The following is a 70712-nucleotide window of genomic DNA, read 5'->3' as shown; positions in this document are numbered from 1 at the left end:
GGACTGATCCACGCCAGCTCTGCCAGCTCTGATGGCAGACACAAACACTGCAAGGGACTGCCAGGCTGCCCCAGAAAACCCAGAACTACCTTGGCTTCCAAATTACTCTAGGACACGACTACAGAAATTTATTTGTTTTTGCTTTTGATTGTTGTTGTTCATTTTTGGTGACCTGACCAGGGATCAAACCCACAACCCTGGCGCATCAGGACAATGCTCCAACCAACTGGCTAGGACTATGACTACAGAAATTTAAAAGGAGCAAGGCACACCAGTAGTATCTCTTTGTTAATATCATTTCCATGCTTGGTTTTTTCATTGTTTATTAATTTATTTGTTGATTTTAGAGGGGGGAGAGGAACATTGACTTATTGTTCTCCTTGTGTATGCATTTACTGGTGGTTTCTTGTACGTGCTCTGACCAGGATGGACCCCACAACCTTGGTGTATCAGGATGGCGTTCTAACCAACTGAGCTATCTGGCCAGTGCTATGCTTGCTTTTAAAATACAACTTATTTATTTTCCCGAGTTCATTCACCATAGAAAATTTGAAAATTATAAATTGAAAGAAAAATAAACATACCTGTAATCCTGCAATTCAATGACTTTTTAAAAAAAATTCTTTACATTTTTTGACAGAGACAGAGACAGAGAAAGGGACAGATAGGGACAGACAGACAGGAAGGGAGAGAGATGAGAAGCATGGATTTTTTGTTGCAGCACCTTTGTTGTTCATTGATTGCTTTCTCAAGTGTGCCTTGACCAGGGGGCTACAGCAGAGCGAGTGACCCCTTGCTCAAGCCAGCGACCCTTGAGCTCAAGCCAGTGACCTCGGGCTTCAAGCCAGTGACCTTTGGGCTCAAGCCATGGGATCATGTCTATGATCCCACGCTCAAGGTAGTGACCCTGCGCTCAAGCCGGTGAGTCTCTGCTCAAGGTAGATGAGCCCGCACTCAAGCTAGCGACCTCAGGGTTTCGAACCTTGGTCCTCCATATTCTAGTCTGATGCTTTATCCACTGCGCCCCCGCCTGGTCAGGCCAGAGATGGTTTTTAAATTTTTATATTTCAACTACATTTACATTTAATATTATTTGTCTTAGTTTCAGATGTACAGCATAGTTAGATAATCATATACTTTACCAAGTGTTCTCTTTTTTGAGCCAGATTATATATTCATAACACATAGATACAGACAACAAGGTAGCAAGTCCCAGAAGGAAGGGGGGATGGCAGGAGGGGAGCCAAGGGGGTGAAATGGGAATGGAAAGAGACTTTGCATGGGACATGGAGGGCATGTAATCCAGTAGGTTGAGGGTGTTTGTTATATTGAGAAGGACACTTGAAACCATGTCAACACAATAAATTAAAATTTTTAAAATTTAAAAAGTATTTTCCTTAATATTTTCAGTACCCATTTGGCACCATACATAGTTATTACGTTATTGACTTTATTCCCTGTGCTGTACTTTACATCCTCATGACTTTTTTTTCCCCCTTTTTAAGTGAGAGGAGGGGAGATAGTGAGACAGACTCTTGCATGCACTCTGACCGGAAGCACCTGGTAACCCCTGTCTGGTTCCAATGCTTGAATCAACCAAGCTATCCCCAGTGCCTAGGGCTGACACTTGAACCAACTGAGCCACTGGCTGCAAGAGGGGAAGAGAGAGAGAGAAGGGGGAGAGGGAGGAGAAGAAAAACAGATGGTCACTTCTCTTGTATACCCTGACTGAGAATCGAACCCAGGACATCCATATGCCGAGCCAATGCTCCATCCACTGAGCCAACCAGCTAGGGCCTCATTCCTGTGACTGTTTTGTAACTACCCATTTGTACTTTGTAATCCGTTTACGCTTTTCCCCCAGTCACCACCACCCTCATCTCTGACCATCATTCTGTTCTCTGTGTCTATGAATCTGTTTCAGTTTTGTTTATGTTGTTATTTAGATTTCACCTATAAGTGAAATCATGTGGTATTTGTCTTCCTCTGTCTGACTTAGTTCACTTAGCATAGTACCCTCTAGGTCAGGGGTCGTCAACCTTTTTATACCTACTGCCCACTTTTGTATCTCTGTTAGTAGTAAAATTTTCTAACCGCCCACTGGTTCCCCAGTCACGGTGATTTATAAAGTAGGGAAGTAACTTTACTTTATAAAATTTATAAAGCAGAGTTACAGCAAGTTAAAGCATATAATAATAATTACTTACCAAGTACTTCATGTCGGATTTTCGCTAAGTTTGGCAGAATAAATCTTTATAAAACAACTTACTATAGTTAAATCTATCTTTTTATTTATACTTTGGTTGCTCCGCTACCGCCCACCATGAAAGCTGGAATGCCCACTAGTGGGCGGTAGGGACCAGGTTGACTACCACTGCTCTAGGTCCATCCATGTTGTCCCAAATGGTAAGGTTTCATTCTTTTTTATGGACATTAACCTTTTATCAGATGTATCATTTGGGAATATGTTCTCCCATATGGTTGGTGTCTTTTCATTTTGTTGATGGTTTCCTTTGCTAAAACTTTTTAATTTGATGTAGTCCTATTTTATTTTTTCTTTTGTTTCTGATAGCAATACATTGGGAAAATATTGCTAAGAAAAATGTTATAGATTTTACTGCCTATACTTTCTTCTAATTTTCTGATTCAAGCCTTACATTTAAGTCCTCAATTTATGTTGAGTTTATTCTTGTGTATGCTGTAAGAAGATGGTCTGGTTTCGTTTTTTGCATCTATCTGTCCAGTTTTCCCAACATCATTTATTGCATAGACTAGGGGTCCCCAAACTACGGCCCGTGGGCTGCATGCGGCCCCCTGAGGCCATTTATCCGGCCCCCACCGCACTTCCAGAAGGGGCACCTCTTTCATTGGTGGTCAGTGAGAGGAGCATAGTTCCCATTGAAATACTGGTCAGTTTGTTGATTTAAATTTACTCGTTCTTTATTTTAAATATTGTATTTGTTCCTGTTTTGTTTTTTTACTTTAAAATAAGATATGTGCAATGTGCACAGGGATTTGTTCATATTTTTTTTATAGTCTGGCCCTCCAACAGTCTGAGGGACAGTGAACTGGCCCCCTGTGTAAAAAGTTTGGGGACCCCTGGCATAGACTGTCTTTACCCCATTGTATGATCTTGCCTCCTTTGTAAAATAATAATTGACTATATAGGCATGGGTTTATTTCTGGGCTCCACTGAGCTTTTTTTGACAATTTTTTTTCTAGTCTTTTTTTCTATACATATTTTTCTTCATAATTGTGTTAACACTGCTATAATCTTTAAAACTGTTTTAACTTTATCTTTTCTCATGATTATTAAGATTTTTAAAAATAAAAGTACTGGAAAACATTAAGGAGCAGGAAAAATTTACTCATCATCCCATCAACTGCTATGTGAAGACATTGGAATATTTATTTCTAGTCATTTCCCTGTGCCCCTCACCTCACTTATTAAAAACATGTTAAGAACCTTAAGTGCAAGTGCTTTGTGTTTAAAATTTGGGAGACAGTATAATGTATTTATACAATAACCCTCCTTGCCCCCCCCCCACCTGTGTTTGAATCTTGGCTCTATCACTTGCTTAGGAAAGTGACTCCACCATTAAAACTTCAATTTTCTCAGCTTTAAAATGGGATCAACCGTTACCGAGTTAGAGAGCTGCTTTGCAGATTTGTAAATATAAAATTCCTGGCCATGCATGAAGCATTTAGTGAGTCCTCAGTGAAGGCGTAATAGACTTTTTCACCTTTTTTGTTGCCTAAAACTAACCCCTGGCTTTGTATTTTGCATTAATCTCCCACTAGACGAGTCCTTATGGAAACTAGGACCCCACCTTCCACTTCAAAGCCAAAGAAGGCTAGGTACACTCCCACTGCCACCCCCCTGGCCATCTCGTCAGCTGTACCAGCTCAGGACTTCGATGTGACAGTTAGGCTAGGAGGAATGTTTGTTAGAATTTATTTGTACTATATCATGTAGCAGTGCTACATCTGGGTGTGCAGCGTTGTAGTGATGTTTAAAGGCCCTACTGGTGGAGAGGTTGGAACCAGCTGTTCCTATGGTATGACCTTGGCTATGAATCAAGGTGCCTATTCATTTGGTTGTTCAGCTTTCTCATTCATTCTGAGCTGCTCAGTGGACCTGCCAATAATTTATTTTTTCTGTTTAGTTTAGCTTGAGTCAGTTTCTGTTGCTTGCAACCGCAAAGTTATTTCCTATGTCTTTTCAATAGTAGAATAAATTTCAGGCACTAGCTTCAATTCCCAGCCAAAATTTTCATGCAGGCAAATCCTGAATGTGCAAGAAGTGTCATGCTTAATGCTGGCCTTTTGGACCAAGAACAGGGAGGGCAACCCTAGATCTGTGTCCCACAGCTCAGTCCAGAGCCTTCCCGGAGAGAGGAGGTGCTAAGAGCTGAGGAAGGAAAGATCAAGGGAACGAGAGTAGGCAAGGGAGGGCTGTTGCCACATGCCCACTTCCTTAAGGCAGCTTGCCTGTGTTCCACCTGAATTCTTGAGGCTCCTTGGCCTTCCATCTGATGAGTCCTGTGACTTAAGCAGTCTGAAACTATTGCAACTTATCTTCTTCCCCTCCACCCATTATGTGCTCCCATGTTTCCCAGAAGATGGCATGACCCAAGATAAAAAAAACAAACAACCCTGGGCATCTCCCAAGACCCTTACAGTCTACCTCCTAAATGTTTTCCGATCCACGCCTTGCCTCCCCAGGACACCAGTTCAGTCCATCACTGTCTCTCATCTACCTGAATTTGCTCATGGGAACCTTACTTGCCACAGCACTGATCTTTGGGAGGCCATCTGAGTGGCAGAAGCAGGTCCCCCGAGGCCAGCTCACTTTTAACAAGCAATACTGTTGGCCTGGGATTCTCAGTTCTTAGGCAAGGGGTTGTGGGCAGGCCCAGTCAATAAGCAGAGCTCCAAAGACTCAAGCCAGACCTGAATCCCACCTGGAGCCAAGCTGGGGTATCCATCTTGGCAGTCTTGGCAGGGGGAAATATTTGTGTGCCCTTCTAGAACTCCTGGTGGACAGGACCTGAGTTCATTTCCCCCACTCCCACCTACCCCCAGTTCCAGTGCAGGGCCTGGCCTGCCATCAGTGCTCAGGAAGTGTGTGTATTGATCAGAAACTCTAGGATCATTGCCTTAGGCCTTTCTTAGCATGCCATCAAAAGTGAGACCTGGACCCAGCTATCTCATATCTCTTATTCCTTCCTTGAGCTCTAGGCTCCATCCACACCAACCTATTCCCTGAATGTGTGCCAACCTTTTGTACATCTCCACGCCTTTGGACATGCTGTTCCCTCCATCCAAGGCTCTCCCTCAACCCAGTCAGCCCAGTGAACCCCTACTATCCACCCTTCCTTTAAGGCTGAGTGAGTGCAAGTACTGCCCCCCCTGGGAAGCCTTCTGGTACTGGACAGGGAGGTTCCCTCATTGTGCCCCTCTGGGCTGTGCCCCAGCAGGCCTCTGTTATACCACTTGGCACAGAGTGTTGTGGGTATGTATCCTCCTGCCAGGCAAAGCTTCTGAGGGAACTGGATCTGTTTCTCTCTGTACCTCCAGTGTCTAGCCAGGGCCTGGCACAAAAGGAAAACCAGGATGTTTTCTCTCTACCCACCCCCATCTCTTGGAAGCAGGAGGTACAGCTGGAAAGCTTGCAGGGCCTTGAATTCCAGGCTAAGAAGAGAGGCTTAATCAGATTTTAATTGTTGAATGATAATGGTGGCTGGACCCCCTCATTTGGGGAAAAGTGATTTTTTAATCTGGTCTTCTCCCAGCCCAGAGAGCAAGGGGTTAGTTCTCAGCAGGAAGATGGAAGACGGACCTCCGCCTGGGGTCACTGCTGCCCCCACCCCTGGACTCCACTTCTGCACTCACTCCCAAGTCCTGATGTCTCTCCCCAAAGGCTTGTGTTCTGGGCTCCACCCCCATTACTCAAGGGCCAAGGCCAAACCTCAATACCCTGTTATGTAAGTGAATTATCTGCTGTTCCCAACCAGCGCCAGCCAGATCTCCTCCTCCTCCTCTTCCTAATTGATTTAATCTTCTCATACAAGAGAGCTGGGCAGGATTGGGGAGACAGTGTTGATCAAAATCCAAAACATTAGTGACGTAGACTCATTAATTACAGGGAATCTAGGTCATGGATTGGCTCTGATTCTCCCTCTCCCAGTCATTTGGGTCTCTGAAAAGACATTTTCAGCTCCTCCTTCATCCTCAAACCCCAGTCCTACATGGAGAGAAAGTTGAGGGTCTCATAAGACCCTATCTATCTCTCAAATCTCCCTAAACCCTCAGCTTTGGACAGAAATTTCCAACATTCTGTCTGAGCACAAGGCACAGCTAAACTTAACTTTTTGAGGAACTAAGAGATGAAGAGATGACTTAATTTTAAGGTGAGAAGAGAACTTAGAGTTGCTTTTATTTACTTTCCACACCAAAGAAGTCCCCACTTTGCAGCTTCTCTAATAGGATATGTTCAGATCATACTTGTATACCCCCAATACAGGGAGCTCACTTCCCAAAGATAGTCCTTCCCTTGTGTGATGGCCTTTCTCACAAGGGGCTGAGAGATCAGCCTTGTGACTTCCTCTGGGACCCAGCTTCTCCCCTGGAACCACAGGACACATCCAGGAAAGACAGCCAGATTCTGAGACATGGTGGTTGTCATCCATGACTTTGCTGTTCTCTAGGTGGAACACTCCTGGTTCTTTCTTTAGTTTCTCACTGGTGACTTCAGAGATTACTCCTTAACGTAACTCCTCTGTGGCTTTCATTACCCCAGATATGCAGAGCAGAACACAGACTCCAGGGCAGTGTGAATAGCTCAGTTCAGGATAGGAACATCACCTTTCTTGATCTTGATATTAGACGTCCACTGATACAGCCTGAAATTTCCTGAGATCTTTTGGGCCTTAATACATTTTTGGGTATTTTTCTGGAGAAGCGAGGAGGCAGAGAGACAGATTTCCGCATGCACCCAATCCGGAATCCACTTGGCATGCCTACTAGGAGTGATGCTCTGCCCATCTGGGGCGTTGCTCTGTTGCAACCGGAGCCTTCTAGCACCTGAGGCGGAGGCCATGGAGCCGTCCTCAACACCCGAGCCAACTTTGCTCCAATGGAGCCTTGGCTGCGGGAGGGGAAGAGAGAGACAGAGAGAAAGGAGAGGGGGAAGGGTAGAGAAGTAGATGGGCGCTTCTGTGTGCCCTGGCTGGGAATCGGACCAGGGACTTCCACACACTGGGCCAATGTTCTACCACTGAGCCAACCAGCCAGGGCCTAGCACATTTTTTACTTAAACTCAGAGTCAGCTAGCCCCCATAGTCATGTTTTTCTGACATTAGCAATGGAAAGCCTCCATGAAAATGATCTTTGTGATATTAGGAACATCTCCATGTTTCTTTTCCATAATTCTTCTTCCTTCTACTCTGACATTTATCTTTCCATGCAATCATTTGATTATTCATCTATTCCTTCACCCACACAACTACGTAAGTATATATTAATCATCCATTCACCAAGTCCAATATTCACCTACACACCCTTTTATTCAGCTGTCCACAAATTTACTCATGCATTCATTTACCTGTTCATTTACCCACTTACCAACAAACCCATTTACCCATTTATTCATTTTTTATTCACCTCTCTGATCATGGACTTATCTTTTTATCCATTCATTCACCCACCAGACACCCATATACCTGTTAGTAATCCACACACCCATCCCTTCATCTGTTTTTTCTCCTAGTCACCCATACAGCTATATTCACCATCCATTCACCCATCTTCCTAATACTTACTGAAATTCTATTACATTTCAAATCTTGAATATTATGAATGATTCAAAGCTGAGTAAAATAGAGGCTCCCTGTCTCCCCCCCCCTCTGTTTCTCAGTCTATCTGTCTCTCTGTCTTCACTCTTCTTTGGGGAGAAGATGAGAGCCAATAAGGAAGATGATACTGAGTACAATAAAACAGAAATGAAAAATGCTTTGGGGATTCAGAGGAGGGAGAACTGGCATCTGGGTAAGTTTATGGATGACTTCCCACCAGGGGAGACTTTTGGTTTGGGCCTTAATGGAACAGCAGTATTTTTAGACATACATAGATGCACTGGAAGTAATTTCAAGTAGAAGCAGCAGCACATCAAAGATATAGAGAGCATAATTCATGTATCTTTCTTTGTATCCCTGCTTAAGTGCTTAGTGCAGAGCTGGGCACACTATAATAACTTAATGTATACTTGTTGATTGATATTTTACCTTCTCTGACAGAGGCACTGCCCAACATTGATCTGGGTAAGATTTCACTATCTTTAAGAGAATTCTCTAGATGGCCTTGGACAAGTCACAGAACCTGTATTTCTGTCTCTATCAGGAGGTCTTTTCCTTCCAATTTTAATTATTTCTACTATGCTCTCTGCTTTATGCAGAGAGATCAGCATTTCTACATATCTTAAAATTTATTTAGTTTGTCAGCACTAGTGAAATTAATTCCACCTATCTTCAATTTCCTCAGCTCCATTCCCAGGCAACAAAGTCTGTGATGTGGATGAAGGGGAAGTTTTGTGCAAATGAAATAGGATTTAAGTAGAAACCGGGAGCAGTGAATTCAAACCCAGCTTTGCCATGGTCTTTCTATGTGACCTCAGGCAAGTCTCTTGCTCTCTCTGTTTTAAAGGTTCTTCTTCATCTCCTCAGAATATGAGCACTGAACACAGTGTCTCTAGTCCAACATTCTCATCTTTCAAATGGAAAAACTGACTCATAAAGGTCATGTGACCTGCTCTAGATCATACCTAGATTAGTGGCAATGCCAGAACTAAACTTCAAATTTCCTGACTTCATTCCGGGTTTCTTTACCCAACTACTGCATTTCAGACTCCATTTATAGCCCCTATTTTTCTGGGGGAAAGTTTCCTTTCCCACCTCCATTTCCCAGGAAGAAACATGTGAATCTTCCATGTGTTACTCATTCACGCCTGGGCAGGGGCAGGGGCTGGGCATGCAGTATTTAAGAGCAAGTCTTCCCAGCCTGGCAGAGTTAATTATGTTCATCAGGAAGAGAGAAGAGAACGGAACAAGGCGCTCTGGTTATCTACTGGTCTTTAATCAAATTGAGAAACGAGGAAATCCATCACCCAGAGGCTAAGGGAGTTGGAGAGCTTGGCTTCCGCTGGCTCCGGAGTCCTGTAATGGGTTGGGCGCTGTCCAAGGTGCTGACATCTTCACTTACTGCTGGAAGTTGCTGGGAGGAGCCAGGAGGAGTCCACTCGGGTAGAGGGATGGCTTGTAGGAGATGGCCCAGGATAGAGCAAGAAAGGGTCTGGACATGTTGGAGAGAGGCTTGAGTTCCTACTCTGCCTCTTGAATCTTCCCTTTTCCATTCATTTGTTTAGCTGCTTTAGGAAAAATATCCTTTCTTATGTTCAGAATCCTGGGCTGGGATTCAAGGAATAGAGAGAGCCCTAGACCCTTTGCCCTTAAGGAGACAGCCCCTAATATGAGGGTAGAAGCCCAGTCGTTCATCTTGGGACTTCCTCATTTTAAAGGGAAATGTAGCTTCTGCTTTTATAAAATCTTCAGTGCAATGGGAGAGACATGAACTTGCTTTTGAGAATTTATTAATCTGATGGAGGAACATCATTCTACCTTTTACTCTAGCTCAAGTATGATATAAGGGAGTAGTGGCTCATGTCTACATGGAGTCTCCAGTCTTATGAGGAAGATAAGGTCTTTCTCTAGAACACTCTCAGTCCAATTGAAGAAGACATGTTCTTGATTTAGGGGGAAACCTCAATTATAATGGAGACGAGATGGACAGATAACTTAAAATGCGCAAAATAACCAACTAAAGAGCTCAGATCCCACGTATGTAATTGTAGTTACTGGTGCTAGATATTTAGTGCCAATCAAGGAAGTCTTCCTGGTAGAGGTGAATTTGAGTTAAACTTAGAGGAAAGCAAGGGACTTGGGTCCCTAGATCTTAGGCCCCCTGAGAATCATGACCATGCCTTCTCATTCCCTTATATCCCCTTTTTAATAAGTATAAGCCTGGGCACAGAGAAGGGTCTTGTTTTATGAATGATCACTAACAGATACAGAGTGGGTGTATCTATTTGGTGGGGTAGGAGACAGAGTGGGAATGGAGTAAGGATCAGGGAGGAGAGTGAGTTGGAATGAAGAACCTGGGGCTGGTGTGGGAGTATGCAGTGGAGTGAGAAGAAGGACAGAAAGAGTAGCCTTATGTGTGTGCAGGCCACTGAAGCACAGCATTTAGAGCAACTCCCTGATGTTTCTGGAATTAGTGAGAGACACTTTATTGAATGTTGGATTATTAAAGCTAGGGACGATTAAACCACAAAGTCATAGACTGCTCAGCTCCTAGAGCTACACAATTATGGAAAGTTAGAGTATTAAAATCATAGCAGAATCACAGAGTGCTGAAATTGTAGAACTATAAAATCTTAGAGCCAAAGGACCCAAAATCCATATTAGAGGATCTAGTCCACGAAATCTCAGTGTCAAAGGTGAAAAGAAACATTATTTTATGGAGTCCCTCTATTTATGTCAGTTATGGTGCTGGAAGTATTCTCATATATTATCCCATTTAATTCTTATAACAAGTTTTAAGCCACTTAGTCCCATCCCTACTCAATGCAGTACTTCTGACAAAGGTTTATCAAACACAGGCTTTCATAAGCTTCTTTACAGGGGAGTCATTACTTCTGTGCATACTGCTACCCCATGCTGAATAGCAGCTGGGAAGTTCTAACTTATGTAATCTATACTCTGTTTCCTTGTAGTGTCCCCACATTGGTCCAGTTCATGTCCTTTGAACTACACGGAGTAAGTCTAATCTTCCATTCATATAACAGGCTTTCAGATGGCTTAAGACAGTCCTTATTTCTTTCTTCTTTAGGATGAGCTGGTTTGTTCATCATGTAGTTAGAAATGGGACAGCAAATTAAAGCGTGTTTGAGCTGGAAAGACCTTTAAGTCCAGTTGTCCAGAGATGTCCTTTAATTGCCGGGCAGTATAGCATTATGGTCAGAAGCCTGGGCTTTAGAGGGAGAGACAAGTCTGAATTCAGAATCTAGAGATACAGCACTAGCTTGCTATGTAACCTTTGGCAAATTACCTACTATCTCTGGGCCTCAATCTCCTTATTTATGAAACAAATAGAATAATAATATTGACATAGCAGAGTTGATGTGAGGATTGAATGAGATAATATAAGAGAAGTGCTTAGCAGAGTGTTTGTTTGCCACATAGTGAGCAGTTAATAAATATGCGCTATAATTATTAGAGGTCCAGAGGGGCAGGGACTTGCTCAAGATCACAGAGTAACACAGAGGCAGAGTTGGATTAGACCAAGGACTCCTGCCTCCCAGCCCAGGGCCCTTTCCTGTTCTGCATTTCCGCTCTGCCTTCCTTGGGAAAAGGAAATAACTCCACAGACAACTGAAACACTTTGCTCACTGAATAAGTTAGGATACAAGTAAAAGAAAACCTGGTTTAGAGTGGCTTAAATCTTATTTCTTTAACAAGGAAGCCAGAGGAAGGTGGATCCAGGGTTGGTCTGGTGATTTGACCATGATTCTGATGACCCAGACTTTTCCCATTCTAAGCCTTGAGGGAGACTCCCCTTGTGATTGCAAAATGGCTGATGTGACACCAAGCACTATGTCCTCCCAAGCACAGGAAGAAAAGACGTGGGAGTGAAAAGGTTCTCCTCCTTTCATGCTTCTCTCTCATCCAGGAGGAGAGCTTTCCAAGCAGACCATCCTCTTATATGTCATTGACCAAAATGAGATCACATGTCCACTGTTCGATCACTCACTGGCAAAGGGAAAGAGCATATTTTCATGAATGGCTTAGATCACCCCTGTTGCTGGGCATCTTGCTACTGAAATAAGGAAGAAGAATTCGCTGTGGGAAGGCAACCGATAGTACCTGCCATACTCACCCTCAGCCTTCTCTCTAGATTGGGCTCCCATCTCCTCTCCAGCCTCTGCCACGGAGCCTTCCCTGATTTACACCTCTTTGTCTATCATTTAATCAAGCATTGCCCAATTAAAATAACAGTCTACTTTGACAAGGTCTTTCATCTTTTTGTGTCCAAATCTTGTTTTCTCAATCTGTCAGCATTGGGAGATCAATAGCAGCTACTGATGAATAAGTCCCTATTGTGTGCCAGGCACTGTTCTAGGCCTTTGTGTAGCCAGCTTCCACATGGCTCCCAATGATCAACACCTCCTGGTATTCACACCCTTTTGTATTCCTCTTCCACATTTTACCAAGGTTAGTCTGTGTGACCAATAGACTATGGAAAAAGTTATGGTATGTCGCTTCTAAGATTAGATTATAGAAGGTGTGCGGCTTTCATCTGGGTCACACATGTTCTCTTTCTTGGATCATTCATTCTAGGGGAAGTTAGCCACCATATCATGAACAGCCTTATGGAGAGGCTTGTGTAAAAAGAAACGGAAACCTTTGACCATGGTTTCGGAATAAGCTTGGAAAATCTTCCCTTCCCAGTTGAGCTTTCTGATGACTACAGCCCTGGCTGACACTTAATTGCAACCTCATGAAAGATTCTGAGCTAGAAACTCTTAGTAAATCTACTTCTCATTCTTGAGCCTCAGAAACTGTGTAAGAAATTAAAAATGTGTTGTTTTAAGCTGCTAAGTTTTGGAGTAATTTGTTACTCAGCAATAGTTACCTACTTACAATAATGCCACGTTATCACATGAAATCCTCACAACCCTGAAAGATGGAGTTTGTTTCTCCCACTTTTCAGATGAGAAAACCAGTGCTGAGATGAATGTAGTGACTTCCCACACCTGGAAAGCAGCTGAGCTGGGATTTGCCTCATGTCTACCAGATTCCAAATCAGAGGGAACCTGCTTTCGTTTTCTCAGCTGAATGTTTCCAGCTCTAGAGTGAAGGTTAAGGAATTGAGGACAGGAGGGTGTGGTCTCTTTGAGTTGTTTTCTCTCCCCTTCTTTTCATTTCAATCACGTTAGTTAGCAGCTACGACCTTTATTGTGTATATGTGATTCAGTGACAAGTAGGTTTATTAGAAAAAGCATCAGAGTCTTAAGAGGGGGATACCTGGGTTCTTGAGTGACCTTGGACAAGTTCCTGCACTCTTTTAGGCCTCAGTTTATCTACTAATGTGTAACCTTTGTTACACATTCTTTTTTTTATTTATTTTTGACAGAGACAGAGAGAGTCAGAGAGAGGGACAGATAAGGACAGACAGACAGGAAAGGAGAGAGATGAGAAGCATCAATTGTTTGTTGCGGCACCTTAGTTGTTCATTGATTGCTTTCTCATGTGCCTTGATGGGAGGGGGCTACAGCAGAGCAAGTGACCCCTCTTGTTCGAGCCAGTGACCTTGGGCTCAAGCTAGCAACCATGGGGTCACATCTATGACCCTGGGCTCAAGCTGGTGAGCCCATGCTCAAGCTGATGAACCTGCACTCAAGCTGGCAACCTCAAGGTTTCAAACCTGGGTCCTCCGCATCCCAGTCTGATGCTCTATCCACTGTGCCAGTGCCTGGTCAGGCCCCTGTTACACATTCTTCACCAGGAAACCATGAGCATCAAGTATGAAGGGAGTTTGTAAAATATAAAGGGTTGTGTGATTCCAGAAAGGTTTGCTGTGAGTAAGGAGTACCCCTCACCCAGGGCTCTCACAGTCTGGTCTGCAGGGAGGTAGCCCGTCCAGCCACCTTTGCACAAGTGGCCAGTGTTCTCTCTTCCCTCCCAACTGAGTCTGGATTCAGGAGACAGAGAATACTGAGAGAAATTGAGGGCCCAACCACTTCCTCAACCTCATCCCTCACCGTGACCTCCCTCTTACGGCGCACTGCAGCCCTACTGAGCTAGTGGAAATTTCCCAAGCCTGCCCAGAGCTTTCTGCACACTGAGCCTTTACCTGCGCAGTGTCTCCTCCCTGGACATCATTCCCAGCTTCTCCACCTGGCGTGTCACTGCTCATCTTTCAAGACTCAGATGTCTCCACTTCTAGGATGCCTCTCTTGACCTGGTTCAAAGCCTCCTACTTCTCTGGATTAGTGCACCAGTCTCCTACCTCACTACATGGCCAGCTTCTCTTTGCCACTGTACAGCCCCCATGGTGCGGCCAGTGGCCTTTATAAGACATGAGTCTTGTCATGCCACTCCCTGCTTAAAATAACCAGCCAATGGAATAATCCATCAATCAATGATTCAGGAGCTCCTCTTCGCTGTCAGGAAGACATCCAAGGCCTTCAGCTGGAACTTAAGGCTTGCTCCCCACTGGTGTCCCCATCTCCAACTCTCCTCTGTCCTGATGGCCCTGTACAGGTGCTCTCGTTCCGTACCTCCGGCCCACCTCACTTTCTTATGCCTTTCTCTCTGCTGGTCCAGTTGTTTTCCATGCCCATTCCCCTCTTCTCCACCTGGTGACTTCCTGCCTAGCCTTGAAGGCCAGCTCTGACTTTACCTTTTCTGGAAAGCCTTCCCTGGTGGCCCCAGGAAGTGTCTGCGGCTTCTTCTTCCCTCTCCTATACAGCTATTCAAGCTTTTGTTACTGTTTGTCAGCTTGCTTGCTCACACTGGGAGTCTCCTGTATCTGACACCGGGTTGTGTCCCCAGCAGGGGCAGCGCAGGTACTTGGAGCAGACATGTAGGATTGTTGGTTGGTTGAATGAACGACGGGTGAGTGGATCCATCCTAGAACCATCACTTCTTGGCCAGCCTCAGAACCTGTTTTTCAGGGTAAGCCCATTTTATAGCAAAAGGTAAAGCTGCAGGAAGGGACAGCTCTGGAATGGAGAAAGAAAACCAATAAAAATGTAAATCCGGTTGAGCAAAGCTGTCCCAGGTTGGCTGTAGGGAGAGATAAGCCCGGGATGGCTGAGCCCTGGCTGACAGTGAGAGAGAGATTGGGGGCAAGCAGAGCTGCAGCCAGGGCAGGGCACAGGGAGAGGGTGCCCCTCAGGGCTACCTCCTCCCTCTGTCTTTGCCACTTTCCCTGACCCCGTGCTCTATGCACTCCTTAAATTCTTTCAGGGATCCGCGACAGAGAAGAAGCCTATAAATGTTGACCATCAGGCGCACTGCCTGTGAGTAAGTGCGTTATCTTTATTTGCTCTTTCCAGCTTTGGGGAGACAGGAGATAGGAATGATCAACTTCACTTTCCAGGTGAAGAAACATGCAGAGAAGTTAAATCGCTTGTTCAGGGTCACACTGTGAGTAAGTGGCAGAGTCAAGATTTGAATTCAAATCTGATTGACTGTAAAACTCTGTTCTTTCCCCTCTACTCCTCTGGAGGTCTAGAGTCAGGCTTCAGCTGGTCCCCAGCCTCTGAAATCAGATGCACAATTGTGTATGTTTTTGTGTGCATTTTTTTTAAATGGAGAGTCTATAACTTTTACCTCTAAGGTGATTGTCACCCAACCCCCTACCTACACCATGTCACCTACCTGGAGGTGGTGGCGTTTGCACCGAGTATGGAAGATTGGGATCCAGTGGGGTGGGTGGGATGAAGAAGACCAGCTGGGTAGCGAAGAGCACGTGTAAGGGTATGTTAGAGGAAAAGAATTCAACAGGTCTGAAGAATGTCAAGGGTGGGGCTCTTGCTCCTCATTTATTTCTGCTCCAATCGTGGCTCCTGGCTCCCAGCTCCTGAGGGGCATCTGCCCACCCTGCGGCTTCCCAGCATGGGTCTACAGGCCACAGGAGCTCCAGGCCAGGCATCAGGATGTCCATTCTGGTCCCAGTCCTGTCCTCTGCTGGATTTTATCACCAGTCAAATCTTGCAGGAAGATTTCATACCTTTTCCTCCCAGCTCCGAAGTACAGCGTGGCAAGAAAGTGAGTACACAGGTACAATTTCTTGTGGCTCCTCATTGGTCAGAGGGCAGTGTTAGGGAAGAGGGCTGCCCTGGGTCTCCTCCATCCCTGAGAACCTCAGCCCATGCCTGCTGCACTCCCGGCCCTCAGCCCCATGTCGCTCTTGCGAGGACTCCTGGAATCTCCTTGCCCTGACCAGCCAGAGGTTTTAAGCACAAGAACCTCATCTTCTTCAAATATCAGTTCAACCCAGAGGTGGATTCAGCATGAAGCTCATACTGCTTGAGCATCAGGGCCTCTCCCAGACCCAGGGAGGGGCCTCCACATGTTGTCATTTGCAAAGGTGAGATACTTTAACCATAGTAAGTTAAGACTGCTAGTTCTTTTCACTCTAACTTCCCTTATGTTCCAACTTCCCTTTATGTGAGGTAATTGGAGGGGCCATGGGCAGTTCTGGGGTCTGGCTAAGCGGGAGTTGAGTTGGGGATCAATTTAATTTGGGTTCACTGAGATATAATATTTATGTGGTTCTCAGTCATTTCTGCATCTAGATAAAGTCATTGCTGGCCACCTCTATGTACAGAACGCCTTCTAGGAATCTTCCTGCCCACTGCCTAACTCACTCAGAATTGTGACATCAAAGTGTCATATCCAGAGACCATCTAGTGACATGAGTGTATTTTATGCCACCTGGCCCTGGAAGCATATGGGCAATGGAGGAGAAATGGTAGAAACAGGTTTGAAACATACAGAAACTAGTCTGTGGGCAACCCTTTCAGTTGTCAGGGGGAAATGTGTCAGAGGAGTGCACAGCAGTCAGTAAAAAATACTGTGCCATTTTTCTAAATTGTGTGATGTAGTTGTTTTGACTTCTTTTCTCATTCTAAGTAAACATTCACTTTCTTACCACACTTTGTGTTCTTTTTCTTAGAGGGCTCCACAAGTTGTATAAACTTTGGTGCCCACAAAATCTGGATCTAACCCTGGTGCCCATTTATATTCTCTGTGATGTTGGGCAAGTTACTTATCCTTCCTAAACTGTTCCTCTTGGGTAAAACGCAAATGACAGTTTGGACAGGTGAGGCCTCAGAAAGCCTGAGGCCCTTATTCCATTTCCGAAACTATTACTCGAGGAATGAAAATTAGACCAGAATATACAAATAGAAGAAGTGTAATATACAAGAAATAATGGTGAGCAATGAATACAGTAAAGCTTAAATCTAAATAATTGGAAATGGTGCAGTTGTTGCCAATTTTAATACAGTTTGTAAGGAAGGATTTTTGTCATAGGCTAGATATTATGCAAGAACAAATTTAATAACAAGCTCTACCTATAATTCCAAATTATTTCTGAAAAACCTGGGAAACAGGAGTCAAGGAGAAGGACTCTAAACATACAGACAGCCTTATCTTGTTGGAGACTTTGAAATTCTTGGCAGTGATAATTACAGGCTCAAATATTTGTTACACATTTAAAGGTCTCAACAAATAGAATAAAATGGGAATTAGAAGTTCTGCACCTCATCTGAGACAGCCTCAGAGCCTGCTGCTGGGAGCTGCTGAGAGCCAGGCCAGCTGTGCCCCGTCCCCTCAGCTTCTCCCGGCTCCCAGCACGTGGCTGGACGCAGGGCTTGAGAAGCTGCTGCTGATGGCTCCCTGTCTCCTGCCTCCAGAGCAGCAGGTCCCAGCCAGGCCAGATAGGTGAGGGCAACAGAATTGGCTGAGGGCAGACCAGAAAACTCCCTCCCCTCCTAGGGAGATAACCAGGGTTGGCTATAAAATCAGACAAGTCATGGTGTACACAGGCCTGGTTTATTCAGACCCAAGCATTCCACAGACCAGCTCATTCTGCAGAGCCGGGCATTACTGCCGCCAACATTACAGGCCGGGCAGTACAAAGAGCAGGTCCTTAGGCCAACCCAGGCGTCACAGAGAACCAGATGTTACCTCCCAAATTTAGGTGTCACAGAACTGGGCATTACCTACATAGCCCCAGATGACACAGATTCAAGCACCCTGGAGGAAATGGTGAAATTAAGATTCTAGTTACAAAAGTCACAGTGACTTTGGTGGGGGGCCCTGGTCAGATGTGTGGAGTCTGGGCAGTGCATAGGGTACTAGTGATTGTGTGCTGGGTGTGTTTGGTCTTTGAAGTTGGAAAACACCCAAGTGGGGGGCCAGGATCTCCCTCTCCACCAGAGCCCCTCACCCAAATTGTGGCTCCCTGAGGACAAAGTCTTGGACTTCCTGAGTCTAGAGAGTGAGTCTCCCCACTAAGCTAAGACCTATTGGAGCTACCACATCAGATTTCCTAAAGGCCCTGCCCAGTCTGGAAGTCCTGAGAGTGAGGCCACCTCCCTCCCCAGTGAATCCCTCCTCAAGGCTCAGGGCTCTGCCTCTAGGGGGAGCTAAACGGACACTTCTTGACAGGCTGTCCTGGCCCCACCTCCAGGCTGAGTGGGGCTGGGGAGGAGACCAGAGTTCATCCTGACTGCACAGATGGTCAAAGCTGGAAGGGGCCTGAACACTGGTAAGTTTTTCCACCTGACAGAGATATGGCTAAGGCTCAGAGAAGATGCTCCAGGCAAGTGGCAGAGCAGGGCTAGCATCTGGTGTGCAAGGCTGCCTGGCTCACTCTTATCCCCTTCTCTGCTCTAGGGCCCCTAGGGAAAGATATGCAGTCCCTTCACCAGGAAAGCCTGGTTTCAGTTCTGCCTGTCTGGCTGGGGGAGAGACAAGGAAGACCTTCTTGCTTCAGAAGTGGCCAACACAGCAAAGCCCCAAATAACTCCTTGGTTCAGATAAGCAAACAAAGACCCAGAGAGAATCGGTGACTTGCCTGAAGTCACATAGCAAATCAGTGGAGGAGTCAGAATTGAAAAACAAGGCTCCTGACAACCAATCTCAGGCTGAAGGTTCAGAAGAGGTACTTGCCAGGCTGCCACTCTTGGCCAGGGTAGGACCCTGGGACAGCTCACACTTTGGATTCTTCAGACTTCTTCTCTGGTCCCGACACTAATAGCTGCTGCTGTAGGCCAGGGCGGGTCGCCGCCTTGGTCTCTTCCTCTTTGTCCTGCTGCCTTAGGATAGCCAAAATCAAGGCAAAGCAGACCAGGGAGCCCGTCTTGAAGAAGAACTGGAGGCCAATAAACCTGGGAGAGAGCAAGAGACCTGCTGGCTCAGGACCTCCCTGTCCAGGGCTTGGATGTCCTTGGCTGGGGGCAGAATGGGGTCAGCAACCATCACCCATTGTGCAATGGGAGACACTGAGGCCCTGGAGGGAGGCCGGCCCCAGGGCAGTGGACTCCGCGGGGAGACGAGGGAGCCCGTGGAGTTGGGCTGTGCCAGCCCTTACCCAAAAGTGGGGGGTAAACTATGCTGGAGGAGCCCTGGGTAGGGAGCAGAAGCCAGGACATCTTCCCTGCCCTCTCCCTGACTGTCTGATGTGCTGCAAGAATTTTTATCATATTTTATTTTTTAGTTTTTTAATTTATTGCTTGATTTTATATAGAGAGAAGAGAGACAGGTGAGGGAGTGAGAAGCATCAACTCATAGCTGCTTCATTTTAGTTGTTCATTGATTGTTTATTGTATGTGCCTTGATCAGGCAAGCCCAGGGCTTTGAACCAGCGACCTCAGCATTTCATGTCTGGGTTTTATCCACTGTGCCACCACAGGACAGGCTCCATAAGAATTTTTAAAACATACAATATCTGACTATTTAGTCAGGGGCACTGACCTCTTTTCCCTTAAACTGTCAAATAAAAGGATGACAGCAGCCAACACAACGATAGCCGTCTGGTGGGAATGAATCGAAATTAAACCTATTTCATTTTGTCCAATTGGCAAAAAAATATGTTTTGGTATGCCGCAGAATTTTGATATTTAGTTTATGTGTGCCAGGAGAGGAAAAAGGTTGAAAATCCCTGGTCTAACTCACCAAGTCTGTTGTTTGACTTTTTCTCCCCTAGGAAGTCCCAACCCACAGGAACCATGCCCTCCGCAGAGCTGGGAGTGACGGCTCCATGCTCCAAACCACGCTAGAAAGTCCCCCCACTCCCCCACTCCCAACCCCCCTGTAGCCAGTAGTCTTGCTCTGCCTTCAGGTTCCTCTGGGCTTCCCACTGTGCAGGCGGGAAGACTGAGCCCTGCAAAGGCAGGTCTCACAACAGGGGAGAAAGAGCTGGGCTGGAGCGCAGGCCTCCAGTGTTGGAGATGGGCCTTCTTCCTGTTTCTGGTCTCTCTCCCAGCTGGCTGCTCCCCTGGGGCTCCCCATGCTCAGCCGTGATGACGCATGTTCCTGCACAGACTTTCGTCAAACAGCTTGGGTTCAAGGCCCAGCTTCGCCAGTTATCAGCTGTGTCTTTGGGCTACTTTAACTCTCACTTTTCCATCAAGGGAGAGACGATGTCTAGCTTGCAGGACTGGTGAGCTCAACACTGGATATAACACCTGTCACCAGCAGGACTGCCCTCTCCTGCTGGTGTCCTGGACATGGGACCCCTCCAGTACTTTAAGCATCCTTCCCACAGCCCCTTGCCAGCCCCCACCCCGGGGCTCACCGGTTTCGGAGCAGGTCATGGTCATAGTAGCGGCAGACGGCCCGACGTCCACAGCTCCGGGCCCAGTGCACACAGGTCGTGTCGATGGCACTGCCGTGGATCACAGGGCTGGGCATCCAGGCTGGAGGAGGAGGTGCTCAGGGACAATGGGCCTGGCATTCCTGCACCCCCCTTACTCCCTGGCATATACAACCCCTCGGGCTCTGAGCCACTGGAGGCCTCTTGGCCCAGAAGTCTTTGGTCCTCAAGCCTTCCCCTCACCCTGGTCTCAGATACTGCCTCCCTGATGGGCTCTCTAGTTGTTTACACACCCACCTCCAGGTGTCTGGGTCGGATCTGTTCCCCCGTGGGCCTGGGAACCCCAAGGTCAGTGACTGGGTCTCACTCACCCCTGTTCCCCCCAGCCCTGGCACACAGTGGGTATCTGGATCAGTGGGCCCAAGCAAGTTCTTTACCCAAAACTCTCAGGAGCATGAACTGGATTCCCACAGCCAAAGTCTTGTCTTCTTTCTTCACGCCCCTAACAAGCAGGGACAGGATGACATGAGGATCGAGAGGGTTCCAGCCCTCAAGGGACCCCCACCACTCCCCTCTCCCCCACCACCCAACCCCAGCCATCCCCCAGTCTCCAGGTCCTCAGGAGGGATGGGGCCAGTGCCTGAGGCTTCACACTCCATTTGTGTTCTACCTGCGAAGCCTGGTCCCCATATACCGGGCACATCCACAGATCATCACGGCCCTGTGCTGACGACCTCCCTATGTTCCTGGTCACAGATACTTCCCTCTCTCCCCATCGCCCAGCTCCTCCAAAATCTCCTCTTCCCTACACTTGACAAAACCTGGAGCTGGGAGGCCAGATGTGCCTTCTAACTTCCTTAACCACTGTAATGCCACTGCCCAGGATGCCCTGAAAAATCACAGGCTCCTCTAAGTGATGCCAACAGCTGGCATTTATGGAATGGTCACTATGGGCTCAGTCATTCTCTACTGCAGCCCTCCCCTCATCCCCATGAGGTAGGTATGTCATTAGCCTCATTTTACAGACAAGGAGACTGATAGATTCTTGGATAGGTTAAGTGACTTGGTCAAGATCCCATGGCTGATGGGTGTCGGGGGTTAGAATTTGTGCGGCGTGTTGTCTGCATTAACTCCTCCTAAGCCGGCTGCCTGCTAGGGCCTCTGATTCCTCCACTCTCTCCCTTGCGGCCAGCCTATTTTATGGGTCCACCTGTCTTCTAATATTTGTAAGGGTCCCCATCCCCATTCTAATTTTCTAGAAAACAGATAAGGAATAAAATAATTCCAGCATCATGAAAAACTGGAATTATCCTTCTGTGATGTCCCGTTATTTCAGCCCCCAACCTGGGAGCTGCTGACTGTGGCTTCAGGTCCCAACATGCACCCTCAGGACAATAGGCAGAAAAAATCTTGGACCAAAAGGCAGTGCTCAGCATGGGCTGGGTCCACAGTGGGCACTTAATAAGCAGTTGTTGACTTGAAGTGGCATTCAGAATCATGGCCCACACAGACAGGGTTGGTTTGCTGGATGTATACCTCTTGTGGCTGGCCATGACAGGGTGGGGACAGGAAGTCAGGTGACACTCCTCCATTTCCTCCTCCTTGTGACTGGGAGGCCAGTGCAGGGCCTTTAGGTGTGACTTCCCCTACCCTGGGGCAAGCCGGGGCCTGGGCTCTGGGCCCTAGCACCGGTACTATTCCATTTGCTATCCAACACTTGCTACATGACCTGGAATTACCTCCAGAAGAATTGCTCTCAGCCTCAGTTTTTTTATATGTAAGATGGGAGAAAACTTTATCTCCATGTTGCCATGAGGATGAAGACAGGGCAGGAGGAGGCTGGTCTGCTATGGGGCCCACCCATACACCCTCCTTCTCCAAACTCCTCCTCAGGATTCCTTGTCCTGCATGTGATTAAGGGCCTCTTGGCATCCACCAGCTCTGGCCTGCCCCCACTCACCTTAGGATGAGCATGAAAGAGGGTGTGTGGGTGACAGAGGCCATGGCGGCGCCCAGGCTGATCAGGAACATGAAGGGCAGCACCAGGTGGCTGCAGGCTGAGTCACAGGAGCCCGCCCGCACAGGGCCGCCCCCCTCCACGCAGCTGCAGTTGGTGTAGAAAACCTGGGGGAAAGGGGAAAAGAGTCTTTAGGAACCTTAGCCAGGGACAAGCAGCTGGCTAAGGGCCGAGGCCCCAGAAAGTCTGTGAGAGACCCAAGGGCAGAAACCAGCTGGGATGGAGCGGACTGGAGGCTGGGGTTTCTAACCCCTTGGATGAGCCAGGGTGGCTGGAGCAGCCAGGCGGGTACCTGGGCTCAGGCTGTCTGCACACGAGTGGGCTGAGCCTGCGCGGAGGCTGGGGGAGAAGGAAGTGGACAGAGAAAAGGGAGAGGGGCTTAGAAGAGCATCAACCCCAACACACACACCACACACACACACACACATGCACCTCTCTCTCTCTCTCTCTCTCTCTCTCTCTCTCATTCTTTCACCTGGTAATATCAGGATGTTCCAAATTCCTGACCATATGTGCAAAACTCAAAGCAACAAAAAGTGTTTGGGGAAGGAGCTCAGATTTTCAGCTCGGTGTCCCCCCTTACCACCTCACTGAGCGCTCAGGATGTTGACTCTCCAGTGGGCCCCACAAAGGGACTGGAGCAGAGGACAGAGATGCGGTCAGCACTGTGGGAGTCCTGGACCAGCAGGGGAGGGGGCAAGGAAGGCCTTACCAAGGAGGGGTGCTGGATTGGGGCTTGAGGAATGAAGAGTTTGCCAGGAGGAAAACTGGAATGAGTAGACAGAGGGACAACTAAAGTCACAGTGGCATGAGAGACCCCAGCCGCTCTCTCTTCCTGTCCTGGGCAGAGACTGCATGCAGCAGAGGGCAGAGCAGAGGTGACAAAGGGTGCGCTGGGGCGACATCGTGAAAGAGGGACCTGGACTGCTGTTTCCAGAAACACAGCGGACCAGGCGCCCTGCCAATCATCCTGCTGACAACAACTTAAAATCCTGGATAAGTTATTGAACATGTTGTCCTGAACGTACCCACAAGCTGGCAGAAAGCAGAATATACTGAGGTTCAGTACTAATTGAGGTCAAAACCCAGAAAGGAGCAGAGTTCTGAAACCAGCTTTGGCCCCAGGCGTTGGCAGAACCTTCTACAATGGAGTGTACCTTTCTGACTGACTGGGGGCTACAGGGCCAGAGGACGAGCCCAGCCCTCCTTCCTGCCAGCGGGAAAGGTCTAATTGGAGACCCTCAGAAAACTGGGACCCCTCCAATGGCTGAAGTATAAGTAAAACCTGGCCTCTTTTTAGACTGCAAGGGGGCGTCCCAGGCCCGCTAAGGGTGTTTGATGGCAGCCCGCTTTCCCATCCTCTACGTCCTGGAAAGCCTCCAGGCAAAGACTCTTTCAGAAGTGATCTAGACTGGCGATGCCCTCACGGGCCAGCAAAAGCAAAACAAAGCCAGGAAGCCTAGGCCTTTCTTTTGTGTCCCCTGTATCAGTTTCTTGACTGGTGTGCCCCAGACCAGTGTGCCCCAGGGACCCTTGGGCTTCAGCTGGGAAGCCGGTGAGCAGGGATTGGCCTCCGTGTGGCCTGGCTGGCCTGGGGCAGCTGGAACCTCTGGGCCTCTCACCTTCAGCCCTGGCAGCCTTATACACTTCCCAATATGAAAAGGGTTGGGAAGCCCTGGGGCGGGCGCTGGGAGCCTTGGAAAGACTTCAAGCATGGGAGAGAAAAGATCCAATAGTACAAAAGCTGCTCTGGCAGCTGCAATGGGAGGGGGCTGGGAAAAGGGTATTGATTGAGAGAGCAGGGAGACACCTAGGATTCAGGCAGGGGTAAGTGGGTGCTCTCTGCATTGCCCTGCAGAACTGTGCATGACAAGGCTGTGGCACCACATGTGTGTGACCTGAGCACACAACATTTGGACCTTCACCTCCCTGGGTCGTAGATACACTGGAGGGGCAGGAACATGGAGAAGTAAGCCAGGGCAAGAGAAATAACCCTGCCTTTCTGAGAGGCTGGGATGTACACAAAAGCTAGAGGCCTTTCTCTGAGGATTTTCCCAGCCCTTCATTCACATTCATCTAGTTCTAGGGCAAAAAGTTCTCATGGATGACTTTAATCAATCCATCTGCCTCTGATTCAGCCTTGCCCCATGAGTCTAGATCCCACGCGCCACCTACCTTCCCCCATCTTTCCCCTGGTCATTATTCATTCATCAATGGTTACTGAGCACAGTTGTGCTAAACATGGACCCATCCATCCCTGGGCCCAGGAGCTCACCGTCAGCCAACGAGGCAGGCTCACCAAGAAACAATTCCAGGCCAGAGTGACAGTTCCTGAATGCTGACCAGGACTCAACTGCACCCTTCTCCAAGGGCTATACCACTTTGCTCCGGAAAGTGGACTGGGCTTGGAGGTCAGGGCCGTGGGTTCTAGTTCTAGCTCTGGCGTTAAGACTTTGGGCAATGCCTTGTCCTTTTCTGGGCCTCCATTTCCTATCTGTATAATGGGCGTGAACAGGAGTGGGTATTATAGAGAGCTTAATGTTCCCCAGGTATTGTGCTAAGTGCTTTTCATGGATTATGCCATGTGGCTCTTCACTTACTATTTAATGAGTATGTGCGGGGAAAGTATTTAGCACAGTGCCTGGCATACAGTAAGCACTCACTACTGTCACCTCCATTTTACAGACCAGGACATGGAGACACAGTTTAATTTGTCCAAGGACAAAGAGTCAGTTAGAGGCAGAACAGGGATTTGAACCACATGGCCTGGTGTTCTGTGCTCAGGGGCCCATATTCACAGGAAATCGTCTCCTTGGGGACCCTGACCCAGCAACTAGGGCCTGGAGGCTTCTGGATTGGTCTCAAGGAAGTCAGACCAGGTCAGGACAGGGAGTGATAGGAAGCTCCAAAGGCCTGGATTGCGATTATTCCAAATGCAAACAGTTTACACAGCCCAGGTGCTGCCGGGCTGGTTTCTGAAGCACAATAAACCAGGTGCCTCACTGCCCAGCCAGTGACGACCAGGCCTCGCCCTGGAGGAGCTGCAGGCTTAGATGCTGATGCCAAGTAGGATACAGGCTGGTGGGAGACTCTGGACAGAAAGGGGTGTTGTCATAACAACAAGCCTGACACTGCAACCCTACATATATATGCTTTACAACCTGGGGGCTGGATATTGCCCCCATTTGTCAGTTGGTAGGACTGAGGAGAAAGGGGAGGAGCCAGCTGGTCTCGGTGGCCTTTCTAAGGTTCACACAGAATGCACTACTCTGGTAACGCTCTCCCCTTCCCGCCCTGAGGGTTCCTTGAAGGCAGGGCTCCTGGGCTCTGGGTCCCCAGCCCAGAGGACGGCTGATGGAGTGGGCTCACTGTGAAGCATCCCCTGGGGTCTCCCCATCTAGCCTGCCCTCTGCTCACCTTCCTCCTCACCATGGCCTCAGTGTGATCAAACAGGTCCAACTCTGTCAGTCCTCTGCCTAAAAGTCTCCCAAGTCTCCCCATTGCTCTCTGGATGAAGTTCCACTCATGGTCTGGCATTCAAGGCCCTTCTTGGTCAGGCACTTGCTTTCCTTCCATAAATGCTTCTGCTTCAACAAGTCTTTTGCAGTTCCATGAAACATTGTGTTTATGTGTATGTGTGTGCGTGTGCATTCTATGTGAACGTGCTTGCTTCCAGACTCTGTTTCTGCCCTTCCCCTTGACTGGAAAGCCCTTCCCTAGTTCACCTATTCACCCTTGAAAATTCAGCACAAATGCCACATCCCGAGAAGCCTCTGGGACCCTCCCAGGTGGGAGGTATCTCCTTCCATCCTTGTCTCTATATGCGGGGACCACTTCTGCCTAGTAGCACCCCTGGGATTCCTGAGTTATTTCTTTTTGCATTTCTCCTGCATAGACAGCTGGGGCCAGATCTGGTTCACCTCTGTGTCCTGGGCACTGGCACATGGCTGGGTCCAGGCTGGCAATAAAAGTTTATTGAGAGAATAACGTTCTACATCTGCCAACAGGAGACAAACGGGCAGGAGAGCCAGAGAGTGGGGACGCCTAGAGTTGGAGAGTGTGACAGGCACACAGAGACAGGGAAGGGCAGAGCCCATGAGAGCAGAGGGAGCAGCCAGAGGCCGGACCCACCTGGCTCGTGTCCAGAACCTCCTGGACCAGCCGGTTTGTGCAGCCTGCCTGACAGGGTGTGAGGTACTCCACGCGGGTGCTGGGGTCGCAGACGGGGTTAAAGTCATCCGATGGGCAGGAGCAGGGCTCCATGCAGCCTGGAAAGAGCTCCAGCCCAGGCTGGGCACTGGTGGGAGAGAAAGCCAGAAGGGTTGGCCAGCACTCCCTCCCTCCAGCCACAGCCGGGTATTCCTCAGCCCTCAGCCTGGCTCCCTACCCAACACAGCAATGATCAGATTTCCACCCCATATAGGTTTTTTGCGATCTGGGCTGCTCTATGACATGTGGTGGTGAGCTGCTTGTAATGGAGGTATACGAGCAGGAGGGCGGGCTGGGGGCTTCGGGGACGTCCCTGTGGAGAGGTGGGGAGTAGACTCTGGACTAGAGGCTCACATGCTCTTGCACATACTCACCCAGGCTGGTGGATGATGCCTGCAATCTGGTGGGTAGGGCAGCCCATGAAGAAGAGGGGCAGGCTGAAAAATAGGCAGCACAGCGCCCCCAGCAGGCAAAGGGCGCTGCAGCACATGGGGCCCAGGTGGAGGCGCTTGACCAGGATGCCCCCCACTACGATGCCCACAATGGCCGAAGGGATGGAGAGGCCGCCGATGAGCATGTTGGCGTAGGATGCTGTGATGGAAAACTGGCGCTCCAGGAACTTGGGCAGGAAGGTGGCCATGCCCGCCACCATGCATGACATGCACACCTGGGCCAGGGCCACCAGCAGGAAGATGGGGTGGCGCAGGGTTCGCAGCAGCACCCTGGGGAAGACTGTGGGGTGAGTGGGGAGAAGGTCAGTGTGGTCAGCCAGCCACGTCACTCACTTCTGTTCCACCCTGCCCTGTTCAGCTTAAACTGTCCCATTCTTTTCATCCCATCTCATTGTATTTAATTTTTTAAAAATTATTTTTATTGATTTGAGAGAGAGAAGGAGTGAGAAAGAGAGAGAGAGAGACACCAATTTGTTGTTCCACTTATTTGTGCATTCATTGCTTGGTTCTTGTATGTACCCTGGCTGGGGATCGAACCCACAACCTTGTATCAGGACAACACTCTAACCAACTGAGCTACCTGGCCAGGGCTTTCATTTAATTCTGTTACATTCAATTCCATCTTGACTCTTTTTCATTTAATTTTATTTCATTTTTGAAATTCTGTTTCATTTTATTCCATTGAGTTAGATTGCATTTTTCTAATTGTGTTTCTTTCCATTCAATGCTGTTCAAAAGTCTATTCCATATACTTCTATTGCATAGCACCCTACCTGACACTATGTCATTCATGCCATCCCATCTTATTTCATTTCTTCTCTTCTACTTACTTGTCTCTTCTTTTTTTCACTCGGTCTTTTCCATCCTGACTTCTTATAGCTTTCTCAGCCAACCTAGGCCTGTGTCTTCCATTCTGTGTCCCCAACATAGGACAACATCCCCTCCCCTGATCTCTCCATTCTCAGTTTATTTTTCTCCAAAGCACTTTACCTAACATACTACACACTTACTCAGTATTTGACCATGTTTTTGTCAGCCCACCAGAATGCAAGCTTCATTTAGAGTAGGGCTTTCTGTCTATTGTGTTAATTGCTAAATTTCCAGAGTCTGGAGCACAGTAAGCACTCAACAAGTATTTATTGAATGACTAGCTACAAACTAATATGTGATCAATTATCAGAATGTTGGGCAGAAACTAAGACCTCCAGGTAAAGCGGAACCTGAGCAGCCTTGGTGCCGGATGGCTTCCTGGAGGTCAGACCAAGGAGTGGGAGGGTCCGGAGAGGTGAGTGGGAAGGAAAAGGAATTCCTAATGGGCACAGCAGGGGAAAAAGCATGGAGACAGGAAAGAAGTGATGACTTCCCAGTCCCCTGCTGGCTCCTAAACCAGTGCCTGGGTCCAGCTTTCCTCATTACAAGTCTGCTACACTGAAGAGCACATAACACTGGGTAAGTCCCGAGCTCTGGGCTTCAGGGCCTTCATCAGCAGGGGCAGCTAAGGTGACAGCCAAGAACACCTCTGTTCTGACATCTGTGACTCTCCACTAACAACAAAGGAGAAAGAGATGTGTTTCTACCTGCAGGAGGTGAGCTGGAAGTCAGAGGAGGGTGTGTGGGAGAGAAGAAAAGGCCTTTCTAAGAGGCGTCAGAGCAGCAAACCTCTCCCCAGGCCAGGCTGGTTGAGAAGGATGGCCACAGGGCTTTTCCAGGCTGAGTGGGTGGGTGAGGGGGCCTCTTCTGTTCTTGCAGCAGCTGGACCAGGGCCTCTGTCATGGGAGATTTCTGCCTGACCTCACAGCATGGCCAGAGCCAAACTCGCTGATTCCCTAGTCCCCTGGGCCAGGCCTGGAGCTGTCTTCTTGGGACCCAAAAGATAGAGACAAACAGTCCAGGCAGGGTAAGTGAGAGCTGGGGCTGTGGAATTCCCCTACTTTCCCATCCCTAGTCCCTGTCACATTCAGAGTGCATTCAGCCAGAATTTGAAGCAGAGAGGTGTGACAGCAGGCCTTCACCCCAGGTAGCTGCTCCAGTCGCCCCCCTCCCACTCAATGAGCTGCCCTGTCCAGGACTGGCCTGGGCATGGCCCAAACTGTACAGGTGCCCTCACTGTACAGGGGGGAGGCGCTCACCCAAGATCAGCTGGAGAGGCTGGAGTAAGGCCAGGACTTGCCAGGGGTTTCCTGGCTTCTAGTATAAGGGCCATTCCCTCCTCACTCCCCCCACCTCGCATTCCTAGGTCTCTGGCTGCCTGACTCCATCTCTTAATTGTTTCCATGCTATTCTCCTGCACTAATCACTGAGTGCAATTTATACCCGTTCTCTGTCTCCAGCATCTGCAGCCTGTCCCTAGAACAGATGGAAAATTCTTAGAGGGCAGGGCTATGCCTTTCACTTGATAGGGATACCTGAAGGGAAACTTCAGGGTCCTCCTCCAGCTCAGAAGCGTGTCTTCTCCATTAGGCAGGAGCTCCCCTTAGCTTAGCACAATGTCTCCCGATCAGACACGCCAAGGCCTCTCTCAATTCAGAGACTGTGTCTCCCTTTTCAGATGGGCTTCCCACCGCTCAGAGGCCAGGATCCCTCCCTTAAATAGAACAGATCCCTTCTCAGATTAGGGACTGTTTTTTCCACTGGTCAGGGACCTCCCTAACTCAAGAACAATGTCTCCCTCATCAGACAGAGGCTTCCTCATCACAGAGGCCAGGTATCCTCCATTAGACAAAGCAGGTTCCCCTACATTCAAGGACTGTGCATCCTCCACCGGCCATGGACCTATCACCCCACCACCATGGACACTGGTCTTTCCCCTCATCCAGGACCTCTCCCAGCTCGGGGATGATGTCTCCCATGGTGGCAGGTGGTCAAGGCCAAGCCTCAGGACCAGACTGGTCCCAGTGAAACTCAACAAAAAGCCAAGCAGCCAGGTTGGCTCACCAACCACAGGGTTTGTGGCCAGCCCTGCCTCAGTTTCCTCTAGGCTCATGTAGAAGTTGAAACTACCAGAGATAATCTGGCCCAGGACATCCACTCTAGGATTCGGTTTCGGCAACTGACTCCAGCTTCCCTCTGGGCAGGAGCCAAAGCAATGATTAATAGGCTCTTCCTTGGAACAGCATGCCAGTGCCTTCCAGCAGCTGAGTGTACCTGAGGTTAAGGAGTCCAAGACCCAGCCTCTTGGCCAGCTCCAGGGGTCCATGCCCTGTTTCCCTGGGGATGGCAGGGAACTGGGGACTAGATTACAGGAATCCCAACATCATGTCTTAGGAAAAGCTTCCCAAGAATTGGGCCTAATTAACTTTCTGTTGCAAAAGCCTTCAGTGGGGATATGAAGTAAATAAACTACATGGTTATCATACTCTTAAACCATGGGTAGTCCAATTTATTATCCTGGGGCACGGTCAGAATAACAGCAGTAGGGTAGGAGTAATAATCGAAATAATAATTGTACCTTATATAACTAGTTTTTAAAAATAATATACAAAGGGCTTTCCATTCATCATGCCATTTGTTTTTTCCAATAGTCCTTGAGAGAGGCAGAGCGAGAATTGCAGACCCAATCTTGCAGGTGAAGAAAGAAACTGAGACTAGGGGACGAAAGGACCTTCCATAAGACTATCCACTGGTCAGCGTTGGGGGCGGACCTCTAATCCAGGCCTCTGACTTGCCATCCAGGGCTGTACAAGAGCCTGACTCACAGCAGGCAATCAATGGTCATGAGGCCAGAATCTTTAGAGAGGGTGGCTTGGTTATGACGTGGACCCTGGTTACTGATCAGCTGAGTATACAGTCTCAGGATCTGAGTGACATGGATCTTAAATCATCGAGTCTACCCTCACCCACTGCACAGATGGGGAAACCAAGGCCTAGACAGGAGTATTCACCCAGGACAAAAGTTCAGGTCTCTGCACTTTAGCCCAGAGCTCCCTTTACCTATACCACAACCTAGGAATTTAATAAATATTTACTGAGAGTCTTCTGTTTGCAGGTTTAGCGATAGCTGGGAGAAGGGTCAGAGAGGAGCCAGCACAGGCCCTGACCTTCAGGCCCGCACTGCTTGGGGGAAGGACTGGATAAGTATGCAGCACAGAACCGAGCTCTTCTAGAAGCCCAGAGGGTTCAGAGATCTGAGAGGAGTGAGAGCCAGACTAGGTGAGCAAAGGAGAGAGGTGGCACTTGATTTTGGCCTAGAGGGACAAGGAAGATTTTGATAGATAACAATAAAAAGTGATGTTCCAGGCACAGGGGATCATAGGAGCAAAGATCCACAAGGAGTGTGTGGTGCCCATGAAGAGGTATGGAAGAGGAATCAGGAAAGGCAGGAAGGGACTAGATCATGTGCAGTGCCCCTCCCCCTCTGCCTCCCCATAGTCCGGCCTGAGTCACCCACCTCTGATGAACTGGATCACGGTCAGGTCTGGTTCAATCTGGGCTACGCCATCCTGCTTCTTTGGGGACTCCTCAGGGCTCTGCTCAGAGGAGGAGTCTTCACCCTGGGAGGACACAGCCAAGGGCAGTCAGCTGGAAGGGACATTCATGTGGGCTGGGGAAGGGAACTCTGGGAGAGAAGAGGGTGGGGTCTGCCCCTTCCTCAGGAGCAACAGGGGCCAGCAGTGTTCCAGCTGTTCTTGGCCTATAGGCACTTAACAAGTGGGGATCTTTTCGTTTTTGTTTTTAAGAAAACAGATTTTATTGTCCCACACTTAAAAGTAGTCAAACATGTATTTTTTATTATATTTATTGTGATCAGCGTTAAATAAAATATTAGTTTTCATCATTTGCTTCAATTCATGTCTTCTTGACCAACTCTTTGTTTTTCCTTGAAAATATCGCACGTCTTACCTCTCAGGCAGTAAAGAAATTTTAAAACATCACAGTTGAGAACTTGAACATTCATTAATCTGCAGTTACTAATATGCTATTACATGCAATTGTGCTCCTAGTGGCTTGGTCATCCTCTATAAGTTTTTGGAAAACATTTATCATGACAAGTGATTTTGAAAGAATGGATGAAATTCCAGTGGTTAATTCTGTCATCACCATCATTAACATCATAATAATCACCAACATTGCCATGAAGATTACCACCAAAATTACCATCATTATTCCCATCACCCTAAATATTTTCCCATTTTTATCACCAATATTATCATGGATAAATGACCAATATGGTCCTTACCATTACCATTGTCTCTGTCATTGTCACTCACCACCAGCATAATTATCATCATCATCACTGTCACCTGAAACTTCAGATGATCAATGAAATCATGACTATAAAAATGGCCAATATCATCTCTGGCTGGGTGGCTCCTGGTGAGCTGAGGTTGGGGGTTACATCCCTAATCAGGGCATGTACGAGAAGCAAACAATGAGTGTACAATTAAATGGAGCAACTAAGTGGAACAGCAAAATCAATGCTTCTCTCTGTCTCTCTCCCTCCCCACCCGTATCAATGGAAAAATTAAAAAAAAAAATCACCAATATCATTATCACTGTCTCTAACAACATCATTATCCCTGCCACTGTCTTTATCAGCATCATCACCAACCTCTATCTGAGGTTAACACCACACCACTATCTTCAGTTATTATGTCACTCGTGGCTATTATCTCTTGGAAAGCCACCATTAGCAAGAGCCTCCAGTGAGCTATGCCCTCCTAGAGGTTGGGATTGTTTGGGTCTGTGGGCTTATTTGTTCTATACTGTATGCTGTGAGAGGAAGAGAACTGGGTCAGAGGAGGCAAGAGGCAACAGACCTTCTCCTCCCTTTGGATGAGTCCAGCCACACTCTGAGAGGACTGCTCAGCATCACCACCGCACTATGGGGGAACTCACGGACACCCTGCAGTGTGACCTTCCATCTGTGTGAGGATGGCCTAACTGCACATCTTGAGAAGTCTTTTATTCCGGGAAGCAAGAGACTTTGGGGGCACAATCACAGTCTTCTGATTGTCAGAAAAGATGGAGGAAATAATGTCACCTGTGGCCACATGTACAACCCTATGTGGTCTACACTGCACCTTCGATTCTACCATGTCAGTTAGTTCCCACACAGCCTGGTGTGGAGGGTATTACTACACCTATTTCACAGAAAAAGAAACAGAGTGGAAGTGTCACCCAGGGAGTACTTGGCAGGACAGGCTCTTGAACCTAAGTCTTCTAGTAGCCCCAACTCACTCCTGTCTCATGCTATGAAAAGAACGTGGGGACTGGAGATGGGAGGGGAGGGACAGACAGTCCGGGGCTGGAGGCTCAGGGAAGGCATCCAGAGAGAAGTTGTTGGTCAAATAAGTTTTTAAATATGATATATGTTTGCTCGCTTATAGTTTGTATTGGGTGTGGGGGACAGGCTGTAAGCAGGCAGGGTGGTTATAGCCTAAGGCTTAGTTTTAAGACTAAGCTTTTCCCCACACCCTTGACTGTTGCATGATGTGGGGTAGTGCACTCTCATGAGGAATCCCATTATGCCTCAGATAAGTGACTTTGTATCAGAGACTTCCTTGTTTGTATATTGGATTAAAGGTTTTGGTTTCTACACTATAAAGTGGGCAGACTGGGAGCTTGCTCTCTTGGTGCCTGAGATTAGCATTAGAGGAGAGAGCAGAGAAAGGCCATCTTGGAGGAGGTCAGGAGAAGCAGCCAAGATGGCGGAGTGTTGAAGGAGAAGCCAGTTTGTGCAGAGAGAAGGAGATGAGGAACAGAGGTGAATAAGGCTGGTGAGCTAGAAACCTTTGATTCTAGGAAACTCGAATAAGTCAGTAGCTTTGTGAGCACTGAATGAGTGGGTTTGGAGCCCAGTGTGTGTTTTTACTTGCTCACTGGGTGCAAGCTAGGATTAAAGGTAATGGCCCACCAGTTCTTGACTCCGATGTTTCATTACCATCTGTCCGAATCTAATATGAATCTGCATGGGCCAGACGGTCACTGGCTTTACAGAAGTGACCTTTGAGATTTGGATAGACAGGAAGGGAGAGGTTATCTAAAGCAGGGGCATAGTGAGACAGGCTGGTTAGCCAGGACAAGTGGAATAGGGAACTGAGACAGATAGCTAAATGGAGAAGCAGTTTACATGTCTAGTAGATCACAAAATCCTAGCTTCCTTTCTTTAACACTTATGAATAAATGGTCTAAACTTCTTCCCACCCAGAGGTTAAATACAGGGGTCCTCAGGTCACGACAATCTTGACATACAACGTTTCGAGTTTACAATGCTCACTCCCATAAAAACTTTAAAAAATTGAGACATGAGTGTTTCTGCTTACGCCACTATCCTTGTACTTACAGACCACATGGGTGGACTAGTTCGGTTGTGCGGTGGAAGAATATGCAGTACAGTGTACAGTACAGTATATTTATGTCTTTTTTCTGTTTTATTATATGTTCTAAAGTAATCTAGATTATGATTTTTCAACTTGGTAGGATAGGTAAGTGCCTTAGGCTAGGCGGTGTGTTTTGACTCACACGAAAATTCAGGTTATCTCACTGTCATAGGAACAGAACTGTGTTGTAACCAGAACAGAACAATAGAACTGTGTCTTAACCTGAGAACCCTCCTGTAGCTTAAATCACCTTCCTCAGGGACATAGATAACAGAAATCCAGTTAGTGCCACTTGTCAACCACACCCAGGGACAGATGAAGTCAGGATAATAAATCTCATTTTGGTGCATCAGCACAAAGCTGATAGCTATTCTCTTGTGATCCTCCCCTAAGACCTCCCCCTAAATTACCAGCCTTTAAAATCCTCAAGACAAAGGACCCCGCCTGTGCTTTTCCTCCTTTCTGGAGCACGGGACACCTTCCCCCAGGTGTGTTACCTTTGCCTTCCTCTTAAGCTCCAAGGGCCCTTTTTTTGCTTCTGTAATTTGTTTCCTGAGTCCACACAGCCCAACTGGCTCGCTCCTATGACCTCTGTAACTTTCTAAATAAACTTTCTCTTATAATTTGAGTTCTTGGCTCTGAATTCTTTCTTTTCTAAACTCAAGAACCAAGGTCCAATTTCACCACCAACACCACCGGTAAAATAGTACAGCAAAGGTGTGGGGGAGGTAGTAGGGAAACCAACCTGACTGTGGCCAGGAGTGTCTGGGACAGGAACTGAGACAGGATTTGAGCTGACTTGGGCTTCATACCACAGGTACCAGGAGCACTGTCTGTCCCTAACTCCCCTCCCTCTGCTCTCCACAAGTTTCTGCCCTTTTCTCTCCAAATCTGTTTTGAGGATTCCTGACTAATAGCGAGTTCCAGAAACAGGAAACATGCCTCTGCTCAGAGCAGGGCTTGGAGTACTACTCATCTGGCTGTGGTTTGCCCAGGTCAGCAGGCTGGGCCGAGGGAGGGAGCTGGTTAGAATTTCCCTTCTTGAGGCTGTGTGCTGACTGCTGCAAACCTGCAGGACGCTGGATGCTGTGTGGTCTGGCTCACAGAAGGCCCCACTATTTTCTGGGCCACCAGGGATCCAGGAACTGTCTGTCCTCGAGGAAGCTGGATTCCTAAAAGGATTTTACCTGGGGCTGTGTCTCAGACCCCAAAGAGCCAGGGCTGATCCCGGCAAGGGGTGTGGAACTTGCTGTCAGCCCTCAGCTTCCAGCACATGTGGCCATAGAAAGCAGCCACGGGGATGGAGTTATCCACTAAACAACTTCTCCCCTTGGGGGTCAAATAAGTTTGTAAATAATGATATATATGTTTGCTCGCTTATAGTTTGCATTGGATGTGGGGGACAGGCTGTAAGCAGGCAGGATTCTTATAGCCTAAGGCAGGGGTAGTCAACCTTTGTATACCCACTGCCCACTTTTGTATCTCTGTTAGTAGTAAAATTTTCTAACCGCCCAACGGTTCCACAGTAATGGTGATTTATAAAGTAGGGAAGTAACTTTACTTTATAAAATTTATAAAGCAGAATTACAGCAAGTTAAAGCATATAATAATAATTACTTATCAAGTACTTTATGTTGGGTTTTTGCTAAGTTTGGCAGAATAAATCTTTATAAAACAACTTACTATAGTTAAGTCTATCTTTTTATTTTATTTTATTTATTTATTTTTTTATTTTTTGTATTTTTCTGAAGCTGGAAACGGGGAGAGACAGTCAGACAGACTCCCGCATGCACCCGACCAGGATCCACCCGGCACGCCCACCAGGGGCGATGCTCTGCCCCTCTGGGGCATCGCTCTGCAGCGACCAGAGCCACTCTAGCGCCTGGGGCAGAGGCCAAGGAGCCATCCCCAGCGCCCGGGCCATCTTTGCTCCAATGGAGCCTTGGCTGCGGGAGGGGAAGAGAGAGACAGAGAGGAAAGCGCGGTGGAGGGGTGGAGAAGCAAATGGGCGCTTCTCCTGTGTGCCCTGGCCAGGAATTGAACCCGGGTCCCCCACACGCCAGGCCGACGCTCTACCGTTGAGCCAACCAGCCAGGGCTCTATCTTTTTATTTATACCTTGGTTGCTCTGCTACCACCCACCATGAAAGCTGGAATGCCCACTAGTGGGCAGTAGGGACCAGGTTAACTACTACTGGCCTAAGGCTTAGTTTTAAGACTAAGACTTTCCCACCCTTTTTTGATGTAGGGTGGTGCACTCTCATGAGGAACCCATTATGCCTCAGATAAGTGACTTTGTATCAGAGAATTCTTTGTTTGTATATTGAATTAAAGGCTTTGATTTCTATACTATAAAGTGGGGCAGACCAGAAGCTTGCTCTCTGGGTTCCTGAGATTAGCATTAGGGGAGAGAGCAGAGAGAGGTCACGTGGAGGAGAGGAGAGGTAGCCAAGAAGGCGGAGGGCTGAAGGAGAAGCCAGTTTGTGCAGAGAGGAGATGGAAAACAGAGGTGAATATGGCTGGTGAGGTAGATACCTTTGATTCTAGGAAACTCGGATAAGTCAGTGGCTTTGGGAGCCCTGAATGGAAAGGGAAGTGTTTTCCCACTGTGTGTGTATTTCTTGCCCGCCGGATGCAAGCTAGGATTAAAGCTGATGGCTCACCAGTTTTTGGCTCCATTGTTTCATTACCGTCTGTCTGAATCTAATGTGAACCTGCACAGGCCAGGCGGCTGTGATGGTGGCTGTGGCTACTGGCTTTATACCCTTACAGGAGGGAGGTCGTGTTTTGTAGCAGAGCGCCTAGAGATCTGAACTTCTGCGAGAAGTCCAACATGCTTCTTTCTCTTAACGAGAATCATGCAACTGGCCATGCCTCTCTTTTCTTTGGCTGCTAGAAAGATCAGAACCAAACAACAGGTTCAACTATATCAATTGAATTTATGTTTGTGGTCCACACTTTGATGCTTCTGTCATTCTGATAACCTTTCTCCATTATTTCTAATTTCCTGCTTCTTGGTCCTGATTGAGCAGTTCTGCACAGCTCTAGCAATGCTCTTCCTGGGTCTGAATCCCAGCTCCAACATTTATTAGCCACGTGTGATCAGCTTATTTAATCCCCTCTGTAACTCAGTCCCTTGTATGTAAAATGGGGGTGGTAATAAACCTACTTCCTAGGTAGATTATGAAGATTAGATGAGATAATCCATATAGGGTTCGAAGCAGCACATGGAACAATGCATGTTAGCCTCATTTCCTATGAATTTACTAGTCCTGGGCATGTGTTTCATGTCAGCTGCCTTAAACCTAATATGAAATAGAGTGAAAGTAGAATATAGAAGAGCATATAAAAAGAAAATTAGCTAAGAACAAGCTCTCCAGGTCATTGAACCTGCGTGCCAGGCATGAAATGTCCACCTCACTGCTTTGCCTCATTTCATTCTTACAAAGAACCTAAAATGTGGACTTCATGGTTAAACCATATGACCGATTTCAGAGTTAGTAAGGAGTACAGCCAGGATTCACACCCGGGCCAGTATGGTGCAGACACCATGTGTCTAACTCCTGACACCATGGGTCTCTCTCCCTGCCACTGTGGGATGCCTCAGACAAGGAGGCTCTCATGTGGTGTCTCTTGGGCTGGATCAGCTACCAATCACCTCTCTTCTTTAGCCTCAGTCTCCTCCTCTGTCAAGTGGGGGTATTGGACTAGGTGTTTTTAAAACTAGATTTTAGTAACAGAACCCTTTGGCTAATTGAAAACTCACTCAAAAGACTGGAATAAAAGCACGGAAGAGTAGAACTTTTCTGGTGTGTGTGTGTGTGTGTGTGTGTGTGTGTGTGTGTGTGTGTCTGTCTGTCTGTCTGTCTGTCTTAGGGGATAGAAAGCCCTTAGCCTTGCTAGGGATCACCTCTACTCAATGTCCCTGTGGCGACACACATAGGGTTCTGTGGGGAACAGATCATCTCAAAAGGGCCTCCAGCCCACTAGGAAGCTCTAATATACACTAGGCTGGGGAAGCAGAGCCTCTCTCTCCTTAGCCCTCTGGGGCCAAGACCTGGCCTGTACACACTGGTACAGGGGAAGATGGTGTGGCCAAGCTTTGCGCTCAGCCTTAACCCTCTCTGGGCCTTAATCCTTCTATCTGCAAGATGGAGGAGGGTTGAACTGAATGATCACAGAAGACCTTTCCCTTAGAGATTTCAAGATAGGGTGAGGGTAGAGCATAAAGCCTGGAAAGCCACGCTTGGGGAAGGCCACAGAGGGCTCTCAGACCACCTGAGAGGAGTCTGGAGGGAGTGATACTGGGCCCAAGAAAGACCCAAGCCACCTCGAACATACAGGGCCTGCAGAGGGAGCACAAACTCCTAGAGGAACCAGGGTCTCCTGGCTGGGCAGACCTCAATAGATTGATCTTAAGTTTTGAGTCTTAAGAGCCATTGCCACATCCCACTCCTGTGCTCATCCTTGACCATTCTCCAAAAAAAGCACATTGAAGTTAATGACTAAGACAATGGACCTCATAGACTGGTCAAAATTCTAGCTATTTAGAAATATGAATTTTGGGAATCACAAACCATTTGAGTCATAGAATCTTAGAATAATAAAACATCAGTGCCTGAGAATCTGCAACTACTAGAAACAGAACTCTAAAACCATGTAATTATAGAATCCCAGGTTCTGGGAGATACCTCATAACAACAGATATAGAAACTGCCAAGAAATATAAACCAACAGCTGTGGCTGGTTGGCTCAGTGGTAGAGCATCGGCCCAGCGTGTGGAAGTCCTGGGTTTAATTCCCAGCCAGGGCACACAGGAGAAGTACCCATCTGCTTCTCCACCCCTCCTCCTCTCCTTTCTCTCTGTCTTTCTCTTCTCCTCCTGCAGCCAAGGCTCCATTGGAGCAAAGCTGGCCTGGGTGCTGAGGATGGCTCCATGGTCTCCGCCTCAGGTGCTAGAATCGCTCTGGCTGCAATGGAGCAAGGGCCCCAGATGGGCAGAGCATTGCCCCCCTAGTGGACATGCCGGGTGGATGCCGGGTAGGGCACATGCGGTAGTCTGTCTGTCTGACTCCCCGCTTCTCACTTCAGAAAAAAAAAAAAGAAATACGAACCGAGGGAAAGTGACAGAAGCCAGTGTGCTTAGAGGCTGGGCAGGGACTGGGGGTTTCAAGAGAGGAGGTCCTTCCCAGCCCCTGTCCCTGCCCTGAGGGCAGGCGCTTAGATGAGCTGAGGGTGCTCAGGGCACAGGAGGGTTGCTGGCTGAATGGGCCCTTCCACCACAAGGACAGATGGGGCCATACACCCTGCTAGGGAGCACCTAAGAGACCATCTTTACTCCACGGGTTCTGCAGAGCCATCTGTCATGAGTCCTAGGGTTTGACAGCACCTTAGAGACTGGCTGAATCTAGGTAGAGAGACTGAGGCTTAGAGAGGGTAAGATCTGTCCTGGTTCACTCCTAGAAAGATGTCTGGGGGGCCACCAGAGCTCTGAGGTAACAGATACATGAACAAGGCCAAAGGCAAGAAAGCAGAGCTCTTGTCTCCTCCCATCCCTCATCTCACAGAGCAAACTCTGTGGAAACTGTTAATGTTCCCCTTACTCCAGGAAGTGAACCCTAAGCACTGGTCCGGGGAGAAACCTGAGTTATCATTGGGTCAGGCCCTGTTTGTCTGTACTTGGCCTCCTGCACTACTTGGAGCTCTGTGGGGCAGGGGCTGTGAAGTTTACCCCTCTGTCCTACTGTGAAAGTGCTCTAGAGACAGGGAGTCATTTAGAGGAGACATCACTGAACCTGGAAGATATTTTCAACCTTCTGCCCATTGTACAGACTGGGAGACTGAGGCCAGGGACCATCTCTCAGTCACACAATCTTTGTATTACATACCACCATCTCCTGGTACCATCAGAAACTGCATTTAATTCTAGGAGGTGCCCTGGCCGGTTGGCTCAGTGGTAGAGCGTTGGCCTGGCGTGCAGAAGTCCCGGGTTAGATTCCCGGCCAGGGCACACAGGAGAAGCGCCCATCTGCTTCTCCACCCCTCCCCCTCTCCTTCCTCTCTGTCTCTCTCTTCCCCTCCCACAGCCGAGGCTCCATTGGAGCAAAGATGGCCCGGGTGCTGGGGATGGCTCCTTGGCCTCTGCCCCAGGCGCTAGAGTGGCTCTGGTTGCAACAGAGCGATGCCCCAGAGGGGCAGAGCATCGCCCCCTGGTGGGCAGAGCGTCGCCCCTGGTAGGCGTGCTGGGTGGATCCCGGTCGGGCGCATGCGGGAGTCTGTCTGACTGTCTCTCCCCGTTTCCAGCTTCAGAAAAATACAAAAAAATATATATATTATATATATATATAAAATACAAAAAATGTATATATATATATATATATACACACACACACATACATATACAGGAGGGTATTTAGGAGACCCCTGATCCTGGGAGGGAATGCGTGAAGGAATTTCAGAAGCAGTCCCTTCTTTACTTCTCCCCCTGACTGTTCCCACTCTCTGGTGAAGAGAACACGTCCCGTGTCTGGGGTCCTGGACTTTCTGACAGCCCATTCCACCTAACTGGGCCCTCCTTCTGGTCCATCCACCTCCACATCAGTGGCCTGAGAGGGCTGGGCCGGCCTGAGCAACTGTCCGCAGACAGTCAAGGCAGCCTCGAGAGGCAGAGGAACAATTCCTTCCACATCAATATTTATTGCCTGAGAGCTGCTGGCAGCAGATCATCATGTTCTCAGCCTTTGGTTCCTTTTTAAGAACCTTTCACCCCCTTCCCACCCCGCTCCCCATCACCAATGTGCTGACAGAATGAATCCAGAAAGCCAGACAAGTTCACAGTCCAGGAACCAGGGTTTTAAGGCGTCACAGAGACATAGCTCTCAAAATCCAAATCTCTGCATCACAGCAGCTTTAACTCAAGGAATCAGACATTCGTAGAATCCAAGGTGCACAGAATATGCTCCAGGAATCTAAGCTTGGCACCTTACAGGACAGAACAGAATAGGGAAGTGACTTGCTCAAGGTCACATGACTGACATATGACTGAGACCAGTATAGACAAATCTCTTCCACCTGTTCCACCCCAAGGCCCAAGTGGCTGTTCCTTCTGTTCAAATTTAGGACTCAACTTGGAGATTATTCATAACTGGTAACCCAGGCCCTCCCCTTCCTCTATGTTCACCACCACATCTAAGAACTCTTCTCCAAGTTCTAGGAATTCTAGCTCACCCAAATTTTGGCCTGAGACTGACTAGTGAATAGAGCATTGACCGGGGACACTGAAGTCCCAAGTTCAAAACCAAGAGGTTGCTAGCTTGAGCCAGGACTTATCTGGCTTAAGCACAGGGTCGCCAGCTTGAGCATGAGATCATTGACATGATCCCATGGTCACTGGCTTGAGCCCAAAGGTCTCTGGCTGGAAACCAAAGGTCACCGGTTTGAGTCCAAGGTCTGTGGCTTGAGCAAGGGTTCAATGGCCTGGCTGGAGACCCCTCAATCAAGGCACGTATGAGAAGCAATCAATGAACAACTAAAATGCTGCAACTACAAGTTGATGCTTTTCATCTCTCTCCCCTCCTGGCTCTCTCTCTTTTGCTAAACAAACAAACAAATAAACAAAAAAACCCAAAAACAATTTGGCTTGAGCTAGGCAGAACTGGGAAAGACCATCTGTGGTTCCAAACTTTCTTCTTCCCCTGAAACTAGTTCTCCTCCAGCGCCTGCCTCTCCCTGACTCTGCCCAGCCCTTCACTGTTGGGACATCCCACAGCAAAGCAGCCCCCGGGTCTGTGCAGTCTCCCTCATGGGTGGCTCTGGACTCATTCCCATGCCCCACATCACTGCCAACACACTGCTTTCTCTCTGGACCAATGCTAATTGCTGCCACCTCAGTCTCCCTGCCTCCAGCTGCCCTCGGCACACTCCTGTTTATTGCAGTCCGGTTCCTGCCTGGCACCTGGTGATCAAGTCACGGGACCCTCTGCTTACCCTTCCTCCAGGGCTTCCCACAGCTGTTGAAGCTGACAAGTAAGTCTTTTCCTATTCTGGCCCCTGCTGGCTGTTCTCACATCATTTTTCGTTGGTCTCCTCACAGACACCTTGTGCTCCAGCAGGGGGATGAAGTGGTGAGGTGCTGAAAGCAGCCTGATCTGGGGTCAGACAGACTGGGGCTGAAGTGCCAGCTTTTCTAGGTAGAGATATTTTTAGCCCTTGCTCCTAGGCCCAAACATTCATGCTCTAAGAAGGAGGTTGTATCATATATTACAGCAAACATTTTTAGATGCACCAACCTGCCACATTAAATACAATTATTCTTGCTGCAAAATATTCAACGTGACTTTTATAATGTTTCTTTGAAATTAGAATTACTTAACAACAACTAACTTAATTTTTGCTTGTGATTTCTCACAATGACTTCTCTGTGAAAAAATTATATACTGTATATTGTATTATATATATTATATATTATATTATATATTATATATTATATATATGCAGGTCTCTGCCCCCAGTTCCTGACAGAGAATGCCTAAAATTCTTATAAATAAGCATGATAGGAGAATTCTTTGTTCTAATATTTAGTCTTTGACCCCAGTTCCCGACACAGAGCTCCTAAGATCTTCGGAATTTCCTGAGTGATAGGAGTATCTTTTGTTATGAACAGAAGATTCAGGTGGGCTCCTGGATGAGGGCTGGTCACCAGAAAGATCAAGTTATGATTAGAAGCTCGGAACTCTCAGCCCCATTTCTCCATCCTTCAGAGAGGGGCAGAGTGGCTGGGAGCGGAGCTAATAACTGATGTGCCTGCATGATAAAACCTCCCAAATATGTGGAGTTTGGGAGCATCCATGGGCTGATGGGTGACACGCCCCAACTTCACAGAGAAAAAACTTCTGCACTCGGGACCCTCCGAGGCCTCGCCCTATATATCTCCTCATCTGGCTGTTCATCTGTATCTTTTATCATATCCTTTAGTATGTAATAAATATATATATTATATAATAAACTGGTAAATGTGTTCCCAGGAGTTCTGTGAGCGGTTCTAGCAAATCATTGACTCCAAGGAGGGCATTGTGGGAACCTCCAATTTGTAGCCAAGTTGGACAGAAGTTACGGTGACCTGGGACCTCCTCCTTATGATTGGCCTCTAAAGTAGGAAAAGTCTGTGGGACTGTGCCCTTAATCTGTGGGAGCTGAGGCTAACTCCAGGAAGATAGTGTCAGAATGGAGTTAAATTCTAGGACACACAGCGGGTGTCACAAAGCATCTGGCTATAGAGTGTTGTGTGTGTGAGTAAAGGAGACACATGGGAGTGCTATGCCTTTAAAACCCCAGACTCGGGAAAAGCACTAATGCACAATTTTTCAAAGTACAGTATAATAAAATCTGTGTGACTATTCTAGAAAATGAATGAAATCGACATAAATGATGCAATTGAGCATTTATAAAACATTTCTATTTTGTCATTTTTATCTTTCTTTTGTATTTTGGAGCCAATTTATTGTTGTTCGGGCCTCATGTTTTTGTGGGTCCCTGGAAATTTTGAAGGCTCCTGACCCAGAATCATCTTTCCTGCCCAGTGACTCACATGGTTCTGCCTTCTCTTACCAGCTGTGACATTGGGCAGATCCCTGCAGCTGCTCCTCAGTGTCCTCCCCCGAGGAAAGACCACCCAGCACACAAGCTGAGCAGAGGGGTTCAGTGAGATATCCCTGGAGCACCTCACCTGTTGACCTGTAGTTACTTAGCCACAAGGTTCTGTCCTGACCAGGCTGTGCCTGGTTTAAGGGCAGAGACCACGTGCGGCTCCAGTGTTCAGCTGATACCTGGCGCAAGGAAGCACTCGGTACATGTCTGTCCCCTCACTGTCTCCGAGTTTGTCATCTCTGTTGTGAAGTCCTTTGCCCAGCTGTTTCCACCCCAGGATGCCTCTCCCTCTCTCTCATGCTGCCACACATCCTCTAGTCCAGCTCAAAGCCCTCCTCGTCAGAGAGGTCCTCCCAGACCCCCCATACACCCTCTTCTGGTTCTCAGCATTGCTGTAATGTGCCCAGAATTTACAAAAACCTTTCAGTGACAAGCAGAGAGGCAGCAGTGTAGTGGCTAGAAGTAGGGGCATAGGCTCAGACAGGCGTGAGTTCTCATCCCAGCGCTGTCCTTGCTGGCCTGGCGATCTTGAACAGAGGTCACTTCCATCTCTGGCCCTTGATCTCCTCAGCTGTGGGAGGGGCAGGAACTGCTCACTGCGCAGGGCTGTTGCGGGGGCTCAGTGGCCCCTGACAGGAACGGCTTTGTAAACTTTTATGAAGTGCAGAGCCCAGGAGGGATGAAGCTTAATGTTACAAAGGAGCACAAGTTGGTGGGGGCTGGAGCCTGGATGAGGGAGGGGACCTACAACGAGCTTACCTTGCTGACCACTGCTAAGATCCCCTGCCGGAAGTGAAACTCATGTTTCTCCTTAGGCATCTCCCTGGGGAAGAAGAAGTAAGGAATGGCAGCCAGGGCCACGATGCCAGCGGAGATGAGGAAGCCCAGCCACCAGGCACCCACCCAGCGGGGGTCCGTCGAGGTCAAGCTGATGCCACCTGGAAGAGAAGACCATGTGATGTTAAGTTTTGGGATGGGTTGTCACTTCTTGGCCAGCACCCTGGGACTGACTTCTGAAACATAAGATGGGGAGTCAGGAGACCTGGGTTATGATCCTGGCTCTGTCATTTATGTCCTGCATGACCTTGAACAAGTCCCTGACCATTTGTAGGCCTCGGATTTTTCAAATACTAAGGAGATGTGTGTAGTGGTCAAGGTCATAGACTTTGGAAACAGACTGCTGGGTCTGAATTCCATTACTGACATAACTTTGGACAAGTTACTTAACCTCTTTGTGCCTCAGTTTCTTCCTCCGTAAAATACGGATATTAGTAGTACCTACATAAAAGGGTTGTGAGAATCACAGAAATGATTACATGTAAAAGTCACTTGAAATAATGCTGGCACCCAGTGTGTTCTATATAGCTGTTTGCTCTTCTTCATTCTACTGTTACTGTTGTGATTATTATGATTAAATGGACGGTTAGGACTATTCTTGTGGTTCTCAGGCCTGCAGGATGATTAAAATCACCAGAGGTGCTTCTCAAAAATACCTGCTCTTACCTAAGACCAACTTAGAACTACAATGGGTCAGGTGGGAAGCTGACCGAGGGATTTGTACCTTTAACAAAGTTCCCCAGGTGATTTTGATCTCCCACCAGGGGTAATGAGGACTAGATTATCCCAGATGGATCTCCTATCTGGAGTGCCCACATCCCCCCTCAAACATTTTGACCCCCAAGGCTGAGCTGAGTACCTCCTCCTTCAATCGCCACACTATCTGCAAACACTTTATAGTAACATGGAAGCGTGATGACACCTGCCCCATGAATCAGTCTGGTTCCCAGGTAGTTGATCCCAAGCGTCTCCTGAGCGGAGGCCAGAGTACATAGTTGGCACTGAGCAAGTGTATTTTGTAAAGCAGGGGGTGCAGTTGGCTTTAGCACTGATTCCCTCCTCCACTTTTTATTCCCCCTGCTTCAGTGCCAGGCTGGTGAGGGCTCACGTAAGTCCTCTGCTTCTCACACACCAGTCTGTGCCTGCAGCAGACACGACCCGCCCACCCCGTAAATCCCCCCATGAGAAAGAAGGACCAGGCCCGCAGGAGTGTCCCATCTGCCTGTGGAGGTGCCACACCTGCAGGAGGGATGCCAACAGAGCCAAAAATGCACTCTCTGGCCATGAGCTGGGATGTGTCTTGGAAACCTAAGGAAGCCCTGACTCCCAGAAGTTGTCCTTCAAGCAAGAGAAGAGTTGTAACCAGAGGTCACACTTGGCTCTCAGGCCCCACTTTCTAGAAGAAAGGGAGGTGGAGGTGAGGTGTGGCTGTCTTTAGTGACAGAGCTGCCTAGACCTGTCCTGGCTGGAGGCATGGTTGAGCAAAACCGGAAAACAAGGAGCAGAGTCTGCCTATTCATACAGATACACCTATTCCACCTATCCGCAGGTGTAGCAGCTGAGGCTTCTGGACTTTCTGGAAAATCTTTCTGGAAAATCTCCAGGTGAGAGTTGGGGCTTCTGAGTAGCACAAGGCAGAGGCATAGTTGGGGTGTCAGAACTGCTTGATGTGACAAGCAGGCAGCTGAGATGTCACAGTGACCTATTCTAAAAGGAATTCTCACTCACTCCCCACAGGGTGACAGAGTGCCAGGACCCCCAGACTCGTCCCTCTTAGCTGCCTTCGTACCAACCTTCGGTCCCACTCCTTGGCCCACTCTGACCACTACCTGGGTCAAAGACCACTGTTTCTCAAGTGGCACCCTGAGCACAGGTTCTCAGACTCTGAGGTGCTCAGAACTAGAAGGGTCCTCAGAGGTCACCCCCTAAATTCACATTGGAGAGAGGCCCAAGGGAACTGGGTCCTGCTCCCAAAGTACTCTCTGGCCTGCCAGTGTCCTCTCTATTTCACTGTCTCTTTCCCCTAAAGATGGGAGCTCCCTACAGGCTAGAGAGTAGGTGCCCCTGTCTGCCCACAGCGTATCTGAGCACAGGGCTGGGGACCCAGGATGGAACAAGGTGAAGATGTAATAATAACAGTGACAATCACAACTCCTCTTCTAAAGGTGCTTTACAGCTCCCCTCCATCACCTCACTGCACTGTACTTGCACCTTTGGGAAGTAGACAGGCCAGAGATTATCTCGAAGATAAGAAAAAGAGAGGTTAAGAGGTATGTCCAAGGTTAGCGGGATTGCTGGGATTTGAACTTAGATCCCTTGACTCAGAGTCTCCTATGAGATCAGCAGTCAGTTAGCTAGTATCTATGTGTCCCTCCTGGGGACAACTGTGTGCTCTTGGGACTTACCTTCTGGCATTCGGTCAATGTCCACATAAAGGCGTAGCATGAGGCCACCCAGTCCATAGGCCAAGCCTGGCCCCATCGTCGTCACTGCAAACAGGATCCCTGCAACACAAAACGTAGGTTATGCCACTGTGACTTTGCCTTCCCTTAGCCTGTCTCCCAGGTTGGGCCTGGTAAAGTTTCCAGGGCTTCTAGGACCTCTACTAGCCACATGGGACAGAAGCCAGCCATCCCTCCTCCTTTCCCCTCACTGGAGGCCTCTGGCCCTCCTACCTGAGCCTGGACCTCCCTCAGAGCCCAGGGTGGGACCATTCCTCACCGAGGTAAAGGGGTGAGTTGCTATTGTGGGCAAAGTCATCAATATAGGAGATGCCGAAGGGCTGGATGGGCACACCGCCCACACCGAGCAGGGTCTGTGCCATGAACATTATGCCCACCATGGCCAGATGCTGGGCCTCCATGTAGCTCAAACAGCTGCTGCCGTTGGAAGGGGCTGGGGCCGTGGTCGAGGCTGTGGGCAGGCACAGGGAAGCCTCGAAGTCCTGTGGCATGTCCGCTGAGAGGTGATAAAAAAAAAACATTATGACAATAGCTAAGACTTTTATACAGCACCTCCTGGATGCAAGGTACTATTCTAAGTGCTTGTATAATTAAGTCATTGGATCCACCCCTTCCCCCCACACAATTTTGGGGATGGATCGCTCTCTGTACTCTTTTCACAGATGAGGAGACTGATGCTCAGACAGCAACTAGCAAGGGTAGGGTCAGCATTGGAAGCCAGGCAGCCTGGCTTTGAGGCCATGCCCTTAAACCACCCTATGCTCCCCTTCTGAGCAGAGAGGTATGTGCTCTTTAGGCGGGCTGGGGCTGTCAGAGGAGGTCGAGTTTGAACTGGGTTGAGAAGAACAAACAAGATTTTCCAGAAAAAGAAGGCAGAGAGGGCTGTTTCAAGGAGCGGTCACAGTGCATTGCAAACCTAGGGGCTTAAGAATTCAGCACTGCTGGCCCCAGTGTGAGGGGCAAGGTCTGGGTGAAGGGAGGGCGGGGGAGGGATACTGGGCTGGTCTGTGCCGACTCTAGTGCCCCTGGCCTTCATTCTGGGGGCAGGGGGACTCAGGCTCAATGTCAGCTTGCAACACGGAGGCAAAGTACAGTAAAGGGGCATTTCTTAACTTAGTACCAAACATTTGCTCCCTGTAGCTCACCAATATTTGGTGAGCAAACTTAAGGAGTCCCTTGTGCTCTTATTATCCCAGCCCTTTCTGGGAGCTGGGGCTCTGAGAAAATGCTGGGTGAACCAAGATTGGCCCAGAGAGCCTCACCCCAGGACTGCACCCTCTCCCACTCCCCAAGATTACATGCAGGGCAACCGCCTGAGAGGGAACTGAAGGAGGCAGTGGGGGTGGGGTGGGGAGGACTAGCAGGTGTCCTGGGAAGCCAGGCCCACCCTGAACGGTGAAGGTCTAGGGATGGGCCCCAGTGCACAGGAGTGCTGCTCCTCACGTCCACTCCCCCAGCCCTTCTTGCTCTCACCAGGGCTGGTGCGGTCGTAGCGATATGGCTCCGAGATGAAGTGTGGGAGAGTCATGAGCAGGCCTGCCAGGGCCACAAGGATAGCCCCATAGCCGATCAGTCGGGGTCGGTGTACCCTGCTGCCAAAATAGCTCACAAACACAATTAGGGCTGTGTTCCCCACCTGCAAAAGGATGAGGGGACCCATTAAAGTGAAGCACCTCCCAGAGCTGGAGGCCTACCCCATCCCTGCCTGGATTGCCGATCTCAGGGTTCCCTCCTGTAGAGTGGACTAGCTGGATAAATCAGCATCAGATTCCAGGTCCTCCTAGGGAGGGCCCCGCTGGCCCGTTCAGGGAGAGAAATGAGGGCAGAGTGGACAAGGTGAGCAGTTCAATTCATTCTGGAACCTGGGTTGGATCCCATATTAGAACATGAACGGAGCATGGAAGGGGGCAGGATACAGGGTTTGGAGGATGTTATATTGAGTGGCACATTTGAAACTATGTCAACGCAATAAATTAAAAATTAAAATAAAAAAATACGAAGGGGAGCAGTCAAGAAAAGGGGTTTTGTGTTTCTAGGATGTCATGAATGAGAGAAACAAAGAAAGTCTCAAGCTGAAAGACTAAGGCTTGGAATTTTGAGTCTTCGAATCAACATCCTAGGATGTGGGCACTGGAGGGACTTGAGAGCTGGCGGGTCAGAAGCTGGGGTGCGCATCCCCCTCCACTGTTCACTGGCTGGTGACCATGGCTGTAGTCCTCAGCCCTCGAGCCCCGAGGTGTTTGCTGGTGGAGCGGGTCAGTATCAGCAGAGGGCTGGTAGGAGGACTGACCCTGGGAAGGACAGACACTTTCCATTTTATATAACAGATGGCACATCGAGGCCCAGAGACAGAGAGTGACTTGACCAACATTCCAGAGCTAGGTAACGACAGTGCCTTCCCACTCCTGAGATCTGGAGGTGGGGACTAAGTGACATCTGGGAACTCTGTGTTACTGGCATAATTTGGGTTGGGTGGAATGTGACACATTGCCCAAGGGAGAGAGAATTCCATGAAAATCTGCTGGGAATGAGGAACAAAGAGAGTGATCTCCGGACAGAGGCCTTCTCCAAACATCTGGTGAGGGGATGGGCACAGCTGGACTCCGATCTCCAAATCCACCCAGAGCCGTTTATCTACTCCTCTCTGGCTGTTGGCCTCTGAGGCAGAGCTGGTGGGACCTTGCACAACTCTTAGGACAACATTTCTTGCCATGGTATTATTGCTCCCTCCCCAACACCCCAAGTTCCACAGTTCCATCTTGAATCTAGTTTAATCCTCTATCACTACTATTGAAGTGATTTCCTCTGACTCCTTTCTGGGACAGGCAAGAGCCAGGTGCCTAGAAAGGAAAATGAACCAAAGAGAGAGGGAGTAGGTATGGGGATGCTGCTAGCTCTAACACACCCCACATTCCCCACTGAAGTGTCCCCAAGGGCAGGATTGTCAATACTGTGACAGGAGGGGGAATTCTTCTCATTAGCCCTTGGCCTAACACATGGCTGGTCCCTTGGGCCAGGACAATGCAGAAGGAGCCGGCTAAGGAGCCTTGGGTTGGCAGCTGTGATGGGCTTGCCTGCAGGCAGTGGGAGGGGAAGGGGAAGGGTTTGTGGTGGGGTAGTGAGAGAGGAGGATGGGAGTTGGTGGGGGTGTGAGGTGACCTCACATCCACCCCCGTGGTTGGGGCAGAGCCAGTACCTCATTGAAGGCAGCCAGCAGCCCCGAGGTCTGACTGGAGAGGCCAAAGCGTTTCTCCACTGTTGAAATGGAGCTCTTGAGGTAGCCGGAGATCATGAGCTGAGCCAGTTGCAGCAGACTGTGGCACAGGACGAAGAACTGCCGGAGGGAGGGCCGCAGTGATGAGGAGGCAGAGGGACAGGAGGGGTAGTCAGAGGGGCGATGAAGCAGAAATGGAGTTGGGGAAAGAGGGAGAGTACGGTCATGAGAGGAGCAAGGAAGAGAGATGGGGAAACAGTCGGGGGAAGCAGACACAGGAGGAGAGAGCCGTAAGGGTGAGTGGAGAACAAGAGGAGAGGGAGACAGAGAGAGACAGAGAGTTATTTGAGTAGTTATAGCTGGTCATACAAATGAGAAAAGCTGTCCTGGGTGCCCTCAGAGACCAAGAGATTACTCGAGACTCACATGACTGAGAGTAGGCTGTTCACGGGCCTGTAGAGCGGTGGGACCCCCTCTGACCCCAGAGTTTCCCGAACTGGACGGGACCACGTCCCTGTCTCCCCTCCCTCTCCTTTCTCCACAAAGCTGCCCCATATCCTTCTCCACTCCTCCACCTCCACCCATCTTCCCCTAGGGCCCCCTGGGAGACAGCCTGTACACACCAAATCCCCAAGCTGCTCGCCCCTACCCAGCCCACTTCAAACATCCCTCCTGCTTCCAAAAAAAAAAAAAAGGCAGAATTCCTACAAGAAGAAAAACTAGCCCCAAAGAATTAAAAAATAGAGTCTTGATGCAAGAGATTAATAAGTTATTCTGTTCTTTCCTCGTGTATAAGGAGGACAGTGTCCCTATCCCCCAGGGTTGCTGTGAGAACAGCACGTGGCCCAGGGCCTGGCACCCTTTAGGTGCCAGTGGATGCTTGATGTGGAGGGCTGCTTGTGCTGGAGCCAGACCTTCCCCTGTATTCACACAGGCTGGGACCCCTGGGGCTCTTCTCTTTCCCTCTAGAGATATGAGAGGTAGGGAGCCTGGTTCCCTGCTGCCACAGAGCAGCCCCCTCTTCATTTCTGGAGGGAGAGAACATGTGCTGGGCATCTTCCATGTGCTCCAAACCAAATTAAGTGCTTTCATACATCATCCCTTTGATCCCCACAGTCACCCATTCTACAGATGAGAAAACTGAGGTTCAGAAAAGCAGCAACTCACTTGGCATTACACAGCCAGTAAGTGGCAGAGCTAGCTCATTATGTTACCTGGCCCCAAGAGGTACCTTGATGCTGTGGAACACACTTGGCCTCAAGTCCTGAGAGTCTTGGATGGTTTTGTCTCCAGCTGTGTCTTCTGTGCCCATTGTGGTCTTCGTGTCCTTGTCTGGCATCTGGGGCTCGCCACTGACTGGCCCTGTGGGACAAACAGCCAAGGAGTGAGAGCGAGGATGGAATCCCAGAGAGTGGCCCTGGCCCAGGTAGCCCGAGGTATTTAGGGGTTGGTGAGGATCTGAGAGTCAAGGCACCTTCAGACTTCCTGAGTCCCAGGTGCTGGAAGGGTCCTTTCTAAGAGGATATATACTCCTTGTGCTTTGGCCAGATCCTAAGTGGGACCACCTATTTTACACCTTCATTTCATTCCTAGTACCAACTGGCCTTGTAGGGAGAAGCCACTGACCCATCGCACAACCTCCGAGCACTGGCCCCAGTGGCAGGGATGCACACTCAGCCTGCCTTGGGCCTACGGCTATGAGGTACTAGTGCTCCTAAGGCTGGGTCTGCATCTGTCTGGCTTGGTCTAGGATCAGATGTCTGGGACCAGGTGCAGGGTCAAGGCTTGGTCTCTGGTCAGGGCATAAAGACTTTTCCCGGCAGGTAGTTTGGGATATGTACCAACACCACCATAGGGCAGCACCTTGTGTATAACCATAGAGCTAACCAGCCCAATCCCCAAATCATACAGCACACCATGTTATTGATTGATGCAGAGCGGGCCTTCAGAGGTCATCCTATTTAATACCCCCCCAAACTGAGGCCCCAGGTGAGGTGATGGCTCAGGAGGCAGAGCTATGTGAGAACTGGACTCTTGGCTCGGTGACACCTCAGTTATCTCCCAGGGCAGCCACGGTGGTCATGTCAGCGTCCCGCTCATTGCAGTGAGAGGAAGCTGAACCCCCTCAGAGGACTCTCCGGGGGCTCATGACGTTTAATCTCGGCAAGGAGCCAGAAGTCCGGCCTTGGGACACTCCACCCTTCCACTTGGACGGAAACCACCTGTACCTCTGGCAGCCTGGGCCTCCTTGGCCTTCCTCCCCTCCCGGAGCCCCACTTCCTGCGGAAGCCTCTTCCATTGTTCCATCTGCCTCTCAACCTGGCAGGAGTTTCCTCTCATTCAACAAGCTCTTTCTGGAGCCTGAAAACTGATCTGAGGACACCTCTCGCCAGAGAGGGGCTGGAGGCTTCGTATCCAGCCCTGGAAGGCACCCTCAGGGAGAGGCTACAGGGGCTGAGAACAGCCACAACAGAGCTTTTGTGCTCCTCACACCAGGCACCTGGGAGCCTGAGGAAAATTTTCTCTTTAGTGGAGATATAATTCACATACCATAGAATCTACCCTTTGAAGGTACACAATTCAGTGGTTTTTAGTATAGTAAAAAAAGTTACACACCATCACCATTATCTAATTCCAGAACGTTTTCATCACCCCAATAAGAAATCCGATATCCATTAGCAGTCACTCCCCATCTCTCCCTCCCCAGCTCCTGGCAGCCACTAACCTGTTTTCTGGCTCTCTGGGTTTGCCTCTTCTGGATATTTCATATAAATTCATATAAATGAAATCATACGCTATGTGGTCTTTTGTGACTGGCTTCCTTCACTTACTATAGCTTTCTAGGTTCATCCATGTTATAGCATGCACCAGTACTTCATTCCTTTTGATGGCTGAATAATATTCCATTGTATATATACCGCATTTGGTTTATTCAGTCATCTGTTGATGCACATCTGAGTTGTTTCTGGTGTTTTGAACATTTGTGTACAGATTTTTACTTTGACATGTGTTTTTGATTCTCTTGGGTATATAGCCAGGAGTAGAATTCCTGGGTCGTATGGTAATTCTGTTTAACTTTTTGAGGAACTGCCAAACTGTTTTTTCCCAAGTGGCTGCACCATTTTATACTCCTGCCAACAATGTATGATGGTTCCAATTTTTCCACATTCTTGCCAGTACTTATTATGCCTGTCTTTTTCATTACAGCCATCCTCCTGGGTATAAAGTGATTTCCCGTGTGGTTTTGATTTGCATTCCCCCAAGGGCTAATGGTTGAGCATCTTTTCATGTGCTTGCTGGCCATTTGGATACTGTATCTTCTTTGGAGAAATGTCTGTTCAAATAGCTAGAGGAGCTTGATGGAGGAAATAAAAGCGTATGGCCTTTGGGGGGCATAAACACTCACAGGAAACAGGAGATATTGAAATAAAAGTGACAACTGACAGGGAGGAAATATTGGGTTGGTTTAGTGAAGGGGAGTGAGGGAAACTGCAAAGCTCACTGAAGAGGTCCCAAACAAACTTACCCAGAGGCTACTGGCGGGAACATTTCTAAGCCCCAGATCCCCTCACCAGCCAAGACCAGTCGGCCACCCCAGCCCAGATGCTGCGCTTCACGCTCTCCGTGCTCACGAAGGCTGTCCACAGCTCTGGGACTTTGCTGCTGTCATTGTCTCTATGCTTCTGAAAAGGATGCCAAAGCTCAGCGGTTACTAGCTCTGCTGGTTGACATGGTGCAGGGACACAAGCTCAGGTGTTTACCTCAACATCACACAGGTTTGAGGAGGAGAGAAGCTTGGCGCTCTAGCCCGACCAAACCTAGCCAGGCCACCTGGGAGGCAGCAGTGTCCGCCAACCATGGGGCCAGGTCAGCCAGGTAATCAGAGAGGAGCTGAGGCTGGGAGGGCAGAAATCACTGACCTGGAGCCTCAGCTCTGAAAGAGACCCAAGGGATGGATGAGGGAGAGGGACAGAAGGTCGTGCACCAGCTTAAAACTGTCCAACTCCCTGTGGCTCAGTCCACAGCCTGACCCTCTGGCAGAAGAGGGAAGCACTGGCCCCAACCCCCTGGTTCTGAGAGCAACTATCACTTAGTGTATCAAGTGGTCAGTCGGTCACTGAACGGGGCTGGCCAGGCAGGTTGTCAGTCCCCGCGGAGCCCTTCCTGTGGGCCGAGGCTACCACTGAGGGACTGGCAGCAAATGGTCCAACTCCCTGAGCGTGAACAGAATGCCCCTCACAAGGAGGGTCCTGAGCGCAAGGCTGTGTGTCTTCCTCGTGTGACATCCTTGAAGCCCTCCCCGTCCTGTGAAGACTGTTACGAGCGGAGCAGCCGTGTGCGTGAACCTGGGCCGGGCCATGGTGGCCTGTAGGAATGAAGGGAGAGGCAGGGAGCCAGATTCCAGGAAAAAATTTCAGCCCCTTTTACTCCCAGGTAGGCAAACAAGTTTTGGGGCCTCAGTTAAGCCAGGTGGTCCCAAGAGCTAGAGCCCACAGCCCCAGAGCTGGCAGGTGAGGGGTCTGCGTGCCCATCAGTGGGTTGTGTGGCAGGTCATTAGCACAGGCACACTCGTGTCCATCACTTGGCAAGTCATTAACCCAGTTAGTCCTTCAGACCTGTCTTTTGGGCTGTCAGTTGGCCACGTGCCTGCAGCTGACAGTCGCCCTGAGACTCTCTCTGTTCAGTCAGACTCCGGAGGTAGTCCGCAAGGCAGAGGACTCCCTCTAGCTGCCCCTCCAAGGGCAGGAAGCATCTCTCTTCACACCAACTGATTCTGGAGTGATGGGGACCGATGTTTCAGAGAGCCACCTGAGAGGGAGGGCCACCTTCCCACCTGGGGAAGGCTGGAGGGGCTCAGGGACCTGCTTCCTCCGTCACCTTGCAGCTGCCACAGCAAGTCCCAGGCAGATGGGAGGTTTCCAAGTCCTCAGACCTGGGTCTGAAGGCCAGCGCCACTGCCACCTGCCTGCTGGGCGAACTTGGACAAGACCCTTCATTTTTCTGAGCCTGTTTCCTCATCTGTAAGGTCAGGATACAGCATCCACCCCAAGGAGAGGTAGGGCACCTGGCCCAGGCCGGGCACACCACAGGCCCCACTGAGGACATCTGCCCTCCCCTCTCCCCATACACTTCAAGCGCCTCTGAGACCACAAGGCCCAGCTGATCCCGTTCCCTCCCATGCATACGTGACTCCTCCGAATTAACACCATCTCGGGATTATCTCTCTCCCTCTCACCCAAGCCCCCGTCAGCCATAAGACCTGAGGACGGTCCCTTCCCCCCATGCACACTCATTGTCTTTAGAGGCAACTGCCCAGGTTTGAATCCCTCAGCTGCAATCCTGCTGCGAGGCCTTTTAACTCGCAGTGCAGGGATAATTATCCCTGCTTCCCAGTGCGGACGGGGTCCAGGCCCTTCCACGCCTATTCAGCGAGGACACTAAAAGCCTAGACCCCACCTTACTGTCCACATTAACTTGACTTTGATATTCCACTGTTTTCATTAGCATTGTTCCTTGTTACTTTTCCCCTACTGACCAGACCAAGCAAATGGCTTGATGGTTTATTACAGGAACTTCCCAAAAGACCAATCAACTTTTCAAGGGAAACCATCAACAGAGTGTGTCCCCCAAAATTCTTTGTATCTCTCTCCCCCCAATTCTTACCTTGCTGTTTCCACCCACAAATCTTACATTGTAGGATCACGATTCTTATCCAGTCCTAGTCAGGCTCCCCTTGCCCGCCTTAAAGCAAAATTTCAACTCAACAAATGACCTTTTCTTCCCACCCTGAGACACTGAGAAGTGGGAAATAATAGACTTGGTCTTATCAACAGGCTGTGTCAGTGATGAGTGGGGAGCCAGTGCAGATACAATGCACAGCGGGTGTTCAGTAAGCTTTGTTCCCTTCTCAGACAGTGAGTCTTTCTGTGGGCTCTCTGTCCTGACACAAACACCCATCAGCTGTTTGTCCTGCTACAAACACCCCACCTGCCTCCATATTTGCTTTGTGACAGCAAGGAGCATTGTCACTTCTAGAACCTGAAAAAGTTCAACGCACGGGCTGGGAAGGTGGGGGGGGAGGGGAGACCAGCTCTCTGGCTCCCCTCACCCTCTATAGCAAGTGGCCCGGATGGAGGAGCTTTCCTAGGGGCTACCATAGTTGAGCAACATTGTGCACCGGACTGGGCTGGACACACTCAACCATCCTCCTAGCAATCCTTTCAGGTGGCTTCTGTGACTTCATAATACAGATGAGGAAACTGAGGCACAGAGAGGGGAGGTGACTTACCCAGAGTCCTGGGGCTGGTAAATGGAAAAGCCTGGACTGGAACCCAGATCTGTCTGACTCCTGGGTCCCCAACAGCAACCACAAGATGGTGGCTGTAATGATGGCCTTAGAATAAATGTAAAAATAGTCCCCATGTAGCCATTTCTTATTCTGGCCTGGCTTCCCTCCTGTGACTTGTCAAAGGTGGTTGTATGGGGACAGTCTGTCACTCTACCAGCTGATTCTTTAGCTAGTCTGTCAGTCAGTCAGTTCACTGGTCAGCCAACACCCTCTTCTGATGGCCTCAGAGAGCACTGTCAGGGCAAGGCTGAGAGAGGTGTGGTAAGGACATGTGGCCCCCAATCCAGGGCACCTCAGTATGGTGGGAGTTTAGGACTCATACCAATGCCCAGATTTGAACTTTCAGGGGGGACGTGCTGAGAAGTGCTGAGAGTTCTCACATCCTGAGTATGAAAGAGGAGGTCTTGAATCAAGCAGGGACAAGGCAATGACACTTTCGCTCTAAAATGTTCCAGCCTGCCCCTCAGCAGAGAGAGCAAGACCATCACTTAGACCCAGTATGGCTTTGGGACAGCAATTAGACCTCTCTGAGCTTCTAAAATAGAAAAATAGCTTTGCCTCCCAAGCCTGTGTGACGGACACATGGGAAAACGTCCTTTGTCAACACCAAGATGCCACATAAACGGCAGCTTTGTCAGTCTTTGCCTCAAACTCACCAGGAAGTCTATTTCCAGGTCTGGCCACCAGGTCTCAGAATAAGTTATTTTTCTTCCTGTGGGAGACTCAGCCCTGGCATTACTCTCTCACCTCCTCCTGATCCCAAAGTGACACCAACACCTCTGGATGCCTCCCTCAGCTGTCTCTTCTCCTCCCTCCCTACCCCATTCCCACCAGCTGCATTCCAAGACCTTTTTTTCCCCTAGTAACTTCTCCTTGCAGGAGAAGGGCCCTCCCCCACACTCACCACCACACACACTTTGCCAGAGCCATTAAAGGAGCTGGCAGAGATAGACTATAGGGCAGAGGTGACAGCTGCGAGGCCCTGGGCCATGTGCAGCTGTGTGAGCTGGGCACCATGAGATGAATGGCGCCCTCTGTAGTTGTGCAATCAACATATCACGGCCCTGCCTTGGGCTGCCTCTGACTCCTAGACATTTTTTGAGAGCTTACACAATGCTTGGATTGATAAGTGCTTTTAATTAGGTGCCAACACTTAAAAATCAAGAAATTTTACATAAAACTCCAGATTTTTGTTTTTTCTTGGAAGATTAGCTGATCTGGCAACAATGATCCCATATCCCACATGGCAACACTCAGCCGACCCAAGCTGCTGGGCCTGTGTGGCACTTTGCCCTGTTGGAGCATCTTTGGGGGTGTCTGCCTGGCCTGTTTCATGGACCCTCTTCACCTGTTTGGAGTATTCCCTGTCTGTGAGCCCACAGCAACACTGGGCCTGGGGAGTTCATTGCACTGGAATCCAGGGCTCATTTAACCCTTTGCAAGGTGAGAAAAAAGAGCAGATAGGAGGCGTCTACAGCCATACCACCCTGAATGCGCCCGATCTCGTCTGAAGAGCAGATAGGGCCATGACTTGCCCAGGGTCACCATGGCAGGGACAGAGATAGTTTCTGCTGGTTTAAGAGTGAGAATGAAAATTCATTCCACACACACTGACAGCTTCCCAAAGCAGGCCTCTGGGGACCCAGAGGCAAGCAGCCCAGGCCTGCCCTTGGAGAGCTCCCAGTGTGTGTGGGGGTGGTGGGCAGACATCTACCACAGAATCATAATGACATATGTTTACTGATGAGACTCAGGAGTTTCAGGACTATGGAAACAAGGAGTTTCAAGACAGTGTAGAGGCCTTAGCCTAATTAGAAGGTCCCAGAAGTCTTCCTGGAAGAAGAAACATCAGAGGGAAGGGCAGAAATATGGAAGGGCAAAGACAGTTTAAGGAACAAGTAGTCTGGGAAGGCTGGAATGCTGGGGTCAGGGTGGGGAGGGGAGGCTGGAGTGGTTGGGGAGCCAGGCGGAAGGGCTGGGCTTTGTTCTGAGTCCACTGACGAGGTCCAGCTGGGCCTCCGAGGAAGCCCTCTTACCTGTGGGGGTGGGGAGTGGAGGAGTCAGGCTACAAACAGGAAGGCAGCAGTGGGATCCAAGGGAGCGAGTGGTAACGGGACCGGGCCAGGCAGTAAGTAGCACAGGAAGAGAGATGGGGGCCATAGCAGAGTGGGGACATGGACGGACAGGACTGGTGGAAAAGCAGCTGTGGGGAGTGCAAGAGGCCGAGATGCCCTGGGGGCAGGCGGAGGCACAGCTCTCTGCCTGTGTGTGCCACCACGGAGGACCAGGACTGAGCACACAAGGTGGTGCTGAGCACAGCTTTAGAAATATGGTGAGTTTGGGGTGGCATGGGGGCACCCAGGAGGTAATCCCTATAAGGGCATGGGCTCCAAGATAGCCCATGAGAGAATATAGCCTCGAGCCAAACCACTGGAAGTCTGGGAAGCATGTGTGGACAAAAGGTAACAGAAGCCAAAGGTGTGCACACTTGCCCAGTGAGCTTAGGGAGCCCCCATGTGCCCCAGCTGAGGAGAACTGAGCAAAAGGGGGAACCATCCTGGAACTTTGTTCAGGTGCCAAGTGGGGGGGAGGGGGAATGGGACAGGATGCAGTATCACAAAGGAGCCAAGATGTTTCTAGAAAACCCACCATCTTCCAGCATTAACATATACACAGCCCCGGCCTGCAGAGAGAAATATTCCCAGAAGCAGAGACTGGTCAATTTGTCTCTTATCGTGATGGCACTTACCTCTCTCTGGAGGCGCTGGGGTAGAAGGAAGTGGCCTCACTGTGGCCATTGCCTGCCTTGAGCCCTTCCTACCGCTTAGGCTGCCTGGGTCCCCTCCTGCCTCGCTCCTGCGGCCTAGGCCAGCTGTCTCCCCTTCACAAAACCCTCTTCTGGAGCAGTTCCCTCAGCCCTCTCTCTGGGTTGCAGAGCTGGCCACTCTCTTACATTAGTTTTGTCTCCGTTTATCAGATTAGTCAGTGACCAAGCCCGAGGAGCAGAGGTTCTGCTGACCTATCAGGTCCCGGCAGAAACCCTCGGGGTCAGAGACTTTGGATTTAAATATTTGTTGTGCCACACTGTAACTGTGTGTGTGACCTTGAGCAGCTTCTTTAGCCTCTGGAAGCCTCAGCTTCCTTCTCTGGAAGTGAGAAAAGCATCTCAGGTGAAAATGCCCTTCCAGTTACATTGTAGCCTCAACAATGGTCTGCCCTCCTCCCTCCCACCCCATCTGCAAAGACTGAGTACAGAAGGCTCAGCCTCAAGGAGGTCAAGGCCACTGGGAGCCACTTTGTCTCATCTGCCCACCCCTAGTAAACATCATTCACTGGCCCCAGTGGATACTGGCCATTCCCAAATTCATCCTGGTTTTTTCCACCTCTCAGCATTTGCATGGGCTATACTCAGGCTGGAGTGTCCTCCTCCCCCGCAAACCACTTCTCATCTTTCAGGGCCTGGCCCAACTTAAAAACATGATTGTTAAATTGAAGTAGACTGAGTGAGGGAGAAGCCAGGCTCTGAGTAGGGGATGGGGGCTGTCGGGAAGCCTCGGGGGGTGGGGGCGGTGTGGTGCTCTAAGTGCTCCCGGTCCCAGTGTGGCAGGGCTGGGCTTCAGGAGGAGGAAGAGTTAAAGGCAGGAAGGGAAGTCTCCAGGCATGCGCTTGGCTGTCATCTTTGGGAAATTCCTCCTCCTAGCAGGACCTTTGGGTGGTCTATTGGGTAGACAAGCGTGTGCTTGAGGTCCAGCTGTTGCAGACCTCCCAGCTGTTGCTTCTTGAGGAAGATCGGTACAGGGTGGGGGAGGGGCCAAGCACTTTCTGGTGGTTTCCAAACCGGGTCAGAGACCCTGTGCTGGGACTTTCTGTTCCCAGTTCTGGCCCCAGCTACCCATCTAGACCCAAGATGACCCTAAAAATAGTGACGAGGGCTTAAGGGGAGGGTGATCCCTGAGGGTGAATCCAGGCCAGTTTCCTTAGGCTAAAACGCGGAGCCTGAGGCTCAGAGAGAAGTGCCGTTGGCCCAGGCCATGCTGCCTCCCAACCACTGGTCCCAGCTCGGCTCTTTCTGTGTTTACATGTGTTCCCTAAGAGCCTCGTGTCCCCTACCTCACTCTGTATCCTGAGTCCCGGTCCTCAGAGAGAGCTTTCAAAACAGGTCGGAGGGAGAGAAGGAGTATCAGGAGGGAATGGGAGCGGGAAGAGGATGGAGGACAGCCTAGCACTGAGCCTTCCCCAGGGCCGCTCCTGCCCGATGGCCTATGCCGGTGGTGCTGGGCCTCAGGAATGGATCGAATCAGGCCCCACCCTCAGGGAGCTCCCAGGCTGGTGAGGCAGGGGTTTTCTTTTCTTTTTTTTTTTTTTTTTTTTTTGTATTTTCTGAAGCTGGAAACGGGGAGAGACAGTCAGACAGACTCCCGCATGCGCCCGACCGGGATCCACCCGGCACGCCCACCAGGGGCGACGCTCTGCCCACCAGGGGCGAAGCTCTGCCCACCAGGGGGCAATGCTCTGCCCCTCCGGGGCTTTGCTCTGCCGCGACCAGAGCCACTCTAGCGTCTGGGGCAGAGGCCAAGGAGCCATCCCCAGTGCCCGGGCCATCTTTGCTCCAATGGAGCCTCGGCTGCAGGAGGGAAAGAGAGAGACAGAGAGGAAGGGGGGGGGGGTGTAGAAGCAAATGGGCGCCTCTCCTGTGTGCCCTGGCCGGGAATCGAACCCCGGGTCCCCCACACGCCAGGCCGACACTCTACCGCTGAGCCAACCGGCCAGGGCCGGCAGGGGTTTTTCTCCATAATGTTAAGCGTTAGTACTTAAGGCTCTGGGCTGCAGCCCATGAGGGGTGGCAAGGACCAGGTTTACCTCCTCTCCATCAGCAGAGTGATGCTGAGGCCCAGGCTTGCCTCCTGGAGATAGCCAGGCCCCCTAACACTGATGGGCAGACCCAGCCCTGCCCCTAAGCAGAGGCCTCGGCTCCCTCCAGAGAAAGAGGACTGAGTTTCTCAGCACAGGAAGAGACCAAGTGACCACCTTGGCCAATATTGTACAGATGTAAAAAGTGAGCCCTAGAAAGGGACAAAAGCAGACTGGGCTTTAGGTGCCTGGCACCCAATTGTGCGGTCTAAACAAGCTCTCCATTTAGTTCACAGCTGCCTGAGAGCTGGCCCAGGGGGCAAGGCCCGGCCTGGGAGAAAGTAACTTTCCCACCACACTCACACACTGCCCGCTTCTCACTCACTAGCATCCGGAGAACAGCTCACTTTGCCTGGAGCCAGTAGAGAGTGCCTGGTGGGGCTGGAGGCTCACCAGTGTGGGGTCTGTGGAGGGGCAGAGGAAGCCTGAAGGGCACTGACACAGAGAGAAAGGGCTTTGGCATCAAGCAGAGCTGGGTTCTGGCCCCCACTCTGCTGCTTGTTTGCAGGGTGGCCTTGGACAAGTCACTTGCCCTCTCTGAGCAGCTGTTTCCTCACCTACTCAACAGGGTGAAAGCTTGTCACTGCTTTCTCATAAAGCCAGTAATGCTGAGCTGAAATATGAACATAGGGCTGTGGGGTTTTTTCTTGCCCCACCTATCTGCCCTGGATTGGCTCACATCTGAACCCAGAAAAGCTGGAGAAAGCAATAGAAACAACACCTGGAGCAAGGAAGGATGAACCACAATAAGAGTCAAACAGCATAGAGGAGAGAGGTTGCTGCTAGCTGAAAGAATCAGTCTAGAGGGCTTCCTGGAGGAGTTGGTATTTGGAGGAATTAGAAAACAGGGCACATTTGACCAGAAGGGGATGTGGGTGGGAGGCTTTCCAGGTAAAAGTAAAGCTGAGCAAAGGTATACAGGTGGGACAATGGCTTCTCTGTATCACAAAATGGGACTGGCCTGAGGAGATCACTTCTTCCAGCTCCTCCCCCACAGACAAGGAAGCTTGGCCTGTTGCTTAAAAGCATGTGGTGGGTTGGTGGTGGGTCTCTGCTGAGAGCCAGAGCTGATCCTGATTCTTCTCTCTCTGATGTCAGCCCCTGGCCGGGACAGGGGCCCTCTCCCTCCAGCGAGCGGGACTGAGTCTTCTCAGGCTCTCTGTACCTGCCCCACGTGCAGCCTTACATCCCTCACAGTGCTCTCAGGCCAGAGTAGAGCCTGGAGGAGGCCTGGCCATGGCCCAGGTGCAGGCTCAGGAAGATAGGCCAGGCACGGCATCTGGTGGCAGAGTGGACAGATGCTGGGGTCACCTCCTGCTATATGTGTATAGGTGGTGGTGGTGGTGGTGGTGTGTGTGTGTGTGGGGGGGGAGGAGAGCAGCTAGAGAATATTCCAGAACTGAGCCTTGTCAGGGTCAGAATACCAGTCAGGGGTAGAGCAGGGCTGGGGACCAGTGCAGTACAGCCAAAGTCTCCAGTTTCTTCTCGTACCCATAGGATCACCATCCGTCCCATCCCATAGCTCGCCAAAGCTGGTTGGGAAATTAGTTTGTCAGGAGTCCATCTCCAAACCAACCCATCCAAGTCTGACCTCATTGTCATCTCTCCTGTGGGGCCCCCAAAGGAAGTGTCCATCCCTACCCTTCCTGCCATCTAATGGCCCAAGCCATGGCTGCGACATAGCTGAGTTTGCCTGCTGGGCCCACAAAGCCCCCACTGCCTCATTCTGGGAGTAAGTCCGGCCTTGGCAGATGGGTATGAAGCTACCTCAGTGAGGGAAGGACAGGCACCTGGAGGGAGGCCAGAGGTGATGGCTGTAGGGTGTCCAGCCCAGAGGGCCACCCTGTCTGAAGACCCTGTGTTTCTCCCACCTCCCTCCAACTGCCAAGGAGATGCTCAGCTGGGAGCTCTGCTCAGACCTACCGCCCTCTCACATGGTGCTCAGCCACTCTTCAGACTTGGCTACTCAAGGCTTCAAGACGTTTCCCCTCTGGCCTCCTCCCTGCCTCACAGCCAAGGCACATAGGTCTCCGTAGTCTGTGCTGTGATGATCTTTCTGATGCACCGTCTGCAGATCTGTCTGTCTGTCCTGTATCTGTCTCTACTGGTTCTCTCTCTCTCTCACTCTCTCTCTCTCTCTCTCTCTCTCACTCTCTCTCACTGTCTTGGCTTCTCTTTATTTCTCCCAGTCTCTTCTGCAGCTCTCTCTCCAGCTGGTCTCTGCGTGCTTCCAGATCTCTGCTTGCTCCTGCAGACACCTGCTGATCTTTGTCTTTTCCCTCTGACTTTGTCCTTCTGTCTTGGCCTTTGTCTGACTCTGTATATCTCTGGACTTGCTCTGTCTCTGACTATGCTTCTCTATGTATGTTTTTCTCTGCTGTGTTTGTCTCTCTGGCGCTTCAGAGAGGGAAACAGGGTTCAGTGAAGGGCTCAAGAGGCTCGCCTTCCCATTGCCCTGGTGGTCGCTGTGCCTCATCAGGGAGGTTAGGCTGGGTTCCCTGGCTCCAGCTGAGTAAACAGCATCCCTTCCTGCCCCTCCCACAATTCACTCATTCATTCCATACACCCTTGCTAGGTCCGGCCATGTGTGTCTGGCTCTGTGAAAGGAACCCAGAGCCTCTCTCACACACACACCTCACCCCCCACACACCCATTTTGGCTCAACAGTCGCACCCTCCACATTGAGAATGTGGTCCCCAGACTCACTCCCAGAGCCCCTTCTTCACTCCATTCGGACTTACCTAGCCGGGGCCCCATTACTGCTGGGTGCTGTGAGTTCTAGCCCCTATTTCACTCCCAGGACTGGAGCTTAGCTGGAAAGAGGTCGAGCCCTTATCAGGGACCCCCGGAGACAGCAGCTTCAAACCGCAGCACAGATGCACCAACGTGGGGACTCCAGGCCCTGGGTCAGTGTTTCTTGGACCACACTACACCACAGCTACCTTTTCCAGGTATGAGCTAAGAAGTCCTGTTCAGACTTGACCCCACTCTCCAAGGGCCTCTCTCCCGTGATCACTTGTTTCTTCTGTCTCTCTCTGCCCTGGCCCCCTATCTGTGTCCTGGCTTACAAACTCACAGTCTTTCTGGCTCCTCTCTCTGAATTCCTCTGGTCTCTAGCTGGGACAGCCCGGGGAAAGTTGTGTAGGAGGCTGGGTTTGTTTAGCTCCAGCCCCGCTGATGGGAGGAGCCTGCTGTCTCACCTCCCCTCAGCCTGCTCCAGCCTCTTGCTTCTGTTAGCGTGGAGAGGTAGGGCCAAAGGGAATGTCCCCAAGCTCTGGTGTCATTCAGTCCCAATCTCCTCACTATGCTCCCATTCTCAGTCTGAGCCCCTGATCCACCAAGCTCTTATCCCTCTCACTGAACTTTTATTGTCCATGAGCCCCACAGTCAGCCCCTGTTCCTCCAGTCTTCCTTCATGGAACCCCTGTCCTCCTCAAGCTCAGCTTCCCCCTCACCAAACCTCCATCTCCTCCCTGAGCTCCAAGGATTTAGAGCAGGGAGGAACCCTGTCCCCTGGGAATCACAATGGCCAGCCTGCCTTACAGGAGCTCACAGTAGCAGCTGCATTAAGCATGGCCACCTCAATGGAGCAGTCGGGGAGAGGAGGGGAAGCAGAAGGACAAATGTGAAATTTTCACAGTTTCCTGAACTGAGGCTGAGGATGGACCAGGGAGACCTGGGTCCCATCTCAGTCCTGTTATTTGTTGGTCGAGTGGCCGTAGGCAAGTCTCTGTACCTCTCTGAGTATCAGTTCCTTCACTATAAAGAAGGAACAATGTTCCTCACTTGTAGGGCTGCTGTAGAAGTTTAGTGAGCAAGAAAGAAGCCAATTCTGAAGGTCTGGAGCTCAGAGAAGGACGCAGCAGAGGGGCTGAGGGCAGGGCGGCAATAGAGAAAGCAAACCCAGGTTGCCTAGTCCTGCTTACTCAGCACGTTCACACGTGCAGCCCCGTCGGGCCCTCCTCTTGAACCATGGGCCAGGAATGTATTCCCTCACATCAAAGATGAGACCGTCTCTGGATCTGCCCAGAGGTCACTGAGTTAGTAGGTAAACCTGACCCAGTTCCAGGAATAAGGTCTTTGCATGAAACGGGAATGTGGGTTTGAAGTCCAACTGTCCGGGTGCAATGACTGAGAAACAGCATCAGCACCGCCTGGCTCCGAGTGGCTGTATGAGGATGTTAGGAGGAGGTAAGGAGTATCTGAAATAATCACAGATTGGCCTGGCCCAGTGGAAGGCACTCAGTAGATCCTTGTTGTGTGACTGAGTCTTTTAGAAACCAGAAATGTGAGCACATGACCACTATACCGGGAGAGATTAATAGTTGGATTGATAGAAAGACCAGACCTGATCTGTCTGAGAAAACCGAATTGGGTCTATCTCTCTAAAGCCTTCAGACCAGAGTCAGCACTGCGCGTCCTCACTGAGACAGGCAGAGGTGCAGCCGACCAGATTCCAAACTGGAAGTACACAGTTGAGAGAGGGAAGGTCCCTTTAGACTTTCTAGAAGCCCAGTTCCCCACCCCCCCTCCTATCTTGACCCTGGAGGATGAAGACACTATACGTATGGATTAGTCTGGGTATGTGCTGGGACTAGCTTGTCTAGCAAAGTTCATCTCATCAATGCACAGCACCCCCACCGGGCACAAAAAATATAGGAACAGTCTTCAGTTATCACCTCAGCCTCCCCAGGCTGATAGAGCCTGGTCCAGTAATATTCCTGCATTCACTTGTGGAGTTGGTACCCAGGAGCTTCTAAGAGTTAGGCTAACAGGCCTTCAGGTGGCTCCTGGGCTAAGCCTGTGGTGAGGTTTCACTGTGGGTGGCCCAGGTGGAGGTCTGATCAACCTGTTTGCACCTCAGCTTTGCCACTTGCTAGTGTGGTGTTTGCTGAGCCCTGTGTACTTTTTACAAAGCCCTATGATGTGTGTGGATAACACCATCTGTGAATTCCCCAGTTTGCAAACTTGATGACTTTTTTGAGTCCGGGGCTGTTGGCAAAGCCTGGCACAGCTTGCAGCTTCCAGGGCCCCGTGATGGCCGCACAGTCCTGTCCTCGTGCTGAGCCTGCAGCTGTCTGTAAAACCTCAGGCTGTTTACAGAACCCAAGTCCTTCCCCTCTTTATATCAACCCACATAGGGAAATGACTTTCTGCAAACCAGGCAAAATAGGAGACTTCATTTTATAGAACTCTCTAAGTTGGAGTATAAGGGGAAAAAAATTCTGGGATCCAGACTCGAGATCTCAATTCTGGTCCTAGCTCTGTCACTACCTTGCAGTGGGACTTTGAGCAAGTCCTTTCTCCTCTCTGGGTCTCGGTCTTCTCATCTGTTTAATGCAGACTGTGAGGTCAAACTGCCCAACTTCTGGACTGTATGAGGGTCACTGTGGAGATGCCCAGAAGACTGGGGGAGGGAGTGCAGAGGGAAGGAAGAGTAGCCAGAGGCTCCTTCCTGAAAAAGGTTCCAAAGTGCCACCTCAGCACCTTTGCTCCCACTTCCCCCTGGCCTGGCAGCGGAGAGCGGATATCTATAAAGAGTCCTCCCTCTGGCAGACAAGTGAAAGCCTCAGTCACAGCCTCAGCCTCCCCGTCCCCCCCTCCCCGCCCCCTAGAGGCTGCCTGGGGGTCAGACCCCACGCTGGGAGGACATGTTCCCATGCATGACTTGTTAAATCTGTCATCCAGGAAGATTCGGACGCCCAGAGAAGTCGTGTGACTCACCCAGGGCTGCATGTCAGGTATGGAGCAGAGGTTGGGAATCTGAGCCAGGGACAGCAAGGATGGAAGCCTGGCACTCAGAAGGTCAGAGTAGGATGGAACCAGAAGCTCCTTTACTTCAACCCTTCCCTTTTTCAGACTGGGAGATTGAGGCCCGGGGAAAGGCAGGCTCTGTTGTGTGTGTGTGACTGTCTTTCCTTAGGTTTCTCTCTCTAGTGGATGAGACACTGACCCATCCTGTCAAAAGTTCAGGACTTTTCCCCTCTTTGTTGACATGGCTCTGGGGTCAGAACACAGGCAGTTTCCTAATCCTCTGAGGAGAAGCTCAGGTTAGCAGGCAGATGGGTTTCTGGCTCTGCTCTCAGCCCCATCGCCTTGGCTCTGCACAGCCAGCCCTGTGCAGCTCATGCCACGCTCCCTCTGCAGCCTAAACCCTTCCCGGGGGTTCCTCCTCAGGAAGACCCAGAGCAGCCTTGTCCTGGGTCCAACTGCCTCCACTTCCCACCAGCCTCTCTCCCCAGCCTGCAGAGAATACCTATCATGCTAGCAGCTCTGCACCCCCGCCCTGAGAGTGGCAGCCCTAAACCCCAGAAACAGCATGAGTTTGGGCATTACATAATTTAATCCTAACCCAGTAAAAAGATCTCTGAGACTCAGTTTCCCCATCAGTAAAATGGAGATGACAGGAAACCTCCTGGCAGAACTGAATGAAATCTCATCGTCTCTTCCTATCTTCAGCTTGGTGTGTGCCTAGTCTCTCTCTCCCAGGAGACTGTACACTCCCCTGAAGCCTGGCTGGGTGACCCGAGGCTAGTTACTTGTCTTTTCTGATCCTCGGTGCCCTTGTCTATGAAATACCTTCCCAGGGCTGTCATAAGGCTCAGATGAGCTGATGGATGACTTAGTCCTCGCTAAATTCTGAGAGCTGAGCAGAGACAGCCATTAATACAGTGATGATAGAAATGGCGATGACTTGTAATTCTGGAAGGAGAGGAGAGGGAGAAGTAAATCAGGTGTGCGCCAGGCTGGTCTGACCTAACTGACAACCCCACAGGAATAAATCACAGAGAAAGGCCCCCCTGAGGTGTGAGGGAGCTCAAGGGCAAGTCTGGGGTTTATCAGGCAAGGGTGCTATTAGCAGGCCATTGTTAACAGCTGCTGTTCTGTGACTACTACAATGCTGGGCCCTCTCACAGGGTCCAGACTGGGCATTGGCTGGTCTCTGGCCCCCAGCCCTGGCTCTGCTACACTGGCATTAGTTAAGTTCCATTTCCTGCCTGGTCCTCAGTTTCCTCATTTTAAAATGGTGATGGGGGGAATAAAAGGAAAGATCTCATTCTGCTCCATTCCTGCTTTTTGAGAAGGACCACGTGAGATAATGGATGTAACACTGCTTTTGTCAAGTGTCAAGAGTGGGACATGGGGATTACAGTTATTAATAATTAGTAACCTGGGAGATAGGACATGGGGGAAGGGATGCTGGAAAGTCTGGGAGAGGAGACAAGGAGCAAGCATTTGTTCCTGGCTGCAGGTCGTTTGGAGCGAGAACCCCAACATCTAAAAGACTTTGCAACACTGCCCCCTGGGGGCCAAAGAAGAGGTCTGTGCCCCAGGCTTTTTCTGCAAGATGACAATCAGGGAAGGAGGACTGCACGGATACTGTCAGAGGAGGCTGAAATGGACCGGCCTGAAGAAGCCCAGTGAGAGCAATCACTGCCTGCTCCTCCCGCTCTCTCCCCTGCACACAGTCTATTCCATTTCAGAAGTCTCTCAAACCACAAGTCTACCCATCCTGTGGTCACCACCCTGGTCTCCACCATCAGCATCTCTGGCAGAGCTGTGCTGTGTTCCCACCTCTAGCCTAACCCTCCAGTCCATCTTTCTGGGAGTCAGGAAAAACTTTCCAACAGTTAAATCTGACCACGCCTCTCCTCCCTGCTTAAAACCCTGTCCCCGTCCCTGCCACCCACCCCACCCCAGCCCTCAGAATAAACCCATCTTTCTCAGCCTGATATGGAGTGCCCCTGTCTGTCTGTCTCTGTCTGCTGCCAGTTCAGTATCTTCACCTGCAAGTGAGATGAAATAGTGGGTGGTCAAGAACAACGCTTTGGGGCAGGACTGTGTGGGTGTAACCTGGCTTTGTTATAAAGTATATTACCTAATTCCGCAGGTTACGTAGAAACACCGAGGCAGGATACAGAAGAAATTTTAGGAGATTTATTAATAAGCCAGCTACATATGACTTACACGGGATATAGCTAACCCAAATTGTGCAGCCTCGAAATAGCTCTGAGGCTGGTTATATACACTTGATCACATACAGGTTGGGGGGAAAAGGAGGGGAGCATGACACAATAGTCAATTATTAACAAGCTTACAACACTTGTCTATAGGATCTATTAAAAGGAAAAATCATTCTTACATGTTAAAACTTACAAGGTACCACAATAGCAAAAAATGTTGTTTTACATATCAATACAGTAGCAATAAATGTTTTATATATCAAAAGACACCCCCAAATCTTCTAGTGTCTACCCCCCATTCCTGTTGCCACAGTGAAATAATTAGCTTAGGATAAGGCCAAATGAAAATACCCTTGAAAACCTAACAAGCTAGTCCTGACTTGTTTAGTTTACAAGTTTTTATACATATAAAGAATTTCAAGAGGGATGATTATTAGAAAGCACATAAAATGTTACAGAATGCAAGTTTTTCAAGCAAGGGGGAGTGGTCCTGTGATCCCTTTGTCTAGAGGTACATATGTCAATCATATGATTTCAGAATGGGAGGAGCTTACATGATGTCAGAGGATAAGCGTCTGTAAATCACCCATTAAAGAGAAAGAAAGGAGAGAGGAAAGGGCTATTTAAATCTTTCTTTCCTCTCCCGCATTCCTGGCTGGCTGTTTACCTTCTTCCTCACAGGTGTGGGGAAGAGAGGGGGTCCAAGTCTCCTTCCTCCTTCCATTCAAAACCTAGTACAAAAAGCTCTCTATTTACAATATAATAGCCATTTATAAGCATGAATGCTATTGACCATCTTGAGCTGGTGTAAATCACACACAAGTATAAAAATCATTTTTACAAAATCTCTCTGAATGCTTGGCCTAAATCATAAAATGCCTTTTAA

General features: G+C 49.6%; 1 protein-coding gene across 3 annotated transcripts; it reads right to left on the bottom strand.

The window, feature by feature from the left end:
* Positions 1 to 17052: 17052 nt before the first annotated feature.
* On the bottom strand, positions 17053 to 64968 carry SLCO2B1 (solute carrier organic anion transporter family member 2B1). Of its 3 annotated transcripts, none has more exons than XM_066368954.1 (14): positions 64604 to 64968; positions 51834 to 51964; positions 50585 to 50722; positions 48862 to 49024; positions 47648 to 47884; positions 47332 to 47430; positions 44849 to 45027; positions 31514 to 31616; positions 27049 to 27406; positions 26597 to 26762; positions 22409 to 22572; positions 20886 to 20950; positions 20431 to 20551; positions 17053 to 19021 (listed from the first exon to the last, which is right to left on the bottom strand). In XM_066368954.1, exons 1-14 carry the CDS (start codon positions 64617 to 64619, stop codon positions 18844 to 18846), a joined length of 2118 nt encoding a protein of 705 aa, XP_066225051.1. In that variant the 5' UTR covers positions 64620 to 64968; the 3' UTR covers positions 17053 to 18843. The 3 variants fall into 3 exon arrangements, with proteins under 3 accessions (XP_066225051.1, XP_066225040.1, XP_066225061.1); XM_066368943.1 differs by lacking the exon at positions 64604 to 64968 and adding an exon at positions 59701 to 59847; XM_066368964.1 differs by lacking the exon at positions 64604 to 64968 and adding an exon at positions 54129 to 54265.
* Between the last annotated feature and the right edge of the window lie 5744 nt (positions 64969 to 70712).

This window comes from Saccopteryx leptura, chromosome 1 (assembly GCF_036850995.1).
Source record: "Saccopteryx leptura isolate mSacLep1 chromosome 1, mSacLep1_pri_phased_curated, whole genome shotgun sequence".
Taxonomy (NCBI): domain Eukaryota; kingdom Metazoa; phylum Chordata; class Mammalia; order Chiroptera; family Emballonuridae; genus Saccopteryx; species Saccopteryx leptura.
This window is presented reverse-complemented; position numbering and strand designations above follow the sequence as displayed.

What these genes read in the sequence shown, in the direction of transcription:
- SLCO2B1 (XM_066368943.1), bottom strand. Translation starts at nt 59,749, where the DNA reads ATGGCCACAGTGAGGCCACTTCCTTCTACCCCAGCGCCTCCAGAGAGA. An exon ending in CCCAGCGCCTCCAGAGAGAG is followed by an intron (nt 51,965 to 59,700) that starts GTAAGTGCCATC and finishes TTTGTCCCACAG; the next exon opens with GGCCAGTCAGTGGCGAGCCC. An exon ending in TCTTAGCAGTGGTCAGCAAG is followed by an intron (nt 31,617 to 44,848) that starts GTAAGCTCGTTG and finishes GTGTCCTCCCAG; the next exon opens with GGTGAAGACTCCTCCTCTGA.